The 59,663-nt window shown below is 34.7% G+C and overlaps 7 protein-coding genes and 1 pseudogene across 7 annotated transcripts; 1 reads left to right on the forward strand and 7 right to left on the reverse strand.

The window, feature by feature from the left end:
• Positions 1-4,687: 4,687 nt before the first annotated feature.
• LOC114746997 (EG45-like domain containing protein) lies at positions 4,688-5,190 on the reverse strand. Its single transcript, XM_028935281.1, has 2 exons — positions 5,085-5,190; positions 4,688-4,965 (listed from the first exon to the last, which is right to left on the reverse strand). The coding sequence occupies exons 1-2, from the start codon at positions 5,188-5,190 to the stop codon at positions 4,688-4,690; spliced, it is 384 nt and encodes a 127-aa protein (XP_028791114.1).
• An 8,154-nt stretch (positions 5,191-13,344) lies between these two features.
• On the reverse strand, positions 13,345-14,074 carry LOC114746996 (EG45-like domain containing protein). The gene is made up of 2 exons (XM_028935280.1): positions 13,966-14,074; positions 13,345-13,628 (listed from the first exon to the last, which is right to left on the reverse strand). Exons 1-2 carry the CDS (start codon positions 14,072-14,074, stop codon positions 13,345-13,347), a joined length of 393 nt encoding a protein of 130 aa, XP_028791113.1.
• A 2,420-nt stretch (positions 14,075-16,494) lies between these two features.
• On the reverse strand, positions 16,495-16,969 carry LOC114746998 (EG45-like domain containing protein). The gene is made up of 2 exons (XM_028935282.1): positions 16,861-16,969; positions 16,495-16,778 (listed from the first exon to the last, which is right to left on the reverse strand). Exons 1-2 carry the CDS (start codon positions 16,967-16,969, stop codon positions 16,495-16,497), a joined length of 393 nt encoding a protein of 130 aa, XP_028791115.1.
• Positions 16,970-20,216: 3,247 nt separating this feature from the next.
• Positions 20,217-20,834, reverse strand: LOC114747000 (EG45-like domain containing protein). The gene is made up of 2 exons (XM_028935283.1): positions 20,726-20,834; positions 20,217-20,500 (listed from the first exon to the last, which is right to left on the reverse strand). Exons 1-2 carry the CDS (start codon positions 20,832-20,834, stop codon positions 20,217-20,219), a joined length of 393 nt encoding a protein of 130 aa, XP_028791116.1.
• Positions 20,835-24,187: 3,353 nt separating this feature from the next.
• Positions 24,188-25,709, reverse strand: LOC114747003 (EG45-like domain containing protein). Its single transcript, XM_028935286.1, has 3 exons — positions 25,569-25,709; positions 24,530-24,806; positions 24,188-24,417 (listed from the first exon to the last, which is right to left on the reverse strand). Exons 1-3 carry the CDS (start codon positions 25,675-25,677, stop codon positions 24,411-24,413), a joined length of 393 nt encoding a protein of 130 aa, XP_028791119.1. The 5' UTR covers positions 25,678-25,709; the 3' UTR covers positions 24,188-24,410.
• Positions 25,710-33,394: 7,685 nt separating this feature from the next.
• On the reverse strand, positions 33,395-34,425 carry LOC114747001 (EG45-like domain containing protein; annotated as a pseudogene).
• Positions 34,426-39,000: 4,575 nt separating this feature from the next.
• On the reverse strand, positions 39,001-39,657 carry LOC114746995 (EG45-like domain containing protein). Its single transcript, XM_028935279.1, has 3 exons — positions 39,577-39,657; positions 39,191-39,470; positions 39,001-39,092 (listed from the first exon to the last, which is right to left on the reverse strand). The coding sequence occupies exons 1-3, from the start codon at positions 39,653-39,655 to the stop codon at positions 39,086-39,088; spliced, it is 366 nt and encodes a 121-aa protein (XP_028791112.1). The 5' UTR covers positions 39,656-39,657; the 3' UTR covers positions 39,001-39,085.
• Positions 39,658-44,289: 4,632 nt separating this feature from the next.
• Positions 44,290-47,274, forward strand: LOC114747002 (uncharacterized). Its single transcript, XM_028935284.1, has 4 exons — positions 44,290-44,521; positions 44,603-44,651; positions 45,180-46,998; positions 47,212-47,274. Exons 1-4 carry the CDS (start codon positions 44,290-44,292, stop codon positions 47,272-47,274), a joined length of 2,163 nt encoding a protein of 720 aa, XP_028791117.1.
• Positions 47,275-59,663: the final 12,389 nt, after the last annotated feature.

Consider the following 59,663-nt stretch of genomic DNA (forward strand, 5'->3'; position numbering starts at 1 on the left):
AGACACACCAAGTTACCGACTGGGGACCGCTCGCAAGGGCCGCTGCAATGGAAGATCAATATGGACCTTCAAGGTTTGAATGTGCTCGGGCGCAACTATTTAAGCTGACCATGCAGAACAGCTTGGATGAATATAACACCAAGTTCATGGCACTATCTAACCGTACAGAGGGTGTACCAGAGTCGGCATTATTGGACTGTTACGTAGGAGGACTGAAAATGGAGAGTTAAGGCGGGATGTGCTGGTTCAACGTCCCACATCAGTCCGATCCGCAATGGCGCTAGCTCGTCTCTATTATGAGAACTCAACATATGGGGTAAATGTTGCAAAGGAAAGAGGAGGCTCAGGCACGAGTGGGCTCGCCCTTAACAGAGCTAGTAACACGATGGTGTCAAAGAACAGTAGTGCCAGTCATACCGCCATGGGAGGAGGAAAAGCTAATCTACCTCCACTATTACCTACACCTAATACTCCTCAAATTAAGAAGTTGACACCCGCCGAGGTACATGTTCGCAGAGAGAAGGGTCTATGCTACACTTGCGATGCCAAGTTTTCTCCCAACCATAGATGCCCCAACCGTCAGATGATGATGATGATATGTGATGATGACCCTCAGAGGGATGAAGAGATACAGAACGAAGAAGAAACCGTGGTGGAAGCGACACTACACCACTTATCACTACACGCTCTAAGAGGAACTCAGGGCCCCGCCACAATACGTTTCAATGGCCGTATCAATGGAACTGATGTACAAATATTATTGGATGGTGGGAGTTCTGATAACTTATACACCCTCGTATAGTGGAGCACCTGGGATTGCCGGTAGAATATACCACAGAGTTGCGAGTATTAGGGGGAACGGGGCAGATCTTAAGAAGCAATGAGCGAGTCATGAATGTGCCCATACAGATAAGTGACCACACCCTTGAACTGACTCTGTTTGTGTTACCCATAGCAGGGGTAGATTTAGTAATGGGGGCAGACTGGTTGGAGACGTTAGGGGCTCATGTGGCAGATTACAGTACTTCTACTATAAGGTTCCTTCAAGATGGACAATTTGTAACGTTGAGAGGATACAGGGGACCTTCTATGACCCAAGCCAATTTTCATCATCTTGTTCGGCTATGCCAGACTGACGCTGTGGCAGAGATATATATTATGAACGCAACCCCCATACCAGAAACATTGGCAGAAGAAGAAGTAGCGGCGGACATTGCTCAGATCCTTCAACGATATGGAGAGGTTTTTGAGCAATCGCATGGGTTACCATCGAGTCGTGATCATGAGCACCGAATTGAACTGAAACCAGGAACGGGGCCAGTAAAAGTGAAACCATATCGGTACCCAGTAAGTCAGAAAACAGAGATTGAAAACATGGTTCAAGAATTATTACAGGAAGGTTTAATTCGACCTAGCAATAGCCCATTCTCCGCCCCTGTGATATTGGTGAAAAAGAAGGATGGAACATGGAGGTTTTGTATAGATTATAGGGCGTTAAATACTGTCACAGTCAAGGATGCTTTTCCTATGCCCACGGTTGATGAATTAATAGATGAACTATATGGGTCCACTTACTATTCTAAGCTTGACCTTAGGTCTGGGTATCATCAGATTCTAATGCGAGAAGTGGACAGAGAGAAGACGGCATTTCGTACTCATCAAGGATTATATGAGTGGCTTGTAATGCCATTCGGATTAACAAATGCGCCAGCAACTTTCCAGGCTCTGATGAATTCAGTGTTCCAACCCTTTTTGAGGAAATTTGTTTTAATATTCTTTGATGACATTTTAATATATAGTGCCACTTGGGAATTACATCTACGACACTTGGAATTGGTGATGAAAGTGTTGGTTGAACACCGGCTATATGCAAAAAGGTCCAAGTGCGCATTCGGTAAAACAAAGATTGAGTATTTGGGGCATGTAGTGTCAGCTAAAGGAGTGGAAATGGATCCGATGAAGATTCGAGCAATTCAAGAATGGCCCATACCTATAAATGTCACTCAGTTAAAGGGGTTCCTGGGCCTCAGCGGATACTACCGAAAGTTCATCAACAAGTACGCCACGATTGCTGGGCCACTCACTGAATTATTAAAGAAGGATTCATTTAATTGGAGCCCCCAAGCCCAAGAAGCCTTTGGAGCCCTGAAACAAGCACTCACTACGGCTCCTGTCTTAGCGCTGCCAAATTTTCAGAAATCTTTTGTACTGGAGACAGATGCTTCTAGTGTGGGAATCGGAGCAGTATTGAGTCAAGATCAACACCCAATTGCTTTTTTCTCCAAGAAATTATCTCCTCGGATGCAGACACAATCAGTGTATGTTCGAGAATTATACGCAATCACAGAAGCAGTCTCTCGATTCCGTCATTATTTATTGGGGCACCATTTTATCATACGGACGGATCATGACAGCTTAAAGCACCTTAATGACCAGACCATCCAGACACCAGAGCAGGTAGCCTGTCTACCCAAACTGTTGGGCTACAAATTTGATATTGAATACAAACCAGGCAAAACGAATCAGGTGGCCGATGCCTTGTCTAGAGTATCTTGTATGGCGCTAACTACGGTGGAGAATACTTTCATGGATCACATATACACCAGGGTATGAACTTCTTCTTTGATTTTACAATTGAAGGAAAAATTAGAAAAAGATCCGAGCTCGATGAAACACTTCCATCTTTGTGATCAAGATTTATACTGGAAACATCGCCTGGTAATCCCACACGATGATGCACAATTGCTGAAGATGATTTTAGATGAGTTTCATTCCTCTATAACAGGAGGGCATGCAGGATTCCTTCGCACTTTTCACAGAATTGCCAGACTTTATTTTTGGGCCAAGATGCGGAAGGATATTAGAAATTACATTCGGAATTGTGCTGTATGTCAGCGGGCAAAACTGTCACAACTACACCCTTCAGGATTGCTTCAACCGTTGTCTGTTCCTGAACGGATTTGGGAAAATGTTGCTATGGATTTTATAGTGGGGCTTCCAATTGTGAAAGGCTATTCAGTTATTATGGTAGTGGTTGATAGATTGTCTAAGTATGCCCATTTCATTCCTCTACCGAGCCATTTTTCCAGTCAAATAGTTGCTGAAGCTTTTTTGCACAATATTATTAAACTGCATGGGCTGCCAAGAACAATTGTATCAGATAGAGATCGGACCTTCACTAGTGCTTTCTGGAAGCATTTGATGAAGTTACAAGGTGTACAACTATGTTTCAGTTCTGCATACCACCCCCAGTCGGATGGGCAATCAGAGGCCCTAAATAAATGTGTTGAAATGTATCTGAGATGCTTTGTGTCTGATTTTCCCAGAAAATGGCTTAATTATTTACCCTGGGCAGAATTTTGGTACAACACTTTGTTTCATTCCTCAATTGGAATGGTTCCCTTCAAGGTCGTTTATGGCAGGGATCCCCCTCCCCTGTTACGACATAGTTCAGCAGAGGATACACCTCTCGATATTCATCAGCAATTAGAGCAGAGGGACGAGGTGTTAGACATCTTGAAATCCAACATCAAAAAGGCTTAACAGCGTATGAAGCTTTACGCAGATAAGAAAAGAACAGAAGTGGAGTTTCAGGTGGGAGATTTGGTTCTGATAAAATTGCAACCTTGCAGACAACACTCCGTGCAACTGCGGAAATTTCAGAAACTACCTATGCATTATTTTGGCCCTTTTCCCATTGTTGAGCGTATTGGGTCTGTTGCTTACAAAGTCCAGCTTCCTGATTATGCAAGGATTCATCCGGTGTTTCATGTCTCTATGTTGAAAAAATTTCACGGCGATGATACGGCCACTCACTTGCCATTACCCCTGTTAACAGTACCAGAAGGGCCAATTAGTCAACCAGTGGGAATTAATGGGGCACGCTGGGTACAGCAGAATGGGCAGTGGATGCGACAATTTCAGGTCCAATGGGACGGAACGTCTGAACACACTTGGGAATTCGAGCAAGACTTGCAACAGCTGTATCCAACCTTGAACCTTGAGGACAAGGTTCATTTCAATGGAGGGGGTGATGTAACGAACCCAGGCCCAAAGTTGCAAGAGAAGCTGGCCCAAAATGAACCAGTCCGGAGAAGCTTGAGGATTAAGAAGAAAAGCTGGAAGCTTCGCGAATTGGAGAATGACGCATGACTATAATAGGACGAGGGAGTGTAAGGATTGGTGTGGAATATTTATTGAAGACTCTCTCTCTCTCCTGGAGGAATCTTTCCTTATTTCCTTTCTGCAAACTATGACATTTCTTTTCGTATTTCCTGAAAGCTTGTACTATTTCCTCATTGATTTTGTACTATCGGATCATATGGCCGTTGAGGAATATCTATAAAATCAATACAGCTTTCTCATATATATTTGTCATTATCCATCGTTTCTTTAGTCATTGCAAAAACTCAAAATATTTTATTAATTAAAACTTAACAGGCACTGAAACACTGGACACATACGCATAATTCATGGAAATTAAAATGAACCCTATTTTCCAGGATATCCGTATATAATAATCTGTGATCTTGTACGTTTTATTCACCATTAAATCCACATCCTCCTGGATATACAGTTAGATATATAATTCTCTCCCAGAAGCTTCATACCCTGAAAATATAGCAAAGAAATAGTGAGTAAAGTAGATGAAGTAATTGAGTTGAAAATTAGGAAGAGAGGATTCAAATTACTGGGTGAAGTCAATGCGGATTTTTCCTTCGACAGGGTTAGCGATGTGAGAGAAAGCTTGACGAGAGAGATCGATGGTTCCTTGGCAGTCTAAGCAGAGATCCACAATCTTGACGGTAACGCTTCCACCCCGGCAAGGGTGAGCCACACCGCCGGTGGTACCGCCGGTGCATCGGACTCTGTACCTTCTTCCACATGCAGCTCCATTCTCCCAGATCGACTTGCTCGCCGCTGCCACCATCGTGCCCTCGTTTCGGCCCTCAAAGCACGCAGAAGCTACAATATAATAATTAATCAATTAATCACGCCAATATAATAACATAGTTAAACTCTTGTGTTGTTATCTGTGTTAATAATGTTGTTTGATAGATATATAATCAAAGATGGAAACTCACGAGTTAATTTGGTGTAAAATGTGGCAGTTCCAGAAATGGCAGATGCCACTGAAACAAGGCTTGCGATGGCCAACACGACAAGCACTGAGTTCATGTTGGGGGCCATTTCACTTGATGATTTGCAACTGCCAATCTACGTAGTTGTGCTGTGAGAGAGGGATGATTAGTCCTCCTTTTATAGAAGATTTAGGACGTAGATTGCATATTTTAATTACATTGTTACACATCTTTACAAACAACATCACTTATTATACGTTTTGTCTTCATAATATTTGAACTTATATTATAGTATGATCCTTGTTATGGAATGAGTTGTACTCCCTTACTTCGAAAATAGTTGTCATTTTCACCTTTTAATTAGCACACGCATTAATATATTAATAAATGGCTTAGAATTTTAACAAAATGTAATGTTATTTTATTAACATATTCTTTTCCTTTCGCCCAAAAAATGTTCTAATTTATTAATCCCATCACTTACTATTATAAAAGCATTTAATACAATTTTTCACTTATGCTCTTATAAAAAGAAGCTTAAACAACAATCTCAAAAGATTAGCCTATTCAAATGAAGCTCCTTAAATTTATAAGTGACACCACACTTATGCGGCTCCCAGATGTGAAACTTATAACAGTACACCCCACATTTGAAAGTTGACATCCTTAATAGTTTCATATCACAACACTTCATTCCATTTCGTGATAGTTAAAACCTTCTATAGATATCCTTCTTTGTGAACATTGAGCTCTTAATGAAAGCACCTTTATTATGAACACAAATTTAAATAAAGAGTCCCATCCTTAAAAAAAAAACAAAACCTGTATTACAAATCACATCACACTTGTGAGTTGTGAGACTCTTCGATATGAGATTTATAACATGCTCTTATTAAATAAGAGATAAATATTCTCTTATTAATAAATGAACATTCTAATTAATTTTCTTAAGGATAATATGAAAAAATAATTCTATCAAATATCAATCATTGATGATTTGTTAGGCAGGAGGTAAGTAATGTGATATACTCCTAAGAGCATTTTAAGTAAAAAGTTATTAATTGCTCTTAAAGCTTTATGAAGTGCTTTATATATTGAAACATAAGATCTTACAAAACATACTTTCATGTATGAATCTGCACATTGGTATGCACGGGACATTGATTATTCCGATCAATACAAGATGCAAAAAAATTAATGTATCCGATCGAATAGCTGCGTCGCAAGCAGCCCTCCAAAACAATATACTTCTCTAGTCCTATTTATAAGTTACTTTCAACATGTTTCACACAAATCAAGCAAAATTTTAAACTTTATTAACTCTTATTTAAAATTTGACACTTTTTAACTTTATTCCTATTTAATATACATTACACATCATGTAAAAAAATCAACATAATAATAAATTAATATAAAATTGTATATTTATACAAAAAAATTCTCTCAGTGCCCTATAAATAAGATAAAAAATATCTTCTTTTTTCATCTTATAAATACGACTAGAGGAGTACTTAGTGGGTTTGGTTGGTCAAAGTGTTTTCGTTTCAACTCTTAATGAAGCAATCTCACAATTATTGGAGTTCACGTAAAGAGGACAAAACATTTCTAAAGAAGTTATAGAGAGAGAGAGAGAGAGAGAGAGAGAGAGAGAGAGCAGAAGTATAAATAATTTTATGAAAGGCAGAGGACAAAACGTTCTACACAACGTCGATGGGAATAAACTTGAACAACCGGCTAGTAATAATCAAGATTTGAGCCAGAAATAAACTATATTTTTAATCAGTTAAGTTAGATGTTTTTATTACGCATTTGCAAATAAAATGATAAATAGATAAAAATACGAACGAGACTACTTGATCTCATTTATACTCTCACGGACAGACTTACATTATATTTCAGGATTTACTCTATTTATAGATATATATATATATATAGTTATATGTCTGTATATGTGTGTGTATTCTAGTTTATTTAATAGATCCCTCAAAATCACTGACATATATATATATATATATATATATATATAAATCTCTCTTTAGATATAGGGGTGCACCCACGTCTATGCACTTAGCTTGTTGTGAATGCATGATTACCACAAAAAGTTCTAACACACCAACATATATTTATTCCCTCCTTAATTATAAGGTCATATTGGTGAAAATTTTGGATGATATAAATTATAGAAAAACTTATTAATAAATTAAACTTCGTTTGGATTAAATGGAAAAAAGAATAGACATTTCCCCTTTTTCTGGGGGAAAAAAGGACCCACGTTTGATAATTCTGTGCTATAAAACACCGCTTCCTTATCACTGTTCATGAATATAAACTTCAAATTTAAGAAGGGGTATGATCTATTTTATAATTTTTAATTTGAATTTATCTTAATATTTAATGCATTTTTCCAATTTTTCTCTTATTTATTTATTATCTCTTTTTTGTCATAATCTCTCTTATCACATTTTCCCACTTATTCACTTTCATCTTTTTTCTTATTTATTTTAAAGGCATATTTAAAAATAAAAACATATTTCTAACTTATTTATTCTTTTAACTAATTGTTTGTTACCCGCGAATTAGTTATTTGAATGTTATAATAAGGATTGGAGAGAGTATATAAATAGTTCTATTGAAATGTATATGGCCGGACTAAGAAGGCTCAATACATATATTGTGCATATGGAAAACCGAACATATGAATATTATATTCCATGACGCATATTTTATTATTATAATTATAATAATAATTATTATTATAATTACTCTACATCCTATCCCCATCAATGTATGATTGTTAATTATTAGTTACATCCAAAGATATACAATTGAACTTGTTTTCTTTCTACATGTTTAAGAGCCTGTTTGGTTAGGGCCGCATACTGTTTTCAATATGATTACAATGGCCCTCCATGAAATATTCTCTTCATCTCTTCATGGTTTTGTCCCCTTTTCGTTCTAACCAACAAAAGTTCCATTTCCTTTTTCGTAAATACTTAGTTAACTATAAAAGTCCGATCCCCAATTATAACTTATTTAGAGGGTGTTCAGATAGAAACCAAACTATGATTTTAAAAGTACTTTTATGGTTTATAAAGTAAATATGTAGAGGAGTTTGTCTTGAGAAGCACTTTTAAGGGTTGTCAAACACCTTTTTAATTGTTCATTATTGTTTGGTAAAGAAATTAAATTTGATTTCTGACATGTGGGAGTGTACCTATAAAACTATAACGTTTCTATTTATATAAAACGGCTTCATGCAGATTAAAAAGGTTAGTTAAAGTTAAACAAGGATATCAAAAGCATACCTTTTTTTTTTTTCAAAAATACTCTTAATTCTTCTTTTTTTTTCCTTTTAAATCCCTCATCCCAATACAATTATTAAACGATATACAGCAAGCATTCTATCTGACAAAAAAAAGCATACTATCAGAAAATAAAATCAATTATGTATTGTAAAACGAGTTATAAGTATAAACATGAAAACCTGCGCAAAAAAAATAATAATAATAAACAAACGAGTGTATTTAATTTGCGTGGCAGGTTTGCGTCCAAAGCAGCCCTACAAACCCCACAACTATTTTAGGAAACATCATGATCACATATAGGATATAACCTATATTATCACTTACTGACAATCTTTTTGTTTTGTCCTTGTATTCCTGAAGAAATTTGGGTGTGTTTAACTTATGAAGTTACACTAATTATATTCTCTCTTGGAATTCTCGAAATAAGTCGTGCACGGCTCCTCTTCATTGTTCGACGTACATGTTTTGTTTTACTCTGCAGAAACCGAGAAACGATGGGTTCTAATTAGAGGTGGTAATACGATTGGTGATACGGATACCGGCCAGCCCATGACAGTACGGGCCTAAAGCTTTAGCCCGTATTTTTGCATGCCAGTCCGAGCCCGCCAGGAAGGTTGGCGGGTCGTCTCAATATTTTTTTTTTTAATAAAAACTATTATTATTAGTATAGGTTGAGTTTAATTTGAAATGTTAAAATTAAGTTTCGAATCTTGAATTTGAATAGTGAATTACAATAAAATAAAGTGAAGATTAATTTATAATTTAAGAAGATATTTTAAAAAAATAATATTTTTTTATAAATAATTAATTTAACTAGTTTTCTTATTCAAAGTAATTTAGTTTTCTTATCCAAATTAATTAAGTAGATATTTTATGTACAAATGTATAAGTATTACATGTTTATTTAATTTTATAAAGGCTTTTATAGTGACGCAACAAATAAATGAAAAATAAAAAATAGACGATAATCTTCGTGTAACTACACACAGAATCACAAATATATAAAGTGTTTAATTACTTATACAATGATATGAAAGAAGCAATGTTTAATTGTTTGTGTAGAATTTGATGGTCAAAATATTTTAACTATATTAGGAATTATATGAAAATTAAAAAAAAAAAAAAGGCGAGCCAGCCCGCCAACCTGCGGGCTAGCCCGTGGCGGAGCGAGCTCAAAACGATGCAGGAATAGCCCGCACCTTGGCGGGCTAGCATATTGCCAACACGAGCCTGCCCTTTTTGGCGGGCTGACGAGTTGGGCTCGCATTAATAGCTCTAATTCTAATTGATAATCGTAAGAATGGGAGAGAGAAAGAGACATCAAGGAAAACTATAAATATATATATATATATGCACATATATATCTCTAAAGTATACATAAAGTATTTTCAAGCAGGTAAGTCAGATTCTTGATAATTATGCATTTGCAAATTATTTATGAAACTGGATCTTTTATTTATTAATCTCTCTACATATAAGAGTCATTGATTCTATGGAGAATCCCAAATAAATTCAACTGATATATCTGTATCTAAATTCAGACCTACATTTTTAACAAATTTTTAATCAAGTGGTGAGGTCTAATTAGAAATTTTTGAATGTTGTTAATAACTAGAATGCCCCTCTTTAATTAAAAAATTGATTATTTTATCCCTTCCAAGGGATCCCTCATCTTTTATAATTATTTTTAAGACAAAAAAACATATAAATAATTTTACAATGTTTAAATTTGTATATACATAACTAAAACAGATTAAATATTTTAATAAAAAATGATAAATTATAAATATAAGTAGCCTTTAAGTAAATTTTTTTATTTTCATTTATTGTCATCTACATTAGTTTTATTTATTAGAGATTCAACCAAAAACGTAAATTATAACAATTCAGTATTAGATATTTCTTATAATCGAAATATTTCAAACTCTTAAAATAAATATTTACAATCTGAAAATAAGAAATATTTACTTGAAGATTACTTATATTGTAATTTAAAAATTTTTTAAAATATTTTGAAAGTTTTAATTATATACACAAAATTTCAAACACTGAAAATTTATTTATATGTTTTTCGTCTATATATTAATAATAAGAGATTATGAACCATTTGAGAGGAATAAAATAATCAATTTTTATTTTTAATTAAAGAGGGACATTCTAGTCATTTATCAATATTCGAAAATCTCTAATATGGTCTCATGTAGGCCTGAATTTGAATATAGATATTTTGGATGGATTTAATTTGGATTCTCCGGTGATTGTACTCAGGAATAATGCGGTCGAATATCCTAATGGCGTTGTAGCTGAGGGCTGCGAAATTATAAAGAATGATTGGCCGGATTATGTTGTTAGCATGCTTCCCAACTCTACAACCACACAATTCCAAACTGATAGTAATTTTTATTTCTGTGTTGTAAATTACTACGTAGTTCCCTTTCATTGTTCGTGTTTTGTATCTTTCAACAGAGTGGGAGTTCTAATATATATATATATTATATATATATATAATTCTACTGAAACGTATATGAGCAGAAATTAAAGCTCCATCCATGTGTTTTGCTTGGAGAAAAAAAAATGAAGCTTATTATATATATATATACACTCCTCTGGTCCTTAATATAAGACCTATTTAACTAATTTGATTAAATGAAAGAAGTTAGGTAAGTTAGTTAATTATAAAAAATATGACATATTTTTTTTTAAAACACCATAATCATTTTTCTTAATATCCTCACTTTCTCACTTACTTGATTATGGTTGAGGAAGTATCTATAGGGATAATTTAGGAAAAATTGATAAATATGATAAATAAGTAATATATTTATGACCAAAATTAACTTAATAATTAGGTCTTATATTATAGAACGGAGGAGTATTACTTTCCATGATGCACATCTCATGGCGTACGTCTTATTTTTCTATTTATTATTAGTGTTGTTGTTACCATCTTCTTGGTACCGTCTGGAATTCAGTTTAGGTAACTAAATCTAGACTGTCCATAATAAAATTGAGTCATTCAGATTTAACATAATTTTCTTATATTTTTAATATTGTAATAATTTAATGTGTACACAAAATCTAACGTATATATTGTTTCTTAACTATCAATTTTTTTTTAAAAAATAATTTTCTTATTTGAAACCATCAATTAAAAATTTTAAATATAGATTGTGTATTTGAACGATACAGATCTCACTGCAATGATGAGTACCAAATTTGGTTCCTTATGGCCTAACTATCTTGCAAGCATCACAAGAGCCCTGACAATACGAACAAAAACAAAATATCAGCAGCGTGATGGGAAAGAGAATTTAATTAGTTAGCTATTACCGAGTGGAGCTAACGTTAAAAATTGATTTGCTTTTATGGAATCCCAATCCACCAAAACCTAAATTCGCTGGGTTCTGCTCACTATTTTACAACCTCCACTTTTTGGCAGCTCTATTTTTATAACACAAATTTTTTAACATTGTTTATCCTGTTTTTTTAATACAAAAAAGAAATAAAATATATTCTGATGGACCGAAGTCTAGTTTTATGTATATGGAGCATAAATTAAATGTGAAGGGCGGGAGCATTAATTATGCTTTGCCTTTAATACATATGAAAGGGATTAGCCACTATTATTGATAAAAAATAGGAAGAATTACTATGAGGTTCTAAGAAAGGGATTTAGTTATCAAAAAGTTTTAATAACAAATAATGAGAAGCAAAAATGTATTGTCATTATCTACATTAAGACCTGTTATTGCAGACCCCTCGGATGCTATTAGACTTTTGAATGATTAAATTCTTTTCTTGGGACCCTATAGCAATTTTCCTCAAAAAATATTCCATATATCTACAAAACCTCCTTTTATAATTAAAAAAAATATCACATTAGCTTAGTTGCAACCATCATACGTTTAGAAGCTCCGACGAAGGTTTGTTAGTTACTTCCAAAGTTACTACAGTCAAAGTACTTCAAAGGCAGAAGCTTCAATGTAGTTTTGTGAATTACACTTTGCTATCAGTCTTTAGTCAAGAACTCCAATGTTGAATTATTCTTTACTACTTTTAGTCTTAATTATAGGATCTCATTTGTAATATATGAACGGGATTTTATAAGTAGGACCGGAGGTAGTACGTACATCCGAAGTGCCAACAGAACTTAACCCTCATCATACACTTCTCTTGGTTTTCCTCCCCTCTTTTCGGTCAACCAAAAACACATCCAACTTCAGACTTTTGATGCATATATGCGCGTATATTACATACACACATACATATATTAATTGGCAATAGAAATTGTTCGTTCCTCGTTATTACTATCATCGATCTTGTTCATCGAAGTTGAACCCTCTTAGCTTGTATTGATGTTTCTACAAGTTTTATCATGTTCGTATCGAAAGCACGATTGGGTCCGCATAATATATATATATTTTAAATATGATTGTGATGGCCCTGCATGCAATATTCTCTTCATCTTGTTTTACTACCTTTTCGTTCTGATCAACAAAACTTCCATATCCTTTTTTACTACAAACTTCTCATCCCCTGATATTATTATAACTTTTTGCTTCCATTTTCGTTGTTCATTTTTTTTTTTTGGATGAAGCAAGAGAGAGAAATTAAATTTGATCAGTTTGAGTGGTGAGAGTAGTTCTATATATATGTAGGAGAGGATATATAAAACAATAAATATTTTATTAATAAAATCGTTAGAACACACAGATCAAACACTTGACACACGTAGTTCATGGAAAATGAATTCTATTCTCCATAGCGTACATTTGTTGTACGTTTTATTCACCATTTACTACTCCACATGCTGCTACATAAATATGTCGCATTGCCTCCCAGAAGCTTCATACCCTGAAAATTGAAGACGTCAAACAAAAAAAAAAATCAGTAGTGAATAAATGACAAGAAATGGGAGTAAACCAAAATAAAACAACAGGTGAGAGGGAATTATCTACTTACTGGGTGAATTCAATGTTGATTTTTCCTTCGTTAGGGTCGGCGATGGCAGAGAAAGCTTCACGGGAGAGATCGATGGTTCCTCTGCATGCCGGAGGAGGGCAGCGATCGACAATCTTGACGGTGACGGCTCCACCCCGGCAAGGGTTAGCCACGCCTTGGTTGGTACCGCTGGCGCACCTCACTCTGTACTTTCTTCCACATGCAGCTCCGTTGTCCCAGAGCGAGTCGCTCGCGGCGGCGATCATAACTCCGTCGTTTTGGAATCCATTGCATGCAGACGCTGCAATTAATCACACCAACCACAACTTTGTTATTTTCTGTAAACCAATCACTGCGTGAATGTGTGTTTGATAGTCTCCCGATCTACCTAGCTTCGCTTCACTTCTTTATGACTATGCGGCACAAATTTGCTTCATGCACTAATTCTAGAGGCAAATCATGATCACAGATGAAGCGCTGGTGAAGTGAGTGATTAGTGAGAAAGTTATGTTAAAAGAAGATAATTTCTCTTTATGCCCTCCTGAAGATGTGGAGGTCGAGGCTGAGTTGTTATTAATGGCACAAGAATGCTATAAGTAGAAGAGTAGAAGGCAATGTGATAAACATGGGACACTTACGAACATATACAGTATAAAAGGTAGCAGTTCCAGAAATAGCAGAAGCTGCTGAGACGAGGCTTGCAATGGCAAGCCCAATTAATAACAATGCTTGAAGTTGGAGAGCCATTACACTTTAATTATATTGTTCAAAATGCGAATCTGTTGTGCAAGAGGGATTTGTTAGTCCTCCTTTTATAGCAAAATCTTAGCACGTAAATTGTAGATTTTTTGTTTTGTTTTGTTTTGCACCCAATAGCCGGCCAGGCAATTGAACTGGAAGTCCCTTGTTGTGTGATACCATATTAAATGAAATTATATGCAAAGTTTTTCTTTTGGCCTTTTACACTCCTATTTGTCTTCTCTTTCTCCAAAAATATTAAATTAAACATTGACATCAACCCAGGAGCGCCGACTGTTATATTCTGCGCCCAATACCCCCAAACAGAAGCCAGTGTGGCAATTACCCCTAGTTCTTTTTTATAATAAATAATTAACCAAGTCACGATGATTTAAATATTGGTTAAAATTAGTTAGATACAATCCATATGTAAAAACTCCAAATTTTTATCTCAAAAATACTCTTATTTATAAGGGAGCGGGTATTAAAAAAAAGAAAATTGTTAAAATAAAAATTAGATTATGAAAGACAGAAAATGTATGGTAAAGAGAATACTCCATAGGCCATGTATAATAAATATATAGATGTTAAAATGAGTAACTAAATGGGACAAAATAAAAAAATAACATAAATTTTAGACATCCTTTAAATGTCTTTTGTAAAGAGAAACAAGTTATAGGTGATAATTATTTCTTACAAGAAGAAACCGAAGAGGGAGTATTAGACTGAAAAACTTAAAAAATAAAAAATATCGGCAATGTGACAGAAAGAGTTTAGCCTCTATTTAATATTTTAGATATGTAAAAGAAACTCATTTTATACTTTCACCAACAAAACAAATCTAGCTTCGTCAGGAACTTTATAGCATTGGCAGTTGCATTCAAAGTGCCACTGAACATAACCCTTGAGGTTCCTCCACACCAAAAAAAAAGAACATAACTCTTAAAATTGAACATAATTTGTGCGTTTTTTTTAACATATTGAAAATCATATTGCTCAATAAACTAATTAAGACAGCATTTCAAACTGGAGTTAGAATGATCATGATTGAAGTAATATAATTTATAATTACATAATAATTCTTTTTTAAAAAATAAGAATAACAATCATAACATATAAAAATAAATTTTAAATGACAATAAAATAAAGCGGCAATTTATATTAATATAATCACTTGACAGATTTTTAACTTCTTTTATTAATGCAAATAATATGGTTAGTGGTTAGAAAAAAATAATGTTTAAAATCTTTTGGTTCCGAAAAATTTACAATATATATGGAGAATTATTCTCTTATAAAATCTTACTTACACATTTACCTATGCATAAGTAACCCATCAAATATCATCATCATTGTTTTTTGACGTGGAATATCATCATCATTTAATTAAGCCTGCTACACATTAAATTGGTGCATGGAAATATAGGCTTGGGATTTTGAATTTTTCTTGTGTGTTTTTCTATCATCCAACCATACGCTACTTTTCATATCTTTTTTTTTTTTTAATATGCAGCAAACTTGACTAATTTTGGTCCAAGAAAAAAAAAAACTTGGATAATGACATCCCCCATCATCTTCTTTATCTTGGTCTTTAGTCTTCAAACTTTTGGATGAGATGTCACATTTGGGAAGCATTTTCTTTTCATTTTTTCTAGAAAACCAAAAGCAATGTTGTTTGGAAGGAAACAAAAGTAATCAAAGTAACTCGTCCAACCCAACATCCTACCCGGCTCATTTTCCCCTCAAACAGACAAAGTGGCTCCAAATCCAAACATTGGTTTTTTCCTCTTTTGGGTCAACCTAGATAAACAATCCAACTTCGGTCTTTTATGCACGCACATGTGCGTAAATGTTGCTCCTTCGTTATTCTTATAACCGATCATATTCATCGAAGTTAACCGTCTCGTATTGTTTGTATTGAAATCGTGATAGAGGCCGAATATATATAGTTTCAATATGATTCTGACGGCCCTGCATGCAATATTATATTCTCTTCGTCTTGTTTAATTCCATATCGTTCTGCTTCCTTTTTCATTGTTCATTGCTGTTTTGTATGACGCTAGAGAAAGAAATTAAATTTGACCAATTTGAGTCGTGAGAGTTCTGATGTGTGGGAGAGGGTATATAAAACAATGAATATTTTATTGATTGAAACATTTAACACACAGATCAAATTAAACGCTTGACACATTATTCATGGAAAATGAATTCTATTTTCCATCAGGTACATTTCATGTACGTTTTATTCGCCATTAACTCCAAACTGCTGATCTCCTACATAAATATTACATTATCTCCCAGAAGCTTCATACCCTGAAAATTGAAGACACCAAAAAAAAAAATCATCAGTAGCAAAAAAATGACATGAAATGGGAGTAAACCAAAATAAAACAACAGTGATGTACTGAAGGTGAGAGGGAATTATTTACTTACTGGGTGAATTCAATGTTGATTTTTCCTTCGTTAGGGTCGGCGATGGCAGAGAAAGCTTCACGGGAGAGATCGATGGTTCCTCTGCAGGCCGGAGGAGGGCAGCGATCGACAATCTTGACGGTGACGGCTCCACCCCGGCAAGGGTTAGCCACGCCTTGGTTGGTACCGCTGGCGCACCTCACTCTGTACTTTCTTCCACATGCAGCTCCGTTGTCCCAGAGCGAGTCGCTCGCGGCGGCGATCATAACTCCGTCATTTTGGAATCCATTGCACGCAGATGCTGCAATTAATCACATCAACCGCAACTTTTGTTATTGTCTCTCAAAACGCTGTAAGGAGAAGACTAGAATATGGATACTTACGAACATATACAGTGTAAAAGGTGGCAGTTCCAGAAATTGCAGAAGCCTCCGAGACGAGACTTGCAATGGCAAGCCCCATTACTAACAATGCTTTCATTTTGAGAGCCATTTGCACTTAATTGTTCTCAGTGTGAATGTGTTGTGGGAAGAGGGATTGGCTAGTCCTCCTTTTATAGCACGTAATTTATAGGTTTGTTTTTTTTTTCATTTTGCCACCCGCGAGAGCCGGCCAGACTCTTGGTTGAACAAGAAAGTCCCTTGTTGTATGAAACAACATTAATCAAATGAACTCTTCCATAATCATGCATTTGAAAGTAAAATGACATATATAAATAAATGAAATTATGTTATATACAAAGCCTTTTTTTTGTTGCCTTTTACACTCACTATTTGTGCTCTCTTTCTCTAAATATATTATATAGAATAATCAGTATAGACTATAAACTATAGGTATGTCTAATTTGTATATTTTAGACATATTATTCACATCATATTTATTAAATAGTAGTCCTGCAATCCTAAATATATATATATATATATGGGTTAGTTAAGGAGTTAGTTTTAATTCTAAATGTAAAACTTTAGTCTATTTTATCTTTCATGTGTAAAGATCTAAAAATTTGAAAAATTTGACAAATTTCCCCATGTCCTTCAATTTGTAAGGAATCAAGATCTATATATATATATATATATATATATATATATATATATTAATGCTATAAATTACTGCTTCCTATCATTATTGTTCATGATAATGTGTATCTCTCAAGAGAATGATGAGGGAGCTGTAATACATAAAAATAATTCTATTGTTGAAACGTAAATGGCCGGACTAATGACAAGGCTCAATACCTTGTGCATATGGAAAACCGAACGTGAACGTTATCCACGACGCACATTTTACCATCATGATTTAATATTCGTATTTATTCATTATTATAATTATAATTACTTTACATTCTATTGCCGTCAATGTATGTTTGTTAACTAGTTACACCCACGGATACACAACTCAACTTGTTTTCTTTCTACACGTTTAATATAGTTAATCACGTTTGTTTTCAGAACACATAATGATCCTCTATATATAACTTATATTATCACTTATTAACAACATTTTGCTTTCTCCTTGTAGTCCTGAAGAAATTTGGATGTATTTGGCTTGTAAAGTTGGACTAATATATACTCTCTTGGAATTCTCGAAATAAGTCATCAGGTACAGCTTCTCTTCACTACTGTTTTGTTTTACCCTGCAGAAACAAAGAAAGTATGGGTTCTCATTAATAAATGTAAGAATGCGAGAGAGAGATACATCTACGAGAACTGCAAAAAATGTTTATCAAAAGTATACGTAGAGGACAAAACCCCGAGCCATGTGTGTGTGTGTCTATATATACACATATATTGCCAATGGAAACTTGCACTAGCTAATCCGAATTTGTAGTTGTACCTTAAAATAAACTTTATATATAACTACCTCCGGTCTTAAATATAAGAGCTAGTTGACTAATTTGAAAAGATTAAGAAAATAAGTAAAGTTAGTTATTTGTAATAAATAAGTATTATCTTTCCTAAAATATCCTTACTAATCAAGTGTATTGGCTAGAACTACCATTATTGGAAGGATTACCTTAGAAGAAAATGGATAAATATGAGAGACAAAGTGGATTGGGGTTTTATATTTAGAACTAAAATAAAAGTCAAATGAGGTCTTATATTAAAGACCGGAGGTAGTAGATCATAAGCTATGCATTTGTAAATTAAACGATGAGTTAATTGAATATATATATACATATATATATATATATATATATATATATATGAGAGTCTGATGCATACAGGTCATTAATTCCACTTAGGCACAATGAAGTAGAATATGCTAATGGGATTGTAGTTTTAGGGCTGTGAAATTATAGTGACAGGTTGGTTGGTTTATGTGGTTAGCCTGCTTCCGAACTTTATAACCACACAATTCCAAACACGTGGTAATTTTTTTAATTCTGTGTTGTAAATTATACTACGTACTTCCCTTTCATTACTGTTCATGTTTTAGCATCTTTCGATGGAATAGGAGTTCATCTTTATATATATATTCTACTGAAACGTATATGAACAGAAATTAAAAAGCTCCATATTGTGCTTGGAGCAAGTAACAAAAATGAAGCTTATTACTTTCCATGATGCACATCTCATGACGTACGTGTTATTTATCTGTTTATTAATTAGTTGTGGTTGTCAAACATGTTATTACCATATCAGCTCCACAATATGCTCCTTAGTTGCCCTTGGTACGACCTGATTATATGTCCTATTCTACAAGCATGCATGACGCTGACAATACCCCAGAAAGAAGTCACTAGTAATTATTAGATTGAGAATCTAACATAAATAAAAATAGAGAAAATCTCAGAAAAATATCTTAAGATATGGATAAGACAAATCACGATGTCGAATTGCGATAATTTCAAATGGATCAGTCTATTATATTAAAATAGAATTTTTAAATGTTTGTGATTTTACAATGAATAAATTCAAATTAAATTAGCTTAGTTACAACCAAAGTGTGTAGAACTGTAATTAGTTACAACCAAAGTTACAGCCAAAGCACCCCAAAGGCAGAAGCTTCAACGCAGTTTCGTTAATTACCCTTTGCTCTCGGTCTTTAATTAGTCAAGAACTCCAATGTAGGACTGTTAGTTACATATTCAAAGTGCCAACAGAAGTATTAACCCTCAACACACACACACACACACACACACACACACACTTGTCTTTGTTTTTTCTCTTTTGGGTCAACCAAGAGATATACATACACAATCCAACTTCAGACATATATTAATTGGCAATGGAAGTTGTTGGCCCTTCGTTTTTAATTACTGTCAGCCATCATGTTCTTCGAAGTTGAGGTCCAATGTAGTTTCGATATGACCATCAGAATTTCCATTTCCTTTTTTTTATTACAAACTTCTGACCCCCTTAATATTATAACTTTCGGCTTCCTTTTTCATTGTTCTTCAGCGTTGTTTCGTATGAAGAAAGAGAAAGAAATTAAATTTGATCAGTTTGAGAACAACAGATATTTTATTAATTAAATCGTTAAACTCAGATCAAAGTACACTTGACACATAGTAATCCTGGAAAATGAATACTATTCTCCATCACGTACATTTGATGTACGTTTTATTGACCATTAACTCCTCATGCTCCTAGATAAATCTTGAATTATCTCCCAGAAGCTTCATACCCTGAAAATTGAACACATCAAACAATGAAATCAGCAGCAAACAAATGAAAAGAAATCGGAGTGAACCAAAATACCAACAGTGATGTATTGAAGAAGTGGGAATTGAATTTACTTACTGGGTGTATTCAATGTTGATTTTTCCTTCTTTAGGGTCGGCAATGGCAGAGAAAGCTTCACGGGAGAGATCGATGGTTCCTCTGCATGCCGGAGGAGGGCAGCGATCGACAATCTTGACTGTGACGGCTCCACCCCGGCAAGGGTTAGCCACGCCTTGGTTGGTACCACTGGCGCACCTCACTCTGTACTTTCTTCCGCATGCAGCTCCGTTGTCCCAGAGAGAGTCGCTCGCCGCGGCGATCATAACTCCATCGTTTTGAAATCCATTGCATGCAGAAGCTTCAAATAATCACACCAACTTCAACTTTTTTTATCATCTCTAAATCAATCACCGTGTGAGGTGATCAGTGAGAAGGTTATTAAAAGAAGGTAACTCTATGCCCTTCCCCGATAGATCTAGAGGGCGAGACTGAGTTATTCATAATGTGCAAAAATGGTAATGTGCAAGAATGCTATGATGAAGCAGAACAATAGAAGGCAATGTGACGAATATGAGATACTTACGAACATAGACAGTGTAAAAGGTGGCAGTTCCAGAAATGGCAGAAGCCACTGAGAAAAGGCTCACGATGGCAAGTCCCATTGCCAACACTGCTTTCATTTTGAGAGCCATTACGTACTCTGATCTTAATTATTGTTGCAAGTGTGTATGTGTTGTGCGAAAGGAATTAGCTAGTCCTCCTTTTATAGCAATATCTTAGCTCGTAAACTGTAGATTTTTTTTTTTCTTTTTTTTAATTTTGCCACCCGAGTACCGGCCAGACTCTTTATGAGCTAGAAGTCCCTTGATGTATTATACAATATTTAATTAACTCTTTAATAATCATACATCTGAAAATCCAATGACAATGAATGAAATTATATGCAAAGTTTCATTTTTTTTTTGGGATTGCCTTCTAGACTCATTATTTGTCTTCTCTTTCTCTAAATATATTATATAGAATAATCAGTATATGACTATAAACTATGGGTTTAATTTGTTTAGTGTGTATATTTTAGATATATTGTTCAAAAATAATAACTAAATAGTTTTACTTATGATACGTTTTATATTGACATTGGTAATCAAATTTAAACTAGAATGAGCTTTGTACATGGAGCCTAAAAACCAAGATGTATCATATGGCTCATTAGTGCTGTGACTTAAACCCCAAATTACTCTATCAAACCCTAAAACTTTTGGTAGAAATGTAGAAAAAACATATCCAAGAGAGGTAAAAAATCTTTACCCTAGATATGAGCGTCCACGTGTTTCTCTCTCAAAATTCCTCTCCTCTCGCTGTTCTGTCTAATTTCTACGTTCATATTCACTTAAATAATGCATATCCAACGCCGATTGTGCTGTCTACCTATGTTTATTTCTGACTCCTTCGTCCAGATCCAACTCAGATGCATTCTATCTTTTCCTGCGTCCTCATATTCGACTCTAAAGTGTAAACTCTAGTATACGGCCCCAAGATATTTTTCGGTAATTTTATGTTATTCTCACCTCAGTTAAACTTAATCTTAACCATACTAACCGTTTGTTATCTAAGTCCTAGAAATGAGAACTAGGATGTTAAAAGACCCCACGTTTTACTAGTTCTAATCAGTTTGAGGTTGATTAATTTGACAGGGTTATCATTGTTCTGATCCAATTTATCAAAACACGGGTGACTTCTGAAAGTTTTATTATTACATGAGCCAGTATGCACGTAACCTTGATTGTTACGTAGAGAAAAGGCAAAACAATACCCTGGTAGAATTTTAATTAGGGCTAGGAATTGAAATTAATTTGGGTGGCCGGCGTGCGTCCAAAGGGCCCGGCCAATTCAGAAATTGCAAAACAACATCTAGTGATTATTATGTTTTGTTTTACTCTGACCATAGGATGGGTTTTAATAACGTTGGATAGAGAAGGCAAAATTACAAATTAATGTTACCAAATGTAAGAGGACAAAACGCTCTAATCTAATTATTGTCGATGGAAATAAACCCGTCTAAATTAGTACTAATTGCTAATCTGATGCGAGATCGGAAAAAAACTCTATTATTTTTAATCATGTACTTTAGATATATTCTTTATAGTTATTCTCTTCTACTCCTTAATATAAAACCTTGTTAACTAATTTGAATAGATTAAAGATAGTAGTTAAATTAGTTAATATGATATGTTTTTTTTAAACATTCTAAGTATCTTTCTTAATTTCCTCCTTTATTTTTCTACTTGATTATTGTTAGGAGAATATCAATATGATTAATTTAAAAAAATTGATAAAGATATAAAATAGATCTTACATATAAAACCAATATTAATTTCTCAATTAGATCCTAGAGGTACATTTTTGTACATGTCATTAATATATACATGGAAAATTCGAAGAGTATCCTTACAATGGCACCCTAGCTGTAGGGCTGCGAAATTAACGTCAGAGGTTGGCATGCTTCCCAACTCTACAACCGCACAATTCCAAACACGTAGTAATTGCGCCACCAGAAGTTAACTTTTCAAAAAATTTGTAACTAAATGCTTGTGTACTTTTTTTAAGAAAACTTTCAGGAAGTCAACATTTTATTATTCAAATAAATATATCACTTTTTAAGTTATAAAGATACAAATTTACCCTTTTTATTTTGTAATTATAAATGATACTCCCTCCGTTCCTTATTATAAGAGACAAATAACCGAAGTAAGTTGATCAAAAAAACAGTTAAAATTAGTTAAGAACAATTAATGTGTAAAAAGTATAATTTTTTTTCAAAAATGCCCTCATTAATAAGGAGAGAGAACATGAGAGAGAACAATTAAATTATTAAAAGAAAGAGAAGTGGGAGGGAGGGAGAGTGTGAGTTGAAAATAATAAATATGGGTAAAATAGTAAATCAACACAAAAAAGTAGAGACAACTTGTAAGTGTCTCTTATATATAGGAACATGCCATAAGTATCAAATGTCTCTTATAATAAGGAACGGAGGGAGTAATTAGGAAAGTCACTTGTCCTAGTTATGAGGGGAATTATGCTTTTAACTTCACGAGAAATTTATTTTTTAGGGGATTAAGCCATTATATTAAAATTGATTTAGGTTCTATAACTGATTTTTTGTATCTATGAAAAGACAATTTTTTAAATAACCACCATAAATTAGCATCATGAAAGTTGTTTTCTCTAGTCGTGAAATTTAGAAGAAATTTTTTTTTTCCCTTCATTGGAATTGGAAGCAAATCTCGTACACGGGCGATGCCCATCAGAAACTTCTATATACATATTGAAAGGCATTAATAATCAGTGATATTATTAAATATTATGAGAAACTAGCATACATATAATTGATATAATTAACATTAAGGGGGAGTATTGGTTAAAAGGTTTGGATTGTCTAAACTAAAAAATAAAGAAAAAAGTGAAAATTTCAGTAAAGCTCCTCAATAACCAATCTTGTATCAGTCAATTTCCAAAACACTCTAAAATTTCACTGTATCGCTTTAACCAAAAAATTTTCTGTGAGACAAAAATACCCCTACTTTATTTGAGTTGCAAATCTTCAAATTCTTGTTGTAAATCATCAAATTCTTATCATAAATTGTCAATTTTAAGTTGTTCATTCATTCACTCATAAAATTTGCAAGGATTTGCAACTCTGATCAGGCTATTTACAATAAAAATTCAACAATAAAATAAGGGTATTTTTGTCTTCTCACACAATTTTTTTTAAGGGGTGCAGTGTAATTTCAGATTTTTTTTAGGGTTAATTGATATTAATTGGCTACTAAGAGAGTGTATTGAAACTCTCCCTTCTTTAGAACTCAAGTTAAAGAGAACAAGCACATTTAATTCTCGATCATAAAACTAACTACTCCCTTTGTTCATTATATTTTGTATCACTAGAAGGAAGAAAAGAGTTGCTGTTTTTAAATACTTGGTGTAATGTATTTAGGATGTGCTTTGATTGATAATCAATAACTAATCCCTTTCGAAGACATTGAGATTATAGAAATGGGTTTTATTACTTCTCCTTTTTCATACACATATATAGCTAAGTATTGAAGCCTGACAATATGCTTATATTTTCTGACCAAACAGAAATAACAATTACCATACTTTTACTGCAACGTAAGGACAGAAATGAAGTACGTACATCTATATAATGTACGTGTTATTGATTAATCTTATATATCATTATTTTTCTTGATTATTCTCTTCCAGAAGCATCAGACCCTGAAAAAACACACCACGGAAGAGTCAGTAGTAATAAAATTAACTCGGAAAACTAACAAAAGTAGAATCCCAACAGTAATGTAATGGAAATAGAGAATAATTATTGACTTACGGGACATAGTCAATGTTGACTTTTCCAGCGTCAGGGTTAGCAATACGAGAGAAAGCTTCCCGAGAGAGGTCCAAGGTTGCTCGGCATCCGGGCGAAGGGCAGCGGTCGACAACCTTGACGGTGACGGTTCCCGCCTTGCAAGGATTAGGCACACTGTTGGTGCCACCCGTGCACCTCACTCTGTACCGTCTTCCACATGCAGCTCCATTGTTAAAGATTGGGTCGCTTGCTGCTGCGATCATAGTCCCTTGATCTTGATATCCATAACATGCCGAGGCTGCCAATCATTGCCATTCACACCATGCCAATTAATTTCTCTCCATGCCGAGACTAGCTGAAACCATGTTTTATCTTTTTGTATCATCCTTCATCTAACGGAAGGGCCCAACATACTCACTCAAAGTTGAACACGTAAGCTCCTACTTGAGTAAAACTTAAGAGTTGCTTAGTGTGCACTGGGTCAGACCGTCTCAATAGGATTTATAAAGGCTTTGTTATATTATCATATACTACCTCCAGTCTTTAATATAAGAACTTGTTTGACTTTTATTTTAGTCTTAAATATAAGACCCTAATTCACTTTATCTCTAATATTTGTCTATTTTTTTCAAGGTAGTCCCTGTAATAATAATAGTTTTAGCCAATACACTTGATTAGCAAGGATATTCTGAAAAAACAATACCTATTTATTACAAATAAATTACTTAACTAGTTTTCTTAATCTATTCAAATTAGTCAACGTAACTAGCTCTTATATTAAAGATCGAAGGTAGTATCTTTTTTAATTTCCCTGCTCTTCTCTAAAAAGAACCAAGCAGCTTGTTGATCGAATACTCACACGATATGATATAAGAGACGTACGTTCTCCACATGTGTGTGTATCTGAGGGACAAATTGGTACAAGTGTAGTGCTTTTCAAGGAAGCAAATATATAATGAGATCCTATAGAGTTTAACTGATGAGACTAATATGGAAGCAATCGAAGAAGCTTGAATAATAAGTAAAGCATGCATATGCAGTAGAGAAATGGGATACTTACGAACATAGACAGTGTAAAAGGTGGCAGTTCCAGAAATGGCAGAAGCCACTGAGAAAAGGCTCAAGATGGCAAGCCCTATTACCAACACTGCTTTCATGCTGAGAGCCATTTCTTCGAACACTAAAATTTGTTGGGAATGCGAAATATAATTAGATGTTTTGTGTGCGTTCAAGTCGGGGGGATATGTTGCTCCTTTTATAGCAAATTTTAGCCCTTAAATTAGTATTACATTTTGCAGAGAAGAGGTGACGGTCTTCACACGTTTCTCCGGCTCCGGCAGACTCTATATCTAGAGCCATGACGCCATGTCCTTGATTTTTCACAAAGAAAATTCTGGCAATTCAATTCATTATTTGCATTTAGTTTATGGCCGGTACGTCTCCTGTTTGCACAAGTAACTGAAGGACTTTGCTGCATTAATTACCCGACATTAATTACGGCCGACTAGATCATTAAAAGTGTGCGCGCGCGTGTGTGTAACGATAATTTTGACTAAATCGTCTACGTCCCGAGGCAACATATGGTATTTAACGTGGTCGTTCGGATCGTAAGAATTTGAGAAAAATGGATTAATCAAATTATTGATTAGATATAAGCATGGAAAATAAATTTTCTATATGTTCGATCATATCTTCATATATATATATATATATATATATATTTTACGTTGAAGAATTTCATTGTCTCACGACTCGGCTAACATATATCTCATTTCTGTTACCATCATGTTTTTCCCTTCACACACACAAACTACAAAAATGAGATTTTAATATTATATATTAATTAATTATGAATTTTTTGTCTTGATTGGTCTTTCTCTTCATGGTTCTTGCCTTAGCCTTTTATTCTTAAAAGGGTTCATTGGGCTTATTTTTGTATATATAGATCGAAGGGTTCAGGCATGTGCATGAAAATGTGACTCAGTCAAAGGGGCTAGCTGGTTAAAAAAAAAAAACAGAGAGAGAGAGAGAGAGAGATATGTGCACCTGGTTTATGACCTTACGACCAAAAAAAGCTTAATATGCCAAAATAAATTAGTTCGTGGCCTGATTCTTCAAGTCGCCTTGGGGAACGGACGTTGATTTTTTATTTCAAATGAAAAACTAAACTTGGGAACGTATCTATTCTATGGGTACGTTCTACACGATGCGCATATATACGAGGCCACAGTTTACGCAATAAGAGTCCGAAGCTTTGACGAAAATCTATGGAAATTGATTGAATAAGGTCTCATGAAAGATGGGCAATTAACAGAAAAATGAGAATTGGAGTAAATTTCCTGGTAGAAAAGGGACTATATGATATTATAAGAATCATAAAATATATTATGCCAGTCTTTATTACTCTAGGGCCCTGTGGTCTTGAACTTATCCACTTAATTCATTGATCGAGTCAACAATATCGGTATGGTGATGCGGGTCAAACAAATCCATGAAGACTTTAAGAGTATGCTAATGTGTTTGTATTGTAATTTGAGCAACAAAACGTAATACTAATCAGATCAAATAAAATATTGGGTTTGAATAAATCATACTCCTCGGTTCTTAATGTAAAATTTCTTTAATTAATTTGATTAGATTAAGAAAGTTATGTAAATTAGTTAATTATAATAAATATAACATGTTTTTCCTAAAATATTTCAATAATCTTCCTTAATATCCTCCATCCCTCTCCTATTCAGCTATGGTTGAAGGAGTATTAATAGGGATAATTTGAAAAAATAAATAAATATAACAAATATGTCTTACTTTAAGACCAAGACCAAAACTAATTCTATAATTAGATCTTACATTAATAACCAGAGAATTATTATTTAAGAAATGAATTTGCATCTGAGTTTCTTAGTGATAATAAGCACAAAGTAGCATCGCTCCTAGCATTTAGAAATAGCCTATATATGCTTCTTTGTTCACCGATTATCATTACTGAAATGCTACCTTCAGTCCTTAACATAAGAGTTGGTTGACTAATTTGAGTAAATTAAGAAAATTAGTTAAATTATTTGTCATAAATAGGTATTGTCTTTTCTAAAATATCATTGCTAATCAAGTGTATTAGCTAAAACATTCATTATTACAACAACTGTTTTGAAAAAAAATGAATAAATATAAAAGACAAAATATATTAGGGTTTTATATTTAGAACTAAAATAAAGTCAAATGAACTCTTATATTAAGGATTAGAGGTAGTATTCAATAAGTTAAATGTTATCTATAAGTGATCTTTAATTATCTTGCACAGACCAAAAGAAGTAGCTGATATCTCTAAAGTATTTTGATTTGAGAAAATTGAAGAAAAGTCCTTCGTTAAAAGCTTTATTGATAAAAAGAGATATGATAAATTTATATATATATATATATATATATAAAGTACTAGTATTCTGTAGATTTTGTACACAATAAGTATCAATATTTTGATTCAAGTCATTCTCAGTTTCTCACTAAATTTTTTAATGAGATTTTCCCAAATTAAATATTGGGTTTGGATATATCATATTTAAGAAAAATGAACTTTTTTTTTTTGCCTCCATTAATAAATGACTTTGCATCTGTGAGTTTCATAATGATAATAAGCTCAAATTTGCATTGGAGCTGGCAATTAGATAAAGCCCATATGTGCTTCCTTGTTCACTGATTATCATTACCAAAATATTCCACGAGTCAACTGTTATCCTTTAATTATCTTACACAGACCAAAACAAGTAGCGCCTCCCTGACTTTATAATTCAAATTACACTAAAAAATAGATTTTATATTTAAAATTAGAGATAATACTTGTAATTTTGAGAAATCTGGGAAAAAGCCTTCTATTAAAAATTGAAGAAAATGACCTCATAAATTTTTGTGCACAGAAAGAGAAAGTGTTCTGTGAAATTGTGTACATATTCGATACTCTAATTTAAGTCATTATAACTAATAAAATTTTCAATGACGGATTTTCTTAAAATTTCCTTTTTAAATTTTATAAATCCGCATTTCATTAAACACAGTACAGTTTACTTTGTTTATAGATAATGGACCAAATCACTGTTCATTGTATTAATGGATGCTTAAATAAAAACCACAAGATAATGTAAGACTAGCTACGTACTAATCCAAATTACAATCAACACATACTGTGCGTATGATGGTTCGGGTCAAACAAATCCGCATGAAGGCATGAAGACTAAGAGTGTGTTTGTATGGACTATGGATCGTAATTTTGATGTCAAAATAGAGTACTGGTCCGATAAAACACTGGGCTTGGATATAATTTGCATTTATGATTTTAATCTTCATAAGCCCAAAAAAACAGTACTGTGTATTCTTTCCTCCCTTTCTTTTTTTTTTTTTAAATTTTATTTTCCCCCTCAACGAAGGCAGTCAGGCACTTGGCTGAAACTGAAAGTGGCTGTTGTTCACCAAAAAAAAGAAAAAAAGAAACTGAAAGTGGCTGTTTAAGATTTTAAAATCTATTTTCAACCAAAAATCATGATTTTATACTTACAAGTCATCCACACAGCTTCTGCTTAAAATCTATTCTCCTTAGAATTTATTGTTATACTCATATATTCAAAATCAATTTCATCTCATCACCGATAATTCAAATGGATTGATTACAAGTTTAAAGTCATTATCCTCAATTCTCGTTTGATGCTAATCACTATAATAAAACTTTGACCATTTAAAATATGATTTTACCAGTATAGATTTCAAATTTGAAAATTTTAATTTTGTCAATAATAAATTTATTTTTTAAAAAAAGTGTCAGTTGTGAGATTAGCTTGATCTTAAATTCTATATCAATTAAAATAAAAAAATATTTAAAATATAATCAACAACAACTACAAGCTTTATTCTACTAAGTGGAGTTAGCTACATAGATCGCAAACGCTAATATTTTCTATCAAAACTATTTAAATTAAATCTAAGCCATCCGAAATTAATTTGAATGGTGCAGATTAAAATGAGCATTGGAATGCTCATCTTTTTAATGAGCATGAAATGTGCTCACCATTACCCCCTGATTTTATTTATGCGATAGATGTATAGTATTCTTTTTGTCCTCCATATATATGAGATACGAACGAACATAGACAGTGCAAAAGGTGGCAGTTCCAGAAATGGCAGAAGCCTCTCAGAAAAGGCTCAAGATGGCAAGTCGCATTGCCAACGCTACTTTCATTTTGAGAGCCCTTACGTACTCTGATTTCAATTATTGTTGCAAGTGTGGATGTGTTGTGCGAGAGAAATTAGCTAGTCCTCCTTTTATAGCAAATCTAAGCTCGTAAACTGTAGATTTTTTTTTCTTTTTTTCAATTTTGCCACCCGAGAACCGGCCAGATTCTTTATGAACTAGAAGTCCCTTGTCGTATTATACAATATTTAATTAGCTTTTTAATAATCATACGTCTGAAAATCAAATGACCATAAATCAAATTATATGCAAAGTTTCTTTTCTTTTTTTGGGGAGGGGGCGATTGCCTTCTACACTCATTATTTGTCTTCTCTTTCTCTAAATATATTATATAGCATAATCATTATATGACCATAAAATATGGGTTTAATTTGTATATTTTAGATATACTGCTCAAAAATAACAATTAAATAGTTTTATTTATGATACATTTTATATTGATATTGGTAACCAAGTTTAAACTAGAATGAGCTTTGGACATGGAACCTAAAAACTAAGATGTATCATATGGCTCATTAGTGGTGTAACTTAAACCCCAAATTATTCTATCGAACCCTAAAACTTTTGGTAGAAATGTGGAAAATTACCTACTCTGGTGTTAGAGCTTAAAAACGCATCCAAGTAAAAAATCTTTACCCTGGATATATGAGAGCCCACGTGTTTCCCTCTCAAAATTCCTCTCTTCGCTCGCTGTTCTGTCTAATTTCTACGTTCATACTCACATACAATACATATCCGACGCCGATTGTGTTGTCTACAAGTGTTCATTTCTGACTCATTCATCCAAATCCAACTCAGATGCATTCTATCTTTTCCTGCGTCCTCATATTCGAGTCTAAAGTCTAAACTCTAGTATACGGCCCTAAGGAATGCAAATTAGGATGTTAAAAGACCACATGTTTTCCTAGTTCTAATCATTTTGAGGATGATTATTAATTTGACAGGGTTGTCATTGTTCTGATCCGATTTATCAAAAGACGGGTGGCTTCGGAAAGTTGTATTATTATATAAACCAGTATGCGCGTAGCCTTGATTGTTACGTAGAGAAAAAGCAAAACAATGTACTGGTAGAATTTTAGGGCAAGGAATTGAAATTAATTTGGGTGGCCGGCGTGCATCCAAAGCGCCCGGCCAATTCAGAAAATTGCAAAACAATATCTTGTGATTATTATGTTTACTCTGACCATAGGATGGGTTCTGATAACGTTGGATACAGAAGGCAAAATTATAAATCAATTTTATCAAATGTAAGAGGGCAAAACGCTCTAATCTAATCATTGTCGATGGAAATAAACTCGTCGAAATTAATGCTAGTGGCTAATCTGACGCGAGATCGGAGATAAACTCTATTATTTTTAATCATGTACTTTAGATTCTTTACAGTTATTCTGTTCTGTTCTTTAATATAAAGTCTTATTAACTAATTTAAGTATATTAGGGATATTAGTTAAATTAGTTACCACTACCGGTCCTTAATATAATAGCTAGTTGATTAATTTGAGTAGATTGAGAAAACTAGTTAAATTAGTTATGTGTAATAAATAGGTGTCATCTTTTCTAAAATATCCTTACTAATCAAGTGTATTAACTAAAATTATCATTATTACAAGGATTACCTCAGGAAAAAATAGATAAATATGAAAGGCAAAGTGAATTATGTTCTTATATTTAAGACCAAAATAAAAGTCAAATAAGTTTTTATTTAAGGATCAAAGCAGTAATATGATATGTTCTTTCTAAAATGTTCTAAGCATCTTTCTTAATTCTCTCTTTTCTTCTCTTACTTGATTATTATTATTATTAGAAGAATATCAATAATATTAATTTGAAAAAATAATAATAATAACGATATGAAACAGTTCTTACGTACAAAACTAATAACTCCTCAGATCCAAGAGGATTCTTTTCTGAGTCCAAAAAAAAAAAGAGGATTCTTTTCGTACATGTCATTAATATATACATCGAAAATTCCAAGAATATCCTTACAATGGCACCCTGGCTGGAGGGCTGCGAAATTGACGTCAGAGGTTGGCATGCTTCCCAACTCTACAACCACACAATTCCAAACACGTAGTAATTGCGCCACCAGCAAGTGAATTAACTTATTTTGTAAGAGAAGTTAACTTTTTTAAAAAATTTATAACTGAATGCTTGTGTAATTTTTTTTTAAAAATTTTCAGGAAGCTCAAATTTTTATTATTCAAATAAATATATTACCTTTTAAAAGATATTAGGAAAGTTACTTGTTCCAGTTATGAGGGGAATTGAGCTTTTAACTTCCCGAGAAATTTATTTTTTAGTGGATTAAGCCATTATATTAAAAATGATTTAGGTTCCCTAGCTGATTTTGTGTTTTTTTTTTTTGCCTGCTGATTTGTGTATTTATGAAAAGGCTTTTTTTTTTTTTAAACCACCATAAATTAGCATCTCGAAAGCAGTTTTCTGTAGTAGTGAAATTTTAGAGGATTTTGTTTTTCTTCATTCGAATTGGAAGCAAATCTCGCACACGGGCCGATACCCCATCAGAAACTTCTACACACATATTGAAAAGGCATTAATAATTAGTGATATTATTAAATATTATGAGCAACCAGTACACATATAATAGATATAATTAACATTAATGGGAAGTACTGGTTAAAAGGTTTGGATTGTCTAAACTAAAAAATAAAGAAGGGAAAATTTCAGTAAATCTCTTTAATAACCAATTAATATCAATCAACCCCTAAAGCACTCTAAAACTTCACTGCACCACTTTCACCAAAAAAAATTTGTGTGAAAAGACAAAAATACCCCTACTTTATTTGAATTGCAAATCTTCAAATTTGAGTTGCAAATCTTCAAATTCTCGTTGCACATCACTGAATTTTTATTGTAAATTGTTAAATTAAGTTGTTCATTCATTTATCCATAAAATTTACAAGGATTTGCGACTCATATTGGCTTTTATAATGAGAATCTAGCAATTTGCAACACAAATTCAGCTATTCATAACACAAATAAGGTAAGGGTATTTTTGTCTTCTCACACAAAAAAATTTGTTTAGGGGTGCAGTGTAATTTCAGATTTTTTGAGATTAACTGATATTAATTGGCTATTAAGAGAGTTTATTGGAACTCTCCCTTCTTTAGAACTCAAGTTAAAGAGAACAAGCACATCTAATTTTCGATCATAAAAGTAACTATTCCCGTTGTTCATTATATTTTGTACCACTAGAAGGAAGAAAAGAGTTGTTGTTTGTTTAATATTTGGTGTAATGTATTTAGAATATGTTTTGATTGATAATCAATACTAATCCCTTTATAGAGACATTGGGATTATAGAAATGGGTTTTATTACTTCTCCTTTTCATACACATATATAGCTAAGTATTGAAGCCTGACAATATGCTTATATTTTCTGACCAAACAGAAGTGACAATTACCATACTTTATGGAAACGTAAGGACAGAAATGAAGTACGTACATTTATCTAATGTCGTGTTATTAATTATTCTTATATATCATTATTTTTCTTGATTATTCTCTTCCAGAAGCGTCAGACCCTGAAAAACACACCACGGAAAAGTCAGTAGTAATAAAATTAACTCGGAAAACAACAAAAGTAAAATCTCAACAGTAATGTAATGGAAATAGAGAATAATTATTGACTTACTGGACGTAGTCAATGTTGACTTTTCCAGCGTCAGGTTAGCAATAAGAGAGAAAGCTTCCTGAGAGAGGTCCAAGGTTGCTTGGCATCCCGGCGAAGGCAGCGGTCGACAACCTTGACGGTGACGCTTCGGCCTTGCAAGGATTCGGCACATTGTTTGTGCCACTTGTGCAGGTAACTCTGTACATTCTTCCACATGCAGCTCCATTGTTATAGTTGGGTCGCTTGCTGCTGCGATCATAGTCCCTTGATCTTGAAATCCATAACATGCCGAGGCTGCCAATGATAGCCATTCACACCATGCCAATTAATTTCTCTCATGCCGAAACTAGCAGAAACCATGTTTTTTCTTTTTGTATCATCCTTCGTCTAACGGAAGGGCCCAACATACTCACTCAAAGTTGAACATGTACCTCCTACTTAAGTAAAACTTAAAGAGTTGCCCGGTGTCTATTGGGTCAAACCGTCGTTATATTATTATATCCTTTTTAATCCCCCTGCTCTTCTCTAAAAAGACCAAGCAGATTGTTGATCGAATACTCACACGATATGATATACGAGACGTACGTGCTCCACATGTGTGTGTATCTGAGGGACAAATTGGTACAAGTGTAGTGCTTTCCAAGGAACCATATATATAATGGGATCTTATATAGTTTACTGATGAGACTAATATGGAAGCAATCGAAGAAGCTTGAATAATAAGTAAAGCATATATACGCAGTAGAGAAATGGGATACTTACGAACATAGACAGTGTAAAAGGTGGCAGTTCCAGAAATAGCAGAAGCCACTGAGAAAGGCTCAAGATGGCAACCCCATCACTACACTGCTTTCACGTTAGAGCCATTTGTCGGATCACTAGAATTTGTTGGAAGTGCGAATATAATTAGATGTTTTGTGTGCGTGATATTTGCTCCTTTTATAGCAAAATTTTAGCCTTAAATTATTTACATTTTGCAGAGAGAGGTGACGGTCTTCACACGTTTCTCCGGCTCCGGCGGGCCGGCAGACTCTATATCTAGAGCCATGACGCCATATCTTTGATTTTTCCAATAGAAAAATCTGGCACTTCAATTCATTATTTGATTTAGTTTATGGTCGGTACGTCTCCAGTTTGCACAAGTAACTGAAGGACTTTGCTGCATTAATTACCCGACCTTAATTACGGGCTGAGCAGATCATTAAGTGTACACAGATAGATAGATAGTGGATAGATGTAACGATAATTTTCACTAAAGCGTCTACGTCCTGATGCAACATGTGGTATTTAACGTGGTGGTTCTGATGTAACAATTTGAGAAATATATAGTAATCAAATTATTGATTAGATACAAACATGAAAAGCGAATTTTCTATATTTTCGATCATATCTTCATATATAGATGTAAAATATATATATTATATATATATTTGACAAAAGTGTAATCACGGCGAAGAATTCATTATCTCACGACTCGGCTCACATATATCGCATTCTGTGACGATCATGTTTTTCTTCACACAACAAAACTACAAAATGACATTTAATATTATAGATATTAATTACGAATATACTTTGTCTTGATTGGTCTTTCTCTTCATGCTTCTTGCCTTGGCCTTTTTTCTAAAAAGGGGTTCATTTTGCTTATTTTGTATATAGAACGAAGGTTCAGGGATGTGCATGAAAACGTGACTCAGTCCAAGGGACTAGCTGGTTTTTTTAAAAAAGTATCTATGCACCTAGTTTAATTTATGACTTTGCCACCCAAAAAGCTTAACATGCCAAAATAATTCGTATGCGTCGCGCCTGATTCTTCAAGTCACCTTGGGGAAAGTACGTTGATTTTTTATTCCAACTGAAAAACTAAACTTCGGAAGATATATATGCTCTGGGTGCGCATATATACGAGCCCAATTTACGCAATAAGAGTCCGAAGCTTTGACGCAAAATCTATGGAAATTCATTGAATAAGGTTTCATATGAAAGATGGCAATTAATAGAAAATGAGTATTGGAGTAAATTTCCTGGTAGAAAAGGGACTATATGATATTATAAGATCATAAAATATATTATGTCTGTCTTTATTACTATAGGGGCCTCTGGTCTTGAACTTATCCACTTAATTCATTGATTGAGTCAACAATAAGGGTATGGTGATGCGGGTCAAACAAATCCATGAAGACTTTAAGAGTGCGCTAATATGTTTGTATTGTAATTTGAGCAACAAAACGTAATAATAATCAAATAAAATAAAATATTGGTTTGGATGCATCATACTTCTCTAGTCCTCAATGTAAAATTTTTTTAACTATTTGATTAAAATAAAAAAAGTTATGTAAACTAAAAAAAATAATAAATATGACATTTTTTAAAAAAATATTCTAATAATCTTTCTTAATATTCTCTCTCTTCGTCTCTACTACTCAATTATAGTTGAGGGAGTATTAATAGGATGATTTGAAAAAAATTAATAAATATGATAAATATGTCTTATATTTAAGACTAAAATTAACTCTATAATCAGGTCTTATATTAAAGACCTAAGAAATATTATTTAAAAAATGAATTTGCATTTGAGTTTCACAATATAATAAGATCCAAAGTAGCATTGGTCCAGGCAATATATAATGCCCGTATATGCTTCCTTGTTCACCCGATTATCATTACCAAAATAACTCAACAAGTAACTATTATCCGTAAGTGAATGTTTTAATTCTTGCACAGACCAAACAAGTAGTTGATATCTCTAAAGTATTCTGATTAGAGAAATGAAGAAAAATCCCTCATTAAAAGTTTTATTGATACAAAGAGAAATGATAAATTTTTATGTATAAAAAGTTCCTGTAGATTTTGTACACAAAAAAGTATCAATATTTTGATTTAAGTCATTCTCACTAATAAATTTTAATGAGAGATTTTTCCAAATTAAATATTGGGTTTGGATATATCATATTACCTCATGTCTTTAATATAAGAGCTAGTTAACTAATTTAAATAAATTAAAAAAATTAATTAAGTTAGTGATTTGTGCCAGAACTCTCATTATTACAAAGGCTATCTTAAAAAAAAAAGATAAATATAAGAGACAAAATAGATTAGTGTCTAATATTTGGAACTAATAGAAATCAAATGAATACTTTATATTAAAAACTGGAGGTAGTATTTAATATATCATATTTAAGAAATGAACTTTTTTTTTGGCCACCATTTAAGAAATGACTTTGCATTTATGAGTTTCATAATGATAATAAGCGCAAATTTGCATTGCAGCTGGCAATTAGATAAAGGGAGAATTAAAATCAAGTTCTATGTAAAAGAAATAACTACTAAAAGGTCCAATAACAACATGAATAGCCTGTAATGACAAGTTCTAGCTAGAGTAAAGAATAACAACCTATAATACTTGTTTTGTAATTTTTTTCCTCGCATGGGACCTCATTGTAATTCTCCCTTAGATAAAGCCCATATGTACTTCCATGTTCACCGATTATCATTGCCAAAATACTAAATAAGGTAACTGTTATCCTTTAATTATCTTACACAGACCAAAACAAGCAGTGCCTCCGCAACTTTATAATTCAAATTCCATTAAAAAATAGATTATATATTTAAATTAGAGATAATAGTTCTAATTTTGAGAAATTTGGGAAAAGCCTTCTATTAAAAATTAACGAAAATATATGACCTAATAAATTTTTATACACAGAAGTAAAAATATTCTGTGAATTTTGTGCCTATTCGATACTCTAATTTAAGTCATTATCACTAATAAAATTTGTAATGAGGGATTTTTCCAAATTTTCCTTTTTAAATTTTACAAATCCGCATTTCATTAACCACGGTACAGTTGACTTTGTTAATAGATAATGAACCAAATCACTGTTCATTGTATTAATGGATGCTTAAATAAAAACCGCAAGATGATGTGAGACTAGCTGGGTACTAATCCAAATTACAATCAATACATACTGTGCGTATGATGGTTCGGGTCAAATAAACCCGCATGAAGGTAAGAAGACGGAAGCGCGTGCTTCGCATGGACTATGGATTGTAATTTGGGTGGCAAAATAGAGTACTGGTCCGATAAAACATTGGGCTTGGGTGTAATTTGCCTTTATGAGTTTAATCTTCATAAGCCCAAAAAAACAGTCCTGAATATTCCTTCCTCTCTCTCTCTCTCTCTTTTTTTTTTAATTTTATTTTCCCACTCAACACGGGCAGTCAGGCACTTGGCTGAAACTGAAAGGGGCTGTTTAAGATCTTAAAATCTATTTTCAACCAAAAATCATGATTTTGTACTTACAAGCCATCCACACAGCTTCTGCTTAAAATCTATTCTTTTTAGAATTTATTGATGTACTCATATATTCAAAATCAATTTCATCTCATCACCGATAATTCAAATGGATTGTAATTCCAAGTTTAAAGTCATTATCCTCAATCCTTGTCTGGTGCTCATCACTATAATAAAATCTTGACCATTTAAATAGGATTTGACCAGTGTAGATTTCAAATTTTAATTTTCAATTTTTTCAATAATAAATTTGTTTTTTAAAAAAGTGTCAGTTATAAGATTAGCTTGATCTTAAATTTTATATCAATTAATATAATGAACAACAACTATAAGCCTTATTTTACTATGTGGGATTAGTTACATGGATTGCATGACGTCAATATGTTCTATCAAAACTATTTAAATTAAATCTGGGCCATCTAAAATTAATTTGAATGGTTCAGATTAAGATGAGCACTCCATGCTTATCTTTTTAATGAGCATGGAATGTGCTCACCATTGCCCTCTGATTTTATTTGTAAGATAGAGGTGTAGTACTTTTTTCCCCTCAATATAAATCACTTCATTATTTTTTATTGTAAAAAAAATAAAAATCACTAATTTAAATTCATTATTGAATTTATAATTTTGCCTCTAATCTATTATTCTGTAAACTGTTATTTTATTGACAAATATGTTAAATAGAAATAAAGTTCTAAAATGTTTAAATTTTAAAACAAACTTAATTAGATTTAAGGTTATTCTCATAAAACATGTTGGAAATGCATTATAAACACTGTTGGATAAGTATATTATTATACATGCTGAGCTTCGTCTTCTTCACTTCTATAGTATGCAAATTGCAAATGCTGCCACTCAACCAATCACGCTAAGAATTGCAGCAGAAATTGCTGGTCGTTTAGATTTGGTTATTATTGTGCTTGATCATTTTCTAGGCATCCAACTTGAATCCTCTTATATTCTTTCTGTGCGTTTTAAATATCTCGTTTATATGAAATGTATCCACTAATGCAATATTCTCTTCATCTTATGGTCTCATTATTCCTTTTATATTTTACCGGCAAAAGTCCCATTTCCTTTTCTTACACATATTTAAACACAAATATTTTTGAGCCCCTGTATTTTATAACTTACTACTGCTTCACTTTCATTGTTCATGATTGCTTTGCTTCAAGCCACTAGAGACAGAAATTAAATTTGGTTAGTTTGAGTCGAAAGAGTTCTAATATGTGGGCAATTAGCAGTTATAAAGATCTAAATGTTTTATTGAAATGTAGAAGACACAAACACTTGACACATAATTCATGAAAGAAAAGTGCATTTTCCATGACGTACATCGATCATCTGATGTACGCGTTATTCACCATTAACACCACATATTATATTCCTAGATTTGCATCCTCTCCCAGAAGCTTCAGGCCCTGAAAACCAAACGAAGACATGAAAAGGTAATAAAAGAAATTATCAATTAAAAGTGATGTACGTTGAAATAGAAGAGAGTTTTAATTAATTATATTACTGGGTGTATTCGATGCGGATTTTGCCTGCATCAGGGTCAGCAATAGCAGCAAAAGCTTGGCGAGAGAGATCGATGGTTGCTTGGCATCCCGGCGAAGGGCAGCGATCGACAATCTTGACGGTGACGGTTCCGCTCCGGCAAGGCTGAGCCACGCCCTGATTGGTACCACCGGTGCACCTGATTCTGTACCTTTTTCCGCAGGCGGCTCCATTGTTCCAGAGGGAGTCGCCCGCTGCTGCTATCATAGTTCCCTGGTCTTGGTATCCATAGCATGCAGAAGCTGCAAAATATATATATATATATATATATGGAACTATATATGAGACTGACTTATTCATATTTACGATGATGATGATGGTGGTGATGAAAAGTGAATATATACTCACGAACGTATTCAGTGTAAAAGGTGGCAGTTCCAGAAGCGGCTGATGCAGCCGCGAAGAGGCTTGCGATGGCAAATCCCATGATCAGAAACATTACATTCATTTTCAGGGCCATTTATATATGTGAATGTATATATTCGTTTTGTGCATCCAAGCTGGGAGGGATTAGTCCTTTTATAGCAAATGATAATCTTATACTGCGTAATTTCCTGATTTTATTTTAAAAGAAAAACAATAATTCCCACACAACTGGCTCGCTCCACACGTTTCTCCCCATGTTGCCAGACTCTAGAGTCTACACCTTTTATAAACTAGGTTGGCATTTGTATTATGTATATCTTAACTACTCGTCTGGTCTTATTATAAATGAGGTTTTATAATTAGGACTGGAGGTAATATAATATTTTCTATATTTATTATGTCAGGTTCTCCAATAACACATCACCATATATATTATTTTTGAAATATTATCATTTAATAGTATTTAATTATAAACTTGCATAAAATAAGTTAGGACACATAAAAATAAAATATACAATTATTATAATTATAAATATATAACTAATTGAAAAACTCTTCTTTTTTAGATTTTAGATTTTATTAAATTTATTAGTTTTTATTAAAATAAAATAATAATATACATTTTGAATATACAATAAGACGAATAAAAAAACAAGAAGTTCTTTTTGAATCTACATTTTCAAAGTGACTCGATTTAGAGACGAATCATTAAAAAAAACAAGAAGAAGAAGAATCACATTCTACCCAATATTATATACTCTTAAACAAATAAACAAAGGTTTCTCCAAAAAAGACAATTTGATTTTGATCATGGTCATGTATGATTGGAGAATTTGACATGATAGATATAAGAAACTTAACCTAAGTATTTTTCTAATGTTAATTGCTTACTATAATTTTTTTATTTTACCCATGTGATTTTATTTATAAGGTATTTTTAATATATTTTACTGGGACAAGCAAAATGTTAAACCTCATTAACTCAAACTCAAAATTTAATAGCTTTTAATTTTATCCCGATTTAATATATATTTTCAAAAAAATAACAGTCTATAAAATAATAGAAGGAGAATTAGAATGAGATCCAATGGAAAAAAAGTAGTATATCTTAATAACAAGTGAACAATTGTCATTTACTATTTTAAAACTTTTCATTACAAGCTGCTCTGTTATCATTGAAACTTTCTAGTAATTATGTTACTTATTTAGGACTTCATAACAATTCGCCCAATAATAAATTAAAAAAATTATATAATCATATCTGATAAATTTAACAAAGTAACTTATCTTAAGGACAAAAAGATCCGGCCCCTGCAAACAGGATTAGAGGAATATATTGATTGATATTGGTATTTACATTTAATTTTTTAAGCTCATAGCATCAATTTATTCTGCACATAAAATGCAAAATAATTAATATCCTACCATTAGCATCGTAGGGCTGTGCGTCCCAGCCGCCGCCCTACAAATTACCGCACAATTCAAAGAACAAAATATATAATTATCATGCGTGATATTCATTTGGTAGCTTGCTTGGATATTTCTGATATTGCTGATTATACCACAAAATAAAATGCCACAAAAAAACCTTGAAGTCCTTAAAACAATTTGGACTTTGTGTGTGTGTGTATTTTAACCTTGCTGTATTAACATATAAAGTTACAGATCTTTCATGGAATTCGATCATGCCGAAAAAAGTTGTGATTAATTAACCCTATTATGACGATGTACGATTTTTTTTTAATTTTCCTCTATATTTTGTTTCACTCAGGCTAAGCAAAGAGTCCAAATGATCAAATAACTTTGTCAAAAGTCTAGCTCCATGCATGCATTGTCGATAAAATGATAAATAGATAAAAAATATATAATACTTTTCCAATTATAAATATAAGACTTATTTTATAATATAATTTACACTATAAATAAATGTTATATTCAAGACAAAAAAAATACTATATATATATATATGAGACTTGATCTTTTATATTTATTTATTGAGCACATGGCTAGCATTAATTTCTGTGTACATAGAAAATGCCGTAGAATGTCCTAACTGATAATGGCATGGCATTATTGTACTGCGAAAGTAAATTGAGTGGTTGGTTGTAATTTGTGAGCTCCATATGTCTGACTCAGTCAAAACCACTAATGTATGGTGTATATATATGTGTAGACATGCGCATGTGTGCATGTTGAGCACTTCTTATATATTACTATTCCTGTGATTAATATAATAGTTATTCAACTAATTTGAGTAAATTAAAAAATTTATTAAGTTAGTTATTTATAATAAATATGAGTTGATTTTTTAAAGTACTTTTAATTATGACTACTCTTAAAAAAAACCCTTGACATGTGTAATCAGTAGGAATAATTTAGATAATGAATTACAAATTTGAGGAACAAAGTAGAAATAAGTTTTATATTTAAGATTAAATTTAATTCCCAACAAATTTTTTATTAATCACTAGAGGTAGTATCATGTAAACGGTTATCACTCAAATATTGAACATACCAAAGTACTCTTGTTGTTGGCTAAAAAAGAAAGTGCTCTTGTTGTTTCCTTGAATTCGGTTTCATACTATAAATAATCAAAATCATGATTTTTTCTAGAAGCACGTAATTGGTTTCCCAAACTAAACACACTGAAAGCATGTAATTATTGATTTTCTAATGATACTACCTCCTATCCTTAACTGATATAAAATTACTTTATAGTGCTAACCGCTCTACAAAATAAATCTTATAGTAGCGTTAAGGATCAAAACCAGTATAACATTTCCCCTCCCCGGTAAGGACACTGCTGACATATCTCTTCTCTCTACATTTTAATTAGTTTTCTTTTTTAACCCATTCCATTTCCGGCAAGTACGCCCCTAAATGAACCCCGTTCGACTTGACGCACATATCATGTTGTATGTTATTCTTATTTAGAAGTACTATTATTAATTGTTTTACGTTCTATCGCCATCAAGCCATCACAACTTGGAATTCAGGATCAGTTTGGGCTCTCAAAACTCATTTCTTTTAAATCATCTAATCTAATTTGAATGGTCTAAATTTAATTTTTTAATTAATTATTTCTATATAACAAAAATTATTTTTTTAAAAAATGATAGTTAAGAAGTCATTTTTATTTTAGATTTTATATGTATCAAAATAATTATCTTAAAAAGTAAAAAAAGAAGAAAATCTCAACCATCTAGATGTTACGTGGACGGTCCAGATAGGATAAACTTGGTCCCACAACTTCATGTGCTTGGTCCCAAGAAAATCTAACAAAATAAAATAGGAAAAATTAATCATCCTAACTAAATTCTCATTTTCGTTCCTGTAGTTTCAAGTTGAATCCATTTATCCCCTGTTCCTAAATAATGATACTGTACGCTAAAGCTTTAATGGCATCAAAGAAAGGCCGTAAGTTTGAATCGGGATTATTGTTCCTAGAATGAATGTGAGGTAATTTTTTTTTCAAAAAAAAAAAAATCTAATAGCAATGTCATAGATAGAATAGAACACAATTTAATAGTACAGCTGGCAAAATCCAGGCTTGTTATTTTTTAATTTGAAAACAAGTTATAATATATAGCGAAAACTTTGACTTGAACTAAATTGGCTGAGCTAAACTAAACAAATTAACCACAATAATTAAATAGCTATGTGGTCAGCTACAGAAAATATTTAAACTGCTCTTTATCCTAGATCTTAATTATCCTATGTGTGATAGAATTCATACGATATCTCGCATGCAAATTAAATCAAAGTAGGTTAATTAGGACTAATTAAGATGGAACTTATGAAAGTTGTAGTTTGTCAGTATGCAAATCAAAAGTTAGGTTCTCTATATCTATGCAAAGATGAAAAAGTTAGGGGAAATTGCAAATAAAGACCCCCCAATATATAAAATGGCAATCAGGGACCCCCAATTTGAGAAATTGCTGCAGAGGACCCGGTCCCAATTTGCAATTATGAAATGTGAGGAAAATGGCTGAAATGCCCCTCACTCATCATGACTGTTAATGAAGGCAGAGACCAGGATTTTAATGGGTGGCGGGAGAGCTGGCGGAGTAGGATGAGCCGAACGAATATGTGCGATATTGGGATCTTCGAACATTGGCAATAATGCGACTAACTTACTGAGTAAACCCTTCTTGTATTGTTCCCTGTAAGAGTTACACATCGTCACATTCTCCATCTTCATCTCTGCTGTGTGGGTGAGTAGGCTGGAGGAAGGGAGGGAATGGGAGGTGTAGTTGAAGATGAAAGATATGACAATGTAGGAGGTTGTGGTTAGTTGGAGGTGGGATATTTTTGTTTTCGTAGTCTGAACGGTCATCTGTCATTTGTAGTGCACGGTGCTGGTTGCGATGGGGAAGGGGTCAGAGTGTAGTGGTTTGGCAGAGTGTAGGTTGGATAATGGCCGTTAGTTTGACCGTGAACGTTGAGGTGTTGCCGCGGAATGAGGGAATGACGATACCATGATTTTCGGTGTTGAAGTCGTCAAGCCCTAAAGTGAAGTTGTGAAGCCCTAAAGTGAAGTTGTGAAGGCCTAAAGTGATGTTGGGAAGACAGGAGGTCACGGGTTTTTAATTTGGTATGTAAATGGTTGAGTCGATGGAATAAATGAGTAAATATTTATTAGTGAAGCTAACGTACTGACTAAACGTAAATTTTTGCTGCAGATTAGTATGAAAAATGGATTTCAATAACCGAAGAAGCTGTGGGAAGGAGTTGTTCTGTTACGTGCACATTGGTGGACATTTTGAAGCAAATGGTGAAGGGATAGTTAAATATATTGGAGGGAGTGTAAGGGTAACCAGTATAAAAGAATGGATAACAGTAGACGAGTTGTGTGGAATAATTTCACAGTGGATAGGCAATGATGGTGGTGGATATGAGATTAAGTATAAAGTTAAATTTGATGAGAGTACATTGATTGATCTTTGTGATGATGGTGATATCAGCAACTTGTTTAGATATAATGACAGCAGTGGTCATGTGTATGTAGGAGGGAAAGGGAATGATAGGGAACGTAGAGCAAGGAATGATCCAGACGTGTAAGTGGTTATGTTTTCCAATTGAATCTTGTTATTTACTAATATATTGTTGGTAATTCGTATAGAAATATTGTAATGAAGCTAATGGTGCTGCAGTCCTAAATTGTAATTAGTAAATGCAAGCATGTTATTGAACATAGTGGACATGTCATTTCCATTTGTAAACTTGTGTTTTAGAAATGCAGACTTGTTATTAGACATAAGCAGAGATTTCCATATGTAGACTTGTAATTCAACGTATTGAAGTTATAATTATCATATACGGACTTGTTATTTAGATCTGTAGATGTTATTTTACTAACCAGTAGTTTCTATATGGAAACTTGTTATATGAGTAACTCAAGTTGTAATTACCTCTTACGGACTTGTTAATTGAGCAAGGAATTGTTTGTAGATGTAGACTTGTTATTTTAGTTAGTAAAGTTGTAATAACCATATGCGGACTTGTTATTTAGATATGTAGACATGTTATTTTATTCAAACCTGTCGTTTGAATATAGCTGTCCTAACTTGGTATTATGGTGGCAGGAGTGAGAATTTATTTGGACTTTCACAATATATGAATACATTTGAAACGACCATTGGTGATGAACATGAGCCAGTGAATGTTGAGAATGGAGTTGAATGCCTAACTTTTGAAGGAGGCGGATCAAGTCAGAGAAGCAAGTGTAGTGGTTCAGAGAGTCAGGGAAGACTGACGGGCGAGATGAATTGTACGAAATGGGCAGGAGTGTTTGTAGGAGTGGGCCAATATGTTCCACATGCTGTTGCTTTTAGGGAAGCTGTGTACAGGTTCAGTATTGCAGAGAAGTTTGCAGCAAGATATATCAGGAATAGTAAGGAGAAGATGAATGTGAGGTGTAAAGTAGAAGGGTGTCCTTGGAAGATATGTGCAAATGCTGTTGGAAAGAACAGTCATCTATTACGTGTGACTACATTTTGCAATAAGCACATTCATTCAGCCCAAGACAATTTGATTGTGACTTATGGTGGGAGTGCTGCGTTGACATCATCAGTAATAGTTGAAGAGATAAGGGACCATGCTGAAAAACGGCCCACTGAGATAAGGAAGATGTTGGAGAGGGAGTATGGTGTGAGGCTTACATATTGTCAGGCATATAGAGCAAAGGAAAAGGCAATGGAAGAAATACATGGGAAACCGGAACAGTCCTATATGTTAATACCATGGTTATGTGAAAGGTTGAAGGAAACTGATGACAAAACGGTTGCTGAATGGGCCTCCATTGGTAATAGATTTGAGCGTGTGTTCATTGCATACGGTGCATGTGTTGAGGGTTTTTTGAACGGTGCAAGGCCTATATTATATGTTGATGGTACTCATTTAAGTGGTCCATATAAGGGGACATTACTGTCAGCTTCGGCATATGATGCGGATAATGAGATGTTGCCGTTTGCAATAGCAGTGGTGAAGGGAGAGAATCTTGATGACTGGACGTGGTTTTTTCACAAGATTAAACAAATTGTTGGTTCAATGCAACTGACTATTGTGTCAGATAGACATAATTCTATAATTGGTGCTGTGCAAGCAATATTTGGGGGTGAAAGGCATGCATACTGTTATAGGCATGTGAAGGAGAACTTTAGCTCTGAATATATGAAATTAAACAGAGGTCGGAGAAGGACAAGTGAAAATTCAAAGGAAGATGCATTAAAGGTACTGGATAAAGTGGCTTATGCAAGACTTGCGGATGAGTTTGATCATGCGCTGGATGATCTCAGAACCATGTCTCATGAGTTATATGAGTGGGTTATCAATCAAGGTGATGTGGATAGGTGGGCATTGAGCAAGTTCCCATATAGAAGGTGGGACAACATAACAACTAATTTAGCTGAATCTTTTAATGCTTGGATGGTAAGGGAGAGGAAGCATAACGTGGCCCAAATGATCCATGAGCACCGGGAGAAAGTAGCAAGAAAGATGCATGCATCATATGCAGCAATGACTAAGTGGAGTAATTGCGTTGGGCCAAAAATAGAGGCAAAAGTATTGGAGCATGTGTATTTCGGTAGGTACATGCACTGTGAGAATTATGGAGGGGGAAGAATATGCGTGCACACATCACGTGGAGACCAAAGAGTGGACCTTGGCCTACACAAATGTAGCTGTGGAACTTGGCAAATGTTAGGGATTCCATGCTCACATGCTTGTGCAGCCATTAAGACCATAGGGGGAAACGTTTATGATTATGTTGAAGAGTGTTACAAACGTTCATCCCAAGAAAAAATCTATGCCCGGAGCATGGTTCCAGTGGTGACAATTGATATGCCTCACCTGAATGACTATACGTTTGAGAATCTTACTGCTCAACCCTTGCTTTTACCCCCAGTCACTGCTAGGCCTTCTGGAAGACCAAGAAGAAATAGAAAGGAATCACAATTCCACAACAAAAAAATATATCATTGCACTAGATGTCTTCATCCTGGACATACAAAGAGGACATGCAAAAATCCTAACCCAAGTTGACTTCCACTTACAAATGGGACAACTAATTTTTTTGGCACATATAGGGTTCATCCTTCTTAATTTTTTTGGGAGCAGGATGTTAGTAGATGTGCACATATATTTTTTGTTACTTCTATGTTTGGGACAAAGGGACATTAAGTGGAAGATGTAAGTTAATGTGCACTTGTCATTGAATGTTGTAAAGAACTTGTTGCTGTCAAAGAAATCAGAACTTGTCACTTCTTGTTATTTTGCATAGTTAAGTTGTCATTTGCTTTTGTGCACTTGTAATTTCATGTTCATCAGAAGTGGTTGCTGTCAGAAATGTGCAAAGTGTAATTCCGTGTTTATCAGAAGTGGTTGCTGTCAGAAAACGAAATGTGTCAAAACCTTATAGGAACTTGTCATTTGGCATAGTAAAGTTGTCATTTGGCAATATGAAGTTGTCATTCCGTGTTTATCAGAAGTGGTTGCTGTCAGAAAACGAAATGTGTCAAAACCATATAGGAACTTGTCATGTGCCATAGTAAAGTTGTCATTTGGCAATATGAAGTTGTCATTCCGTGTTTATCAGAAGTGGTTGCTGTCAGAAATGTGCAATGTGTAATTCCGTGTTTATCAGAAGTGGTTGCTGTCAGAAAACGAAATGTGTCAAAACCATATAGGAACTTGTCATGTGCCATAGTAAAGTTGTCATTTGGCAATATGAAGTTGTCATTCCGTGTTTATCAGAAGTGGTTGCTGTCAGAAATGTGCAATGTAATCATTGTCTTCAAAAGTATGAAAATGTATTAAAACCTTCTGGGAAATTGTCATTTTCCATAATAAACTTGTCATTTCCCTTTCTGAAGTTGTAACCTTGTGTTTACCAGTAGTGAAAATCCAGTCGTTTCATGAAAACATTATTCGAACTTGTAACTTTCGCTAGTGAACTTGTCACTTTCGTTTGTGAACTTGTCATTCTATGATTATCATAAGTGGGAATCCACTAGTTTCAACAGAGAATCTCGGTTTCATGAAAACTTTATCGGAACTTGTAAATTGCCCAAGTCAACTTGTCAATTTCCTTAGTGAACTTGTCATTCCGTGATTATCATAAGTGGGAATCCACTCATCTCAACGGAAAATCTCGGTTTCACGAAAACCTTATGGGAACTTGTAAGTTTCACTAGTCAACTTGTCAATTTCGTTAGTGAACCTGTCATTCTGTGATTGTCATAAGTGGAATTCCACTAATTGGAATAGAAATTTTCCCTTGCATGAAAACATCTTGGGAACCAGTGATTTGGCATTGTCAACTTGTCATTTTCCTTTGTCAACCTCTCATTCCGTGAATCAATGTGCAAATTTAGCCACCTTTAATACAGAATCACAAATTTGTATGAAAACCTTTTCACAAGTTGTCATTGGCCATAATGAACTTGTCGTTACCTGTACTAAACTTGTCATTGGCCATTTGGCCTGACTAAAGGGAAATTTGTCATTCCAAATATAAGTGCTGTTATACCATCAATCCAAGCATATCATAACCATTACAATAATTGGCATACAATTTCAACAAATGAATCAATTGACAAAGTTAGTAAAAGTCACAGCCTAATTTAAATGCTCTCTATAAAGACGTTCTCCTCTTCTTGGTCATTCGGCCCTTCTCTGGTTGTGAGATAAGATCATACACATTCTGACGGCATTCATTGTCATCATGGTTCACCAGCCACCACATCAGCTCGCGCCGAAAAGAGGACACATCAGCCTGCACAGCAAGTTTACCACCAAACAAGTCACACGTGGTCACTCTTGATTGCACAATAAATAAGGTAATGTCAATACCTCGGTATATTCAAGGGAAACATCAGGCTCCCATTTCTTGAGCCATATGAGCACATGCACACCACAGTCCCTCCTGCCCACAACACCACCCTAACAGTTTCAGCTCCTCAAACCAACACAGCCAAATAACATATCACATGAGTAGGGTGTATACACTCACAAATTTTTCTGCTGTGGTACATCAGGCCAGACAATTTCCAAGTTATCACTAAAATCTGGTCTGACCATGTGAAGTATGTCTTCAAACCGATCCCTCTGCACATATGCCATATTCATCAAAAGGATAACAATATAAAACTGTCATTTCCCTATCTAACATGCACAGGTCAGTAACATCTTACACATCCGGTGATGGCCATTTCTTGGGGGTCATATGTGGCTGCCTTCTTCTGCTTGGAGGTGGTCTTCTTACGCTGTAAACTTGCTCGCATGGAATCAAGGACATTAAACTTCTGGGTCTTTGGTTCGAATGCAAAACAGAACCAATGCTCCCCAACTAGAGCAGGACCCAGAATCAAGTCACAGTCACCTATGTTGTAGCCAACATAATGCGGAAGTATTTGTCGTGCATGCTGGTTAGGATCCCAACGAGCTGGATCACGGGTCATTATGGCCTGTGAAATGCAGAAAACCAAGTTCTTATTCACTGTAACACACTTTATTCTGTCATTTTCATTTCCAATCTTGTAAATCAACAAAGCCTATTAGTAATACAGAAACCTCACCATGAAGTCTGCATCAAATATATGCCTCTTAACTCGGCCTTCAACTGCCTGCTGCTCTTGCACCAAAGCCTTACAGACCAACGACATCACTCGGTTACTCACCCTGTTATTTCCACCAAGCGAATGCAGCAATCGTCGGGGGATGTCTTCATCAAACATTCTGATCAAAGGACTGAAACATATTCAAGTGAGTTACTAGATGTGTTATGTTAACATGTAGTCAACAAATAAGATCACATAAGCAAAGATTTTCACTTACATCTCACCCTCATCACCTTTGACAGCTCGGCTGACTAAGTTGAACAAAATATCCTTGGGCTCCATAGGCCTCTTCACTCTTGATTGTGCCTTCAACTCCAACCAAGGAGACTTGATCTTGCTGAACCGAACCCTAGTAGATCTCCTTAGTTGTTGTGCCTCCACAGATACAGGTTCTGGATCAGGCCCAACATATTCAACAATGGCCAGGGGGGATACCTCCATCGGTGAGTGACCTTCTGCCTCATCACCTTCAATGGTGGGTGACACTTCCCTAGGGGGACTGGCTGCAGGTATGTCACCCTCATCACCTTCAATGGTGGGTGACACTTCCCTAGGGGGACTGGCTGCAGGTATGTCACCCTCTGCATCACCCTTGTATTCCCTCTCCCCTTCGCTCCTGTCATCACCATCCCCTTGACCCTCTTCCTCCATCTCTTCATTGTCGCTGTCATTCTCTGTGTCGCCCTTCCCATGACTGTCTCCATCTTCACTGCTTACTTCATCCTTCTCCTTTTCCTCAGTTGTGTCATCATTGTTGCGCCTCTCCTCCTCATCATCTTCAGAGTCACTTCTATTTGTAGGCACTGTCTCAACCCGAGCCTTTCCTCTTGATTTACCCTTCCCACCATCTCCCTGTCTTGGGATTTGCACCTTCACCAACTCCTCATCCACCATTTTCATTAGCATCTTTTGCCCTTCCTCTATCCTCTTCATTAGGCGCTCACGTAACTTCTTCAGCTCCTGCATGTAAAAGACATTAATCAAGTAAGTATATACAACAACAAGTTCACTATGAAAAATGACACCTTCACTATGACATATTGACAAGTTCAGTAAACCAGATTACAATTCAGGTATGGCAGATCACAAGTTCATTATATAGAATTACAAGTTTAGTAAACAAAATCACAACTTAGGTATGGCAGATCACAAGTTTATTATACCGAATGACAACCTCAGTAAACCAGATTACAATTCAGGTATGGCAGATCACAAGTTCATTATACAGAATTACAAGTTCAATAAACAAAATAACAACTTAGGTATGGCAGATCACAAGTTTATTATACCGAATGACAACCTCAGTAAACCAGATTACAATTCAGGTATGGCAGATCACAAGTTCATTATACAGAATTACAAGTTCAGTAAATCATATCACAACTCACGTATGGCAAATGACAAGTTCATTATACCGAATGACAAGTTCAGTAAACCATATCACAACTCACGTATCGCAGATGACAAGTTCATTATACCGAATGACAAGTTCAATATACAAAATCACAAGTCAGTCTACCTATTGATAAGTTCAATATGGCCAATCACAGCATAAGTATTGCGAATAACAACTTAAGTTTGCCAAATTACAACTTAACAATGACAAAGCTCTATGTCACTATAGCAAATCAGAACTTCAGTATAGGAAATGACAACAATACTATGGCAGATAACAAGTTCAGGTTACGAAATAAAAACTTTAGTTTACCAATTATACCACATACCGGGTCCAAAAACTCTACAATTATCCTCTCTTCTTTCCCTGTCACAGCTTCACTGCCTTTTCCTCCATACATAATTCCCCTAACACTCTTCCTCTCCTTGCTGGCCAATTCTTTTATCTTCTCATCAGTCCAGTATTCAATTGCAGTAGTGGACTCTCGGCCAACAGGCGTGTTTAGGTTAAAATTCTCACCAAAAAAAAGCTGCAAGCCAGCCACATATATACAACATTAACGTTATGCACATCGGTAATCAAATGCAAACACAATGACAAATAAAATAGTCATACCAGAAGTAAGTATATGCAGCCACCAACAGTGCTACTCCCCTGCCCTTCATTGCCCCGCCTGTACCCTTTGACATAGTCTCCCATTTCTTTCCAGAGGTCCTTTATAATATAGGTAGCCCAATCATACTTTCCAAAGTCATCCATTGTGCAGCGCATGACTCTAACCAACTTCTCACTCACTTCTGAGCTTGAATTCGGACATAGAAAAGTACCCAGGGTGTATAGCACAAATAAAAACTCGAATCTGTGATCCTCCTCCCCTGAAACAATGTCGTTTAGTATTTTGCTGAATGACACTTTCCGATATTCATTTCTCAACTCCTGATACGTAGCATCACTCTCATCAACTTTAGTTTTCACCTCCTCCCCACCGTGACGGATTCCTAGCAGTTGCTCAACATCTTCTGCTCCTATTTCCTCTGATTTGCCCCTGATTGTAAATTGATGCGTTGGCGGGTCATATGATCTCAGCATGGTCACAATGAGATCACGGGGTAGTCTCTTTAATCCAACCTTCAACAGCCTCCCGAAGCCCATCCTCTCAACCCTCTCCCTTAAGTCTTCATTATTGTTCACAAAGTGCAGTAATTTTCTTAATCCCTTCAGGGACACCCGGGTTAGAAATGATGGGACATGTTTCTTTTTCTCCTCTTCTCCCTTTTGTGCCCTTCTTTTCTTCACCTCCTCGGTGTACCTCATCTTCTCTTCAGCGGCCAGAGCTTTCCATGCATTTGACGCAGCATCTCTTTTTTGTTTGGCTGTCATGTCAGGGTCAGCTATTGTGGCCATAAACTCACTTCTGAATAACACCCAACCGTTGTGTGCCTTTTTTGATCCAGAGGCTCCTTCTGATGCCATCTTCCTCTTCCTGCAAAATATTCAACATACAATCCTTCACAACCACATTTACTAACTAACTATCACCTCTGTTAACAACCTATTCTGTAACCAACAGCCTTCTTACATCACCACCATTTACTTCTTATTTCGAAACATGAACTTGTAATTTCATATAAGCAAGTTGTTAATTTCTCAAAGTAAACTTGTTAGTCTCAACTACTTCTCATGCTTGTTATTTCTCATCATTAACTTGTCATTTATAATTATCAACTAGTTATTTTACATTATAAAGTTCTCCATTTGTCATAATCGCCTTTCTTATTCCCAACTTCTTATTGTCATTTTTAAACTTGTCATTTCCTATTGTTAACTTGTTAGGAACCCATGGCAACCTTCTTATTCCCAACTGCTCAATAACTTGTTATTCATTATATTCAACTTGTTATTTTCTATTACCAACTTGTCAATTACACATTCTTATTTTGCATTATCAACTTGTCAATCCCCCTACTTCAATTTTGTCATTTTAAACGACACTATCACTTCAACATCTCTTCAGATCAATTAATAGTTAACCAATTCAATTTGCCCTTTACCCATTCAAGTGTCGTCATTTCCCAAACTAATCTTGTCATCCTCCTAACTGATCTTCTAATTCCCTTCCCACCCAAACCCATTCGCCCATCTTCTTCCACAGATAACCATTTTTCGCCAATCAGTCACAGCATATTCAACAGAAAAAACATATATATACGTTCCTGCCCTAAACGCATTCCCTTCCCTCTCGTTAATGTATCACACAGGCAGCAACGAACACAAACAAACTAAAGCTTGAAACTTACCACCAGATTTTGTCGCCAAATGCCGCTGTTAACTTTGATAGCCACACACGACTGTCACGATGCCTCTACCTCCTCCCTTGCCTTTGATGATGTCGATAGATCACTATTCCAGCACGACTCCGTTCTCCTCTCCCACAGCAAATACACTCTTCTCTCACACAATACTCCTATCGCCGCAAAATGGAAACAAACTCTTGCGCACAAATAAACAGAGCACACCGCAAAGAATGGCCGACGGGATATACAAAGGAAGTTACCGCGCGTTTTGGGGGGGAGGAGAGCGCGGACAGGTTTTTTTCTTTTCAAATGAGTGAGGGGCATTTCAGCCATTTTCCTTACATTTCATAATTGCAAATTGGGACCGGGTCCTCTGCAGCAATTTCTCAAATTGGGGGTCCCTGATTGCCATTTTATATATTGGGGGTCTTTATTTGCAATTTCCCCAAAAAGTTATAACAGTTAATTTAAACTCAGGTTAAAGTGGTTATGATCAAAGTAATATAATTTTTAATTATGTAATAAATCTCTTAGACAAAAAAATAAGAATAAAAATTATAATATAAAATAAATGGCTATGTATATATTAATATATATAATCACATTAAATTGACAGATCTTTTAACTTCTTTTATTATTAAAAATGAATATTCGTTAGCAAAAAAATATTTAAAATCTTTTGGCCGCGGAAAATTTACAATAAATATATAATTTTTTTGGTCATAAAATCTTACTTAAATCTATACCTGTGTATGTATAGCTTATCAAATTAAATATCATCATCACCTCTTAAGCCTGCCAAACGTTATGTTGGTGTATGGGCATATGGGCTCGGAAATTTGAATTTTTCTGGTGTCTCTGTGTGTGTGTGTTTTTTTTTTCCATCATCCAACTTTATGTTGCTTTCCTCTGGTTTTTTTAAACTATAACCTGGTTAGTAGTTTCTTTCGTCTTCTTTCTTTCTTTTTTTTGGGTTTCTTTCTTGACCTGATTCTCTTGTTCATCTTGGTCTGTCTAGTCTTCTTGGAGCTTATTTCTGTTTTGCCCGAAAATGGTGCGGTGTCAAATCTGGGGAGCGTCATTTTCTCTCTCTCTCTCTCTTTTTAAATAAACATTGTTTCGTTTGTTTCGTCATTTTGAAGACGAGAAAACAAAAAAGAAATTAACCCAAGTAACTCGTTCAACCTAATAGGGTACCTGAGTTGTATCGGATTATTTTCTTCCTGAGTTAGATAGTTGAGTCACTGGCTTTTGATCGGGTTTCAAACATTGGTTTTTTTTTTGGCCTTCTGGGTCAACCAAAATACGTAATCCTACTTTAGGCTTTGCATGCATATATGCGCCTATACATTATACAGGAGCCAGTTTGGGTGCTCATCCATTTGATGAGTACCATAAGTTCATCAAATCTGAACAGTTTATATCTCATTTGAATGGTTCAGATTTAAAATGTTTAATTAATTATTTTTAAATAGAAAAAACTATTTTTTGAAAGAATGTCCATATCTCATTTGGGTAGTTTAGATTTGATTTCTTTTTTATTTTTATTTATTCAAAATAATTATTTTAATATGTATAGAATCTAAAATAGTGATGATCTCTTAACTATCATTCTTTCAACAAATAGTTTTTTCTATTTAAAAATAATTAATTAAAGATTTTAAATCTGGATCATTCAAATGAGATATAGACTGTTCAGATTTGATGAGCTTATGGTACTCATCAAAAGATGAGCATCGAAACTGGTTCCACATTATACATACATATATACGGAACCATTTTCGGTGCTCATCCATTTGATGAGCACCATAAGCTAATCAGATCTGAACCGTCCATATCTCATTTGGGTGGTTCAGATTTGATTTCTTTTTTTATTTTTATTTATTTAAAACAATTATTTTAATATGTATAGAATCTAAAATAGTGAGATGATCTCTTAACTATCATTCTTTTAAAAAATAGTTTATTCTATTTAAAAATAAATAATTAAAGATTTTAAATATGGACCGTTCAAATAAGATATAGACGGTTTAGATCTGATGAGCTTATAATACTTATCAAATGGATGAGCACCGAAACTGGTTCGACATATATACATGTATTAACTGGCAATCGAAATTGTTGGTCCTTCGTTATTGCTATCTCGATCTTTAATATAGGATTAAGATAAGTAATTTAGAAATATTAGAAAAATTAGCTAAGTTAGTTATTTGTTACAAATGTATATTAGTCTCTCTAAATTCTTTAATCACATATATTAAAACTATTCTTTCGTAGAACCTCTTATAATTAATAGAAATATTTTGGAAAAAAAATAAAAAAACAAAGTGGATTGAGTATTTATTTTTAGTACTGAAGTGAATATTCATCCTTGTTTTGTTCATCTTGAGCAAGAGAAAGGAATTAAATTTGAATAGCTTGTGTCGAGAGATCGATCTAACTAATATGAGGAGAGGATATATAAAACAATAAATATTCTATTAATTAAAGGATGGACTCTAATAACGTGGGGCTGGATAGAGAAGGCAAAATTATAATTAATTTTATCAAATGTAAGATGACAAAACGCTCTAATAAATCTTCTTTTTTATACAAGAATGAGAGAGAAACTCTCAAAGCACGCTACCCATTATCATTGGGTCCGGATGAATCCTGTAAAAGAATATCTTTAAGCTCTGCAGGCGGCGAGAGCATAGGAAAGAAACCCGTGATGCCTCCCAAAGCCAACTTTGCTAGATAATCAGCTGCCTTATTCGCATTTCGGCTCACGTGTTGAATTTCGACATTCTAGTCCCGTGCAAGAAGTGCCTTGATCTCAGAAATCAGGCCGACTTCGGCATGTGTATCCGTCTGCTGCTCCCGTAATAGATCTACCACTTCATAGGCATCTGTTTCCAGAATCACAAGTCGATGGCCTGCGTCCCAAGTGGTTTTCAGTCCGAGAAGAACAGCCCATAGCTCGGCGGATAGACTGTCTCCGGTATGGTCGTGGTGCATGAAGCCCATAATGAAAGCCCCGTTATCATTGCGTGCAACTCCACTGCACCCAATTCCTTTACGTCCCGAGTAGGCTCCGTCAACATTCAACTTCACCCATCCTTCCCTTGGGTTCTACCATTGTTCATGTCTATCAGTCACTGGATGGCCATTGAGATTACTTCCTTTCATGCGGGCTCGAGCATGTTGGGTAGCTGTGACTATGGACTTGGCATGTACAAGCAGGGAGTCATTCGTTGTGATTCTGGCCTCAAAGACTCTGTCATTCCGCCTTTTCCAGAGTAACCAACAGATTGTTGAGAATGTGCTCCCCCAGTCCTTATATCCTGCATTGAGGGTGCCTCTCAGATTCCATAGCATCCAGTCCTTTAGGTTGGCACGGAAGAACCTGTTATGTGATTCTGGTCTTATCAGGCCTCTCCACAACCTCATGGTCACCTCACAATCACGTAGAACATGCAACGTGGTTTCAGGCCTCTGTTTGCACCATGTACACAAGTTATCTCTGGTCATATGTCATCGGGCCCGCTCTTCATTCGTGAGAAGACGATTATGTTAAGCCAGCCACAAAAAGGTTTTGCACCTTTGAGTGGTATCCATCTTCCAAATCTTCTGCCACGTTGGGTCGCCTTCTCGGACACCGTCTGTAATGATGGTGTACGCACTTCTAACTGAGAACAGTCCACTCTTTTCATGCTTCCATCTCACCATATTAGTCGAGTGGTCAACTACACACCTGTCTTTAACAAACTTCCAAGAGTTTTTGATCCCCTGCCATACGTTTGAGCCGCGTCGCTCCATGTTTATAACTGGTATGAGATCATTTCCACACTTATATTTGCTCCGCAGTACCTGTACCCACAGTTCATCCTTACGGTGCATCAAATTCCACCCAAGCTTAGCCATGTAGGCTTGGTTTTGCTACCGCATGTTCTTAATTCCAAGACCCCCTGTTTTCTTTGGCTGGCAGACGATGTCCCACTTTACGAGATGGGTCTTCTGTTTTTCTGTTGTAGTGCCCCATATGAAAGCCCGATTACTTTTCTCAATGCTGTCGCAAGTACCTACTGGCAGGGATGAAGTCTGCATAGTGTACCCTGGGATTGCAGTAGTCATTGCCGCAACTAGCGTAGTTCGTCCTGCCAACGAAAGATTATTAGCTTGCCAACTCGTTAGCTTTTGTTTCACCTTATCAACAACTCCTTGGAAGCTATCTTTGGTGACTCTAGAGTGCAACAATGGTACACCTAAGTACTTTCCAAGGTCCCCCGTCATTTGAAAACCCAACACATTGCTTAGTTCAGTTTTTCGGGTATGATTAATATTCTAGGAGAAGTACACCCAAGTCTTACAAGCATTGACTTTCATATCAGAGCTTTCACAAAATACATCCAAACACTATTAATCGCTTCAGCCTGTGCATCAATGCTTCACCAAAGAGAATATATCATCAGCGAAAAACAAATGGGAGATTGGCGGTCCAGACTTACAAAGCTTTATGGGTAGCCAAGTTTTGGAGGCAACCCGCTCCTGGATGAGGTGTAAGCAAGACGCTCCATACATATTACGAACAAGTATGGGGAGATGGGGTCTCCTTGCCTTACTCCTCTAGTCGGCTTAATGTTGCCTGTAACTTCACCATTCCAGAGCAGCTTCATGGAGGGGGTGACTACGCACTGGTAGATAATTTCAATGAGCTTCTCAGGAATGTGCAAGTCATGTAGGCATCTCTTGAGGAAAAGCCAATTAACCCTGTATATGCTTTCTCTAAATCAATCTTTAGGGCCATATACCCCCGCTTGCCAGACATAGTTCTCATAGAGTGTATCACTTCCTGTGCTACAATTATGTTGTCAGAGCTATGACGCCCAGGAATGAAACTGCACTGATTCGGACTGATAATGTGCGAAAGAATCACTTTCAGTCTGTTAGCAATAATTTTCGTGATAATTTTAAAAACCACGTTGCATAAGCTGATTGGTCTCAAGTCCCTAAGCTCCTCCGGATGGTCTCCTTTTGGGATGAGAGAGATAAACGTTGCATTAACAGTAGAGATTTGGGTTGGGTTTCACCAGAGGTATTTAATAAAACTGCACAGCGAGTTCTCTACCACCTTCCACTGGTTCTGATAAAAAAGGGCATTCGGACCATCTGGCCCAGGTGCCTTGAGTGCTCCTATACTGAAAAGTGCCTCTTTAATTTCTGTGTTTACCACTTCGGTTTCTAAAATTTCTTGATCGTTTGTCTCTATTCGCGGGTGGAAAAAAGAACACTGCACTGGGGTACGTTGAACCATATCTTCCGTAAACAGTGTGGAGAAGAATTCAGTAGCGAGTGATTTTATTTTCTCCACATCATAAACCCACTCCCCTGAAGCGTCTTTAATGGCCCCGACAAAGTTTCTTTTCCTTCTCCCATTAGCTCTCATGTGAAAGAAACGCGTATTCTTGTCGCCATTAATATGCCACTCACACCTTGCTTTTTGGGCCCAAAGCAGAGACTCCTGGAGCAGAACATCATTTAACTCTCTCCATAATTGTTGCTGCAACACTTCCAAGTTCTCTGTCAGTCCGTATTGTGCTTCCGCACGCATAATACCATTTAGTCGTCTTATGAGCCTTTTCTTTCGTGTAGTTACGCTGCCAAAGACTTGCACATTCCAAGTAACACACACATCGGTGAACTCTCTAACTGTTTCCTTCCAAGGCAAAGACGTGTTCCAAGCATTTTTGACAAATTCATCGAACTGTTCGTGCAGGACCCAAGGAGCGAGAAAGCGGAAGGGGCGTGGGTTCGCCTGGACGTTTGAAGGCAATGAAGTTGCAATAAGAGAGGCCTATGGTCAGATATACCAAGGTAGATGAGAGACCATCGCATTTGGAAAGCCCCTAGCCAGTCACTTGAGCACAAAAGACGATCAATACGACTTTCCACATTTGATCGCTTCCAGGTAAATCTGGGTCCATAAAACCCATGTCATTCAACTCTTCTTCGGTAACAAAATTGTAGAAATCTTTGTCAGGTCTCTATTGGCACCGGCCGAGAGGCATTTCGGAGTAGAGAAGTGTGGCATTGAAATCACCACCAAGATACCAAGGTCCCACTACTCCTCTCCTAATGTTACGTAGCTCATGCCATAGAGATCGTCTTTGGCTTGGAATAGGACTAGCATACACACACGTCATTTCCCACTTCTGCCGATCAAGATTTTCAATTTTTAGGTGCATAAACTGTTTATCCATAACTACTACTTGCACCTTTGTA

The sequence above is a fragment of the Neltuma alba genome, unplaced genomic scaffold, assembly GCF_004799145.2.
Source record: "Neltuma alba isolate B1F8T4 unplaced genomic scaffold, ASM479914v2 tig00005176_pilon, whole genome shotgun sequence".
NCBI lineage: Eukaryota > Viridiplantae > Streptophyta > Magnoliopsida > Fabales > Fabaceae > Neltuma > Neltuma alba.

Excerpts from the sequence above, each read along its gene's own strand:
- LOC114746997 (XM_028935281.1), bottom strand. The coding sequence starts at position 5,190 with ATGGCCCCCAACATGAACTCAGTGCTTGTCGTGTTGGCCATCGCAAGC. Across the intron at positions 4,966-5,084 it reads ATTTTACACCAAATTAACTC|CTTCTGCGTGCTTTGAGGGC; the intron begins GTGAGTTTCCAT and ends ATTATATTGTAG.
- LOC114746996 (XM_028935280.1), bottom strand. The coding sequence starts at position 14,074 with ATGGCTCTCCAACTTCAAGCATTGTTATTAATTGGGCTTGCCATTGCA. Across the intron at positions 13,629-13,965 it reads CTTTTATACTGTATATGTTC|CGTCTGCATGCAATGGATTC; the intron begins GTAAGTGTCCCA and ends GATTAATTGCAG.
- LOC114746998 (XM_028935282.1), bottom strand. The coding sequence starts at position 16,969 with ATGGCTCTCAAAATGAAAGCATTGTTAGTAATGGGGCTTGCCATTGCA. Across the intron at positions 16,779-16,860 it reads CTTTTACACTGTATATGTTC|CATCTGCGTGCAATGGATTC; the intron begins GTAAGTATCCAT and ends GATTAATTGCAG.
- LOC114747000 (XM_028935283.1), bottom strand. The coding sequence starts at position 20,834 with ATGGCTCTCAAAATGAAAGCAGTGTTGGCAATGGGACTTGCCATCGTG. Across the intron at positions 20,501-20,725 it reads CTTTTACACTGTCTATGTTC|CTTCTGCATGCAATGGATTT; the intron begins GTAAGTATCTCA and ends GATTATTTGAAG.
- LOC114747003 (XM_028935286.1), bottom strand. The coding sequence starts at position 25,677 with ATGGCTCTCAGCATGAAAGCAGTGTTGGTAATAGGGCTTGCCATCTTG. Across the intron at positions 24,807-25,568 it reads CTTTTACACTGTCTATGTTC|CCTCGGCATGTTATGGATAT; the intron begins GTAAGTATCCCA and ends AATGATTGGCAG.
- LOC114746995 (XM_028935279.1), bottom strand. The coding sequence starts at position 39,655 with ATGGGATTTGCCATCGCAAGCCTCTTCGCGGCTGCATCAGCCGCTTCT. Across the intron at positions 39,471-39,576 it reads CTTTTACACTGAATACGTTC|CTTCTGCATGCTATGGATAC; the intron begins GTGAGTATATAT and ends TATATTTTGCAG.
- LOC114747002 (XM_028935284.1), top strand. The coding sequence starts at position 44,290 with ATGGATTTCAATAACCGAAGAAGCTGTGGGAAGGAGTTGTTCTGTTAC. Across the intron at positions 44,522-44,602 it reads TAAAGTTAAATTTGATGAGA|GAGGGAAAGGGAATGATAGG; the intron begins GTACATTGATTG and ends ATGTGTATGTAG. Across the intron at positions 44,652-45,179 it reads GCAAGGAATGATCCAGACGT|GAGTGAGAATTTATTTGGAC; the intron begins GTAAGTGGTTAT and ends TTATGGTGGCAG.